The following is a 72,089-nucleotide window of genomic DNA, read 5'->3' as shown; positions in this document are numbered from 1 at the left end:
TTGTTTCGTGCACAGGGCACCTGTTGAGCATCTAATTTGGCAGTTTGCATCCGGAATGACCGGCTTGCTCGTTGAGGGGTGGACGTCCCTTAATGGCTCCGACAGCGACGTGGTTGTGAGGCAGTTCACTACATTTGTCCCAGAACGGACACATCGTCCAACTGGCTGCTGTGGACGGTATGACTACAGCAATTCCCAAGAGCTTTCTAACACACAAGATGAACTAGATGGAGACGCTGGTCTCAGCAAGGATGACGACGATGACATGGAGAACGTGCAACAGGACACCGATGATGATGAACATGTTGAAGTTCGTGCAGGTAGTAAGAAGGGCAAGGATGCACCAGATGACCCCCACCGGAGAAAGTCAAAGAACATATGGCTGCGAGAGGCGAGGGGGTGTTGCCATCAAAGAGGGGGAGGGCTCCAGAGGATGTTGGGCAGGGTTCTCCTGGCAAGAGGTCTAGGACCGATCCCGTAGCTGCTAGGAGGAGGTTCGACTTTAATTTTAGTTTTTTGTTTTGTCTATATTTTTGGAACAGACAGATCCCTTTTTGCATTTGTTTTTGCTAAGCGCGGCAATGAGTTTGCTGTCTGACAATTGCCACCTTTTTTTCCTCCATCTTATACGTGCAGTGAGGTGACAGCTGGTGGACGAGCAGTTACGAAGAAACAGGCACCAACGCCAACCCGTGTTTCTGCTCGGTTGAACAAAGGTGCCCCCATTGCTGGTGACACCCCTTCCATCGGGTCATCTCCTCGTACGACGACGTCCAACACCGGGGATCCTGTCGTGTTGCCAGACCTGAGAAAGCCAGTCAAGAAGTAGGTTTTCCATGTGCTTTCATTGACATAGTGCTATATTTTTTATTTTTCAATGCATCCGTTCAGCTTGCCACATGGGCTTCTGTCATCGTTCCCACATGGCAACTGATGTTTTTCAAATGACTTCCTTCCTTTTTAACTGCATGGAAACTCCTGCTTGTTTTTTACATGGTAACTGCTATCTAGGCCAAATGGCAACTCTTATTGTACCTACATGGCAACCGCCATCTTTCCATTGGCTTGTGTGCTCATCCCATATCTAGTTTTGAAATTGCATTCCTGGCAGATAATCTGTTTTTATCATTCTTCAAGTTGGCTAGCATGGCAACTCTTGCTGGATTCGCATGGCAACTGCTAACTATGCCACATGGCAACTCATATTCCCCTTACATGGCAACTACCAGCTTTTCCACCTATTTTTCATTTTTTTTAGATTTATACCATGACAATTATTTTTGTTCATTTTTAATACCTTTTTCATGTGCTTTCTTTTTTGCAGGGTGAAGAAGACTACTACACGCGGGGCCAAGCATATCATTGGGGACCCACTCGAACGCCTTCATTCAAAGTTGTCAACAGGGAGCAACTCAGATGTTCATGAGGCGCCAGTCGACAAAACTGTTGTTACACCGTCAACTGTTCCCACTAACTCTGACGCAAGTGGCCGACCATCTCCACCGGTTGCAGATGTGCAGGTTAGAACAACAGGCATCCGTACATCGGGGAGTGACGAGTCGGTATCTGCCAGGACAGCTGAAATATTGCCAACTCTTCTGGCAATGAAGGATGTTGCTGTGAGCCATGCCACTCCATCAGCAAGCGTTGAAGTGGACGCTCCCGAGACCAACCTAAGCAAGGAAGATTCCCGCTCATCTGACACTAATTCCAAGCGCGTGTGTGGTGGCACTCCTGTGTCCACGACAGAAGTGGCTGAGGCGGCAGTTCATAATGATATGCCATCTACAGGTGGGAGTCTTGGCACAACAGCTCCAGCTCCTGTCAGTGCAGATACTCCTAAGGCAACTGTTTCGCGTGCTGGTCTTCCACCGAGGTGTCGTAGCCCCCGCAAGCAATCAACTGACATACCCAATGCTCCAGCTGTAGCTAGGAGCAGCAGAGATGAGTCTGGTTATGTTCCTGCGTCCACACTATTCCCGCCACCTTCCGAAAGCAATGTAATGGAGAAACCGGAAGACCGGAGCACAACTGATGCAGGTGTCAAGCCGGGCACGAGTGACGCAGGTGAACGCCCGGAGCAGACTGCGCCTTTACCCATAGTGGAAATCCCCAGCTTAAATCTGCGCACTTCCAGGCTCCCAGTCAATGTTGGTGTCCCCTACAGCCCAAACAAGAAGATTGTCAAGGAAGCTGCGGCTGATACCGCTGACAACACGCCCCGCCCTACAAATAAGTCCGATCATTCTGTAGCCGCCGATTCAGATATGTTTGTTGATCTCTCACCCTTGGATTCTGCCCCGCAAGTTGTTCGCGGTCCGGCCAGTAGGCATGAGAGGCACCCAATGGCCTTCACCCCACCGAGCTTCAGCCTTGGCATCAGTCAAGATCAACCAGTGGTGCTAGATCCTATGCCAGTTACCTTTGCTTTCTCGGGAGGCATGCCCATAATGATGGCGCAGCCAATGGTCGAGGGCAGGAAGGTTGTCAAGTTCGCAGAGCCGATCGTCCAAGGTACATTTCTTATGTGCTTATCATTTTCTTGTATACATCTGTGTAGTCTGACTTTTGTCCCAAGCATTTTTTTGGGGTTCTCACTTGTGATGGCAACTGTTATGTGATGACATGGCAACTGGATTTGCTGCACCATGTCACCTACATTTTTTTGTTGCCATGCTGCATTTTACATTCGGCAATCACATGGCAACTGAAGTTGATTCAACATGGCAACTGTAGTTGTTGTCACATGGCAACTACAGTGCAATACACATGGCAACTGGATTTGCTGCACCATGTCACCTGTATTTTTGTTTCCATGCTGCATTTTCCATTCGGCAAGCACATGGCAACTGGAGTTGACACAACATGGCAACTGGAGTTGCTGTCACATGGCAACTACAATGCACTACACATGGCAACTGGATTTGCCTCCACATGGCAACTCCCTACTTTTTGTACCCAGATTTCACATCATGCACCCTATATTTTCACATTCCATTTGTTTTGTTTTCCAGGTATCCTAACCCACTTTTTTGATCCTTTCAGGCACCCCTGAGGAGATTTCACTGTCACTTGATGGAGCTTACCGCAGGATTGAGGAGGCAGCATTGCAGAGGAGGTCCTCACGAGGTCAGGGGCAATCAAGTTCCAATGTGCCTCCAGATACGATATCTGAGGATACCATTAGGAGTGCCACCCCTGGTTCTGTGAGGCAGCAGAGGGTAGTTCACCCACCTCCCGCGAAAGACTACGAGCCCGAAGTCAGGGCCACAAAGGAACAGACCCAGTTGTACGATATTGTCAAGCGATTTGGAAATGCGAGGGCCAGCAGCAAGCACATGAAGGAGCTGAAAGCGTAATGACCACATTTTGCTTTGCTCTTTCTACCATTCATATTTTTTTCTACTTTCTATATATGATCCGCTTACGTTTTAGTTCTTCCTTTTTTACTTAGTAGACATGATTATTTCATGTTATATCATTTTCATACAGCTCATGTTTGGATAGAACCAAGGTCATTCAATGCGAAGCGACATACGTTGACCTGGGTGATCTTGCCGAGTCCGTGAGGCCAAACGGTAAAATGTCGACGAATGTAGTTGCATGCGGGATTGACTACATCAACAAGCATATGGATATGTCTCCCGACAAAACAATCATGCATTACAGTGTGACCTGCAAAATATGGGATGGTGACTTCCACCACAAAATCCTGAGGAAGAATTTTGCTCAACACGGTCAATTCAAGCTCACACTAAACAAATATGTGAGTACTCCTTCCCTGTTTGCACTCTTTTCACATGGTATGGTTTTTTGCCATTATCTGCACTCTGTTTATGTGGCAGATGTTTCATGCGGCATTAGCTGCCGTGCAAACTAACTTTTTGATTTTTGCATCCCGTGCAAACTATGTGGCAACTTCAAAGTAAAATACACGGCAATTTTTTTTCATACATGGACGGCAACATTCTTTCAACTACCCACTATAACTAAACATTCTACGTGATTCTACTTTTTTTGTCCCTCTACTGTTCTTCATGTGAACTCTGCTTCTCATTTCCTTCACTTTTACATGCAGGTCCTGTTCCCCATGTTCCAGAAGCTTGCACCACACGACCCACATGACAAGTGTGGTCACCACTACGTGATTTGTCTTGACCTGAAGAACCAATGCTTTGAGGTGCTTGATTCAATGTGTTCGGCAGCCGATGCAGACCTTACTTCGCATGCTGAATTCTTCATCAACAACGTCAAAGAGACATGGAACCGTCACTACGAAAACTCAAAGGTCCAGATCAGACATTTCCCGATTGAGTACGTGGCGACTACGAATCAAGGGAACACGTAATTTCCTATCCCCCCCCTTCATGTGCCATTTACATCAATCCCACCCATCTTTGTTGTTACATCTGAATTGAAGTTTATCATTGCTATGTTTGTCCTTTTTGTGGGTTCACCTAACTCTTTTTTCTTGTGCAGGACGGACTGTGGCTTTCACACGTTGGAATACCTTGCAAAGTGGGAAGGTAGACTTGTTCCCGCTGTCACAGCTGCAACGGTCGTTGAGCTCCGGAAATTTTACACATGGAACTGGTTGACGAATGAAGATTTCAACAAGCGGTCCGGAGCACGCGAGTTCGTGGAGGAAACTGACAAGAAAGTCATCAAGAAGTACAAGTGATCACGTGGCATTACACACTGGACGCATACCTTACATTCTGTTGCTGAGGAATGTAAGGTACTACATTCTGTTCTTCTCAAACACTATGTCCGTGTGCTATGCTATGACTGCAACCCCAAGTAGCCTAGTACGCAGTGGTGGTTCGTGAGTGACATTTGAATATTTTCTGTAATATTTTGTGTGGATATGAACCTATTTCAGGCGTGATAGTAGATACGTTTCATGTTTATCATTATTATTGTGGTTTCATCGTTTGCACCACCAGGTTGCTGCTTCAAATGCGTGCATTATGTTCTAAAATATGGCAACTGTAGTTCATCAGACATGGTTATTAAAAGTCATCGTCATTTTTCATTTGGATGTTTTGCTTCTTCTTTTTCATTGCTAACTGCACCGGCTACCATGGTAGTTTTGATCATGTAGCCGTAACCTTTTCTGTGGTTGATGCACGTTATGCTTTTTCAACTTTGTTTCCCATAGATTGCACACAACACAGCATGTGTGACTAAAGTGTGTCGAATTATCATGAAAATATACGCGATGTAGAGTCATTAAAAATAACATGGCATTTTTCAGTACAGCTAACAGGGCAGATTCAGTACAAAGAACACGACAGATTCAGCATAAACAAGATGGCAGATCCAGTATACTTGACATGGCGGATTGAGTATAATTAACATGGAAGACCCGGTATATTTACCATGATAGATTCAGTATAAAATATCATGGCATATTTAGTACAAAATAGCATGGCAGATTAAACACATATAACATGGCAAATCAAGTACACACAACATGGCAACTGCAGTTACCCATTCAATGCATTTTCCTGCAACTTCTGATGCCCCTCAAGAGTAGTCTCCCATTTCTAGAAAAAATCACAACATCTAGGTTACAAAACAATATGTCCCCAAGGACCATGTCACAGCGCCCCAATTTTGCTTACGGATTTCCCGTCCCTTTCTTCGTTTTCTTGTGTTTTGCTTGAATCTCCAATCCCGATTTGTACCTTATCTCTTTTGGACGCCCCTTTGTGATGGAACAGGGCGGGTTCCTGAGCTGGGTTTGTGTGCTTGCTGTTCCAGATCCTATCTCCGAGTTTTCAGATGATGGCCCCGTGGACGAAGGAACACTTGATGTGCGGGGGAACCTGTGTAAGGCTTCCTCAGCTTTCCTCTTCTTGATCTCATCAAGCTCTCTTTTCAAGGCCTTCCTGTGTTTTTCTGCGACTCTCGCTATCTCATCACTCTTGCACGCTTCATCAATTAGCTCAGCATAGTTCTTTGTCAGCACAACGTGCCTCATGGCTTCCATGGTTGACTCAGGTCTCTCTTCATGCACAGCCAGAACTGCGTTTATTGTCTGCGGCGCCAACGCGTCGTCAGCGTCCCAAGTCCATCGCTGCCTTATGAAATGGCGGGGCATCCGTGTCACAGCGTTCATGTCCATTACTTTTAGTATGTGACATCACACAATGTCATCCCGTTCAAACTTGCGGCATTGGCAGTAGTATTCGCCTTGGCCGATCGAGGCTTTCACGAAGTAGTTCCTTCCTTTGTCCGGGTCTTCAGGTTCTGAATCTGACATACCCAAAATAGAACACACCTTGAATGTATGTTCGTCCACCTGGAAAGCCGTGAACATGCTGGCATGCTTTATTTCTTCCTGGAATCTGCAAGTTTTGTGTGTTTTCTGTTAAACTATCGTGCGCTCTTTTTTTGTAGCACCTTATGTTGTCATGGAAATAGAAATACATTTTGTTTTAACATGGCAAATATAGTACATTAAACATGGCAAATATAGTACCTTGAACATGGCAAATATAGTACATAAGACATGGCAACTGTAGTACATTAGACATGGCAACTGTAGTACATTAGACATGGCAACTGCAGTACATTAAACATGGCAACTGCATAACATTTTCAACTAGCCATCGTCATTTCCACACCAACATTCCCAACGGAAGCACATTGCATAAAACATGGCAATTGCATTTTATTAAACAAGGCAACTACAGTTGAGTAAACATGGCAATTGTATTTCAGCAAACATGGCAGTTGCATTTTAGTAAACATGGCAATTGCATTTCAGTAGATATGGCAACAACATAACATTTTTCAGTTGACATTGGCATTTGCATACCAACATGCCCAATGGAAGTACAATACATTAAACATGGCAACTGCATTTCATTGAACATGGAAACTGCATCCGGGTAAGCATGGCAAACAGAATTTCCATTGAACATGGCAACTACAGCTGAGTAAGCATGGCAAACAGTATTTCATTAAACATGGCAACCACATACCATGGCAACTGCATTGCATTCTATATGGCACCTACTGCCTTCGTGCTTTGTGCAAATAAGACTGTAACGCAACTGACTTACTTGTTAAAGATCTTGTTGGTGTATATCTTGCTCATTTTCCTCTCCATCGGTAAATACGTTAGCAATTTTGGCTGCTTTAGCGCGGTGTTCGCTTCTTGCTGTAGCTCAGATCCCAGTATTTTTTGTTGCAAAGTTGTGTACTGCTTGGCAAACTATAGCAATGAGTTGCTAGGGCTCACGTACCGCTTCAAAACAGCATTGAACCCCTCGCTGCGCTGCGTAGTCTGCAGAAACGGGAAGAAGCACTGCATGAAGTAGGCCGGCACCCAGTACATTCGCTTCTCCCATAGGCTAGCAAGAGTCTCGTTGTCTAGGACTTGATATGTTTCAATCATGGCCATCCAACTCCTTTCAAACTCCTCCACCGTCAAGCTGTGGTCCACGCACAGCTCGAATGCCTTGTGCAGCTCTGGACGGTCAGCAAAGAATGGTCCTAGCATCTCCTCAGCCTTCTTTATAATGTGCCACCTGCAGTGCCTGTGCACTGCCAACGGAAAAACCTCCTCTATGCCTGCACGCATGCTAAAATCCTGGTCTGTTATTATGTTCATCAGAGCAAGTCCATCAATGCACTCCAAGAAGGTCTTGAACAGCCAAACGTACCCATCCGTGTCTTCGTTCTGAACGAGCCCGCATCCGAACTGCAACGACTGATTGTGGTTATTTATTCCTATGAATGGAGCGCATGGCATCTTGTACATATTAGTGAGATACGTCGCGTCGAATGAAATGCAATCTCGGAAATGTTTGTAGGCTCTCCTTGCAGCACCATCCACCCAATACATGTTCCTGACACGGTCCTCATCGTCCAACCTTATCCTGTAGAAGAAATCTGGATCTTCCTTCGCTTTCTCATCGAAGTAGGCCATTGTGGCCTCTATGTCAGCCAACTTGCTCTCTCTACGGTACTTTGCCTTTAGGTTTGTGACGTCAGCTAGTATGTAGGGCATGCTACTCAGAGTCCCTTTTTTGCTGTGGATTAGTGATAGTATCTGGACCATTCTTGATGGACCGACGTTACAATCATGTAGCAGCTTTATGAATTTCTTCTCGAGGAGGGTGAATCCTCTGTGGGCGGCCAGAAATTTTACCAGGTCGAACTTCTTTATGAGTTTGTGGTTGTGCTCGTCAAAATATTCAGTGACCACCCACTATGCTCCATCTACATTTAGCTTACACCGGACAGGGCATTCGGTCTTGAGAATGATACCTCTCTTTCGTTCCGGAATGACAGGCGCAACACCTTTCCCCTTCTTGTTCCTTCATGCCTTGTGGCACCTCATCTCACCTCTGCTGTACTCGTTAGTTTTCTTAATTTTCCTATCGTATTTGGTGTTGACCGCAAACCCATGGAACTTTGCATATGTCTGGTAGAATTCCTTTGCTTCCGCGAACGATTCAAATCTCTGCCCAACGTACGGTGGATGAGGTACCATGATCTCCGATTGCCCACCATCTTCATCCCCTTGTGCTTTGTCATCAATTTCATCATTCACTTCAGTATCGGCGGCAGTTTAATCTACTTGAGTGTTGCCAGTGCTTGTATTCAAAGGGGTGACTATCGGCATTGCTGGAATGATTGCCATTTCCGACTCTGACTCAACATTGTTTGCGGCATGATTGTTGGCTGGCTGGTGGAACGCGTCTTCCGTGCGCTCAGAGCTCCCCGCAATAGATGTCCCCGCGCCGTTGTTCACTGTAGTTGTAGGCCCTGTAATAGAAAAAATAGGTACGAGTGTAAGATTTTGCTTGAATAACATGTTTATTGTAATGGATCACATCAACTTCAAGTGATTTGGCATGACATCATTCAAACAACAAGCCGTGAGTCTGCGTGTGGACATGCATGGCAACTGTAGTTGTCCAGTCATGGCAGCTACAGTCCAACAAACATGGCAACTATTGTTTGCCAATGCACAACAACCAGCTCTTTTTTAGTATGAAAACTTGGATTCTATATGCATGGCAGCTGCAGTCCTGCATACATGGCAAATACTGCTACCAATACATGGCGACCAGTGTGTTCTAGCATCAAAACTTTGCATTCTAGGCTTGAGCTCACTAGGCAAATTCGATCAACCATTAGTGCTGCACACATGCTTCTAGCAGTTGGCAAATTTCCGAAGACAATATATGACTCATTGCACACAACCACTTGTTAGCATTTTATTCTTGATTTTGTCCACCATCACTGATACATATCTTCTTTTTCGTCATGTGCTATTTGCCATAAAAACAAATGTAGTGCGCTTTTGTGGTTCAATTTTTTCCTAACCTTGTTGTGCTGCATGTGCCCATCTTGTGTGGTCTGTCACACCAAATTGACGTGCTCTATCTGCAATCTGTGAAGCTTGCCACGAGACGTTTGCCGGGGTACCACCACCGTAATAACCTGTAAGCATCGTAGTAGTTGGTCAATACATGGCAACTGCAGTTTGTGCTGGCATGGCAACTGCAGTTGTCCTGGCATGGCAACTGCAGTTGTTCCTCCATGGCAACCACAGTTGTCCAGGGAGGGCAACAACAGTTGTCCAGGGATGACAAATGCAGTTATTAATTCATGGCAATTGCAGTTGTCCAGTCATGGCAACTGCAGTTGTCAACTATGCTCCTTATGCTAATTCACCATCCGCAACTTCACTTTTTATGGACTCACCTGTGTATGACGTCGATGGCAGGTACATGGGTGTTGCCTGCTGCCACGTGCTGCATGAAGGCTCTGCGTTTTCCCTCGACATAACTCATGAGTCTTTTGCCAACCTTTTCAAGTTTATTTTTCATATCCAGACCTGTATGTGTTCTTTTTCGTATGTGTTACCTTGATTAGCCATATTGGCTAGTTGAAGTTGGCTGCCCGTACATTTGTCAGTGTTAGCGCCCTGTGACTGAACTTGCCACGGAGCCCCCTTGAGTGTGTTTTGGTCACAAGAACCTATGAAAAAATGACAGTGTAGGACACAAGTAGAATGTCATCTTCATCGTCGCAAACATGGCAAATGTTCTTTTATTTTGTTATCACGCATCATACCAATGCCTGCATACTGTTCTAGTAGTGGCAGCAACGGCCCTGCAGAAATGAGTTGACTGTACTCTGATGCATCCCAAGGGGGCGTTTCTGGTCTTTGAGAACCCCAAGTATCAGCGCCATCTTCGTGATTCATTCCTTTCCGCGTCTCGTTTCTGGCAATGTGCTCTCAATCACTGCATGAACAAGAACACATCAACAATCAACAAAAAATGTATCCTTGTGCTGCTTGCATGTAGAAGTTAACACGTCAGTGTTATCACATTTTCATGCGTAGGCAACCAACATATCATGGCTAGTAGGACATGCACATCCACTATCTTTTCTAAAATCTGGGTGCTAGCTATCCGTTTGATTCGATGGCATCAGCCTCTACAATAGGATGGCAAGCAATAAGTTGACATGGTGGCAGTTGACGACAATGATAGGTGGCAACTGACGTTAGACACCAGTGGCAATTAATTTTCACACACCCCATTATTCCAAATTTCTCAATTTTCTCTCCCTTTTTATGGATTCCTACACATCCATTCATTTACCAACTACGTGCATCAATCTACTGAGAACTTACGGTTATCTCTAGCGTAGTACATGACAGATCTAGTGTATTCTGCATGGCAATTGTGAAGACACATAACCTATGTAGTGTTTTACCCCTGTAGGATGGATCTAGTTGCCAACTTCGTCGGTAATTTTGCAATTTTTTGCCCAGAAGAAGGATGAGAAGCAGTAGGGAGATCGGGAGATTCACCTGCTTTTAGCTGGTCGTCTTTGGAGGGCGTTGTTGGAGTGGGGTGGGGTGGGGGAGATAAGGGGTCTGGTTTGCGGTGGGAAGGCCCTACGGATCTGCTCTGGTTGCCATGGCAACCAGAGAAGGCCGGCGATGGAGGTAGGGGTTCGGGAGGTGGGAGAAGATGGCGGCAGTCGGGATTGGGGATCGATCAGAGGCCGGGACAGCTGGGTCGTGCGGGCCGCTGGGTCCTCTGGCCCGGATGTGCGGGCGGGGTTGCCACACACCGGACGTGCGGGCCGTGCCTTTGCGCGCCCGGACGCGGTCGTGCAGGCTGGTTCCTGTCCATGCCACACGAGGCGTGTGGCACAACTACCCGATACACCACACGTGCGGCAGTTATCGGGACCCTTTTATTATTATGCAGAACTATTTGTTCAGTCACATCTGCCCTTTGCTAGAGAGACCGAAAACGGAAAACTGTTCTGGAGCATATTAGATGGGCGAACCAATAGATAATTATGTAACTGTAGTTGGCTGGCAATGGTTCACAGAGGGATATTCCTTGCTTATATTTACTTGATATTTGATCTTAATATTCACTGGACACAATTCTCTCATGGTTGCAATGTTTTTTGCCTCCTAATTTCACTCCAATTGTGTTGGCATTCATGCTCAGTTCACATTCATGCAACAACAGCAAGAAGATCATGGTCGTGCGCATCATCAAGCACACCATGGAGATCGTCCACCTCCTCACCGATGCTAACTCAATCCAGATCACCGTCGACGCTATCATCAACAGGTATCTCTCTCGGTTTCCTTTATTCTCTCCTGCCTTTGTGATGTTAGTATGTGTGCGCTGCCTAGTATTTTTGGATCTTGCCAGTTGAATGGATGGTTGTGGTAGTAGAATGGTATTTTTGCTTAGGCGCAATCATACTTATGGAGTAGTAAATAATCTGTCATGTCATTCTTCAAGTTTGCACATAGCATTGTTATTTTAGGAGCAGATTTCTCATTCTTAAGAAACCTAAACTTGCTTAATAGCCAATTTAGTGGTGTATTACCATTTCCTTGATGTCAACTCTAATGCTTCTGTTTACATTCCTTAACATTCCTTGATGTCAGTTCTGGTGTGCAATCATATGACATGTCTTACGTAAATGAATATGGGCTGTTGTCAATTTTTTAATCTACAATTGATCTAGTGTTTTTTTACATGGTAGCGTAGTATCCTATTTCCTTTTCTAATATGCAAACTTCTACTATGTGAGGTGCATAAGTGCATGAGGTGCGGTTCGCCCTAAACCCTAAACCCTAATTAACTTGTGTCTGGTGCCATATGTCAGCCATTTGCTTTCTAAATTTATCTGAGTATAATTTGATCTTTATTACATCTACACTTGGAATAGCGATGCCAGTTTTAACACACATGGGACTATTTAAATAGTGTACTTGCACAAGGTAGCTTTTACTACATATATGAGAGTTCCTATTTTCAGCAATGATGACTTACATAAGTTATGCAATAATGTCAATAGTTGGTGTTAGATGAGCCAATTTATTTACCATGATCATGTTATAATGATTAAGTTGGATCATTTAATCACTTGTATGCATATCTTCCTGTTGCTATTTCTTTAGGAGTTTCCATTGGCTCAATAAAATTGATGGTCATTCATCAATGTATTTTCTTCCTATTAGGGTAAATACTGGAAATAGTCATTTTTTTACATGAACACTGACTTAGTCGTTCATTACTCATTAGGGAAAACTCAAGTGGCAACAATATAAGTGCTAAGTACTATAAATAACCTTGGGGTTGTTGGCAGGGGCTTCAAATGTGGTAATGTCAGGCTTCAGATGGCAACAGACTATTGAAATATGATTCAGCTAGATATAAAGTGTTGATATCACCAAGATATGCCTGATGCATCGTACAAGATGTTTCTACTCTATTTTCATGTTGCCTCGGTGGTGAATACTCATCTGTTGATGTTAATACAAGTAGCAACATAAAAGTGGGTGTCATCCAACATTTAATCTGTTAATTTTTTTTGTCAATGCTATTGCAGTGTTTTCCATGTTCCATATTCAATTGCAATTGCTCTGAAAAGTCTCCATTGTTTGCCATTTGTCGTGATGACAATCTTTGCATTAGTCTACAAGGGTTGTATAAACCATTTTGCATGTTCTTGTGCTGTGTGAAATGTTGCCTTTTATGTAAAGTTCATGTTTCATTCTACTAGCATTACATGCCACTTACAGGAGTTTTGTGGTATTGGCTGTCCAGTAGAACAAAATGCTTGCAGATTTTGTAGGGATGGTGTGTATTGCAGTATTTAGCATGTAGCTTAACAAAATGCTTGTAGATTTTGTAGGGATGGTGTGTATTGCAGCATTTAGCATTTAGCTTAATAATCAATCAAGTAATTGTAGTGTTATCTGACCACTTCCAAGTGAAGTACTGCTGCCTATTTATTGTTGACCTACATGTGTAAGTGATTTTTTTGTCTTTCTAGCACTGGCCAGAATACTTGGGCAGAAGTGTTGCGCACCGACCTCTCTGATTGTGTAATCCTTATCCATTTTCCCCAGGTCGCCTTGAAGGAGAGGTCACCGGCGGCGATGGTTCAGCTCTCAATATGTGAGGAAGCTTAAATTTATTGGTTGGTATCAATTGAACGATTTGTCAACAAGAGATGTGGTTGGTGATGTTTATGTCCTCCCTTGTCATTTCCTTTTCAATAGAAATATTTTTTGCACTTACTGTATTTGATTGAACTAGTCTTGATGAAAGCAACTAAAAGATGTATTTAGATGTGCTTAGCTTAGTATCTACCATTTTGGATTAATGACTATGCTGGTAGGTTAATAACATTTTGATGTGGCTGATCTACCATGTCTCTGTTTGAGCAATAGTTTGTGCTTTAAAATTTATTTTCTAAGCCTTTTCAACAAATGCTTCATGAAAAATTGAAAACCTTATGGCGCTTAGTAACTTTAGAGCACCCTGAGTTATCCTAGCATGATCTGTTGGCAATGATCTGAATCTTTTGCTGTTGGTTATTACCGGTTGCAATTGTATATGGATTGACAATGCTTTTAACAATACTGTTTCCTAGCTATTGGCTCTCTGCAGTCATAATGGGTACTCCTATCCAATATAGGCATTCAAATTTAAGTGTAGTGTCTCTGTTTGTGCCATGATTCACATGAGCAATTATATGGAGTTTTGGTTCAGAGAGAAGAAACATGGTTTTCTTCAATAAAAAAGAGGGTAAGATCAGATGTAGAATAGAACTGATTTGTGACATGTTTATGTGTAGGGAAAGCACAATTGTTGTTTGAAAGCAATAATGACTAATCGTCAGCTGCAAACTAGTCCCTCTATTGTCCATTTGTCTGTGACTGTTGCTTCTTTTCACCAATCTAATGATGGGCCTTGAGGACAATAGTCAAGAACCAAGGTTGGGTTTGATATTATCTCACCGTCTTTGTGGTAATTTCGCTGCTGGTCGTGGATTATGGAGTCCACATGATCATATAGATGGATGATGCTGGTCAAATTCCTCCTGCTTTCCTTTTTTTGTTCTTTAGATCTTCTTGATTTGTGGGATACTTGATCTTGCAACTGTGACTTGACTAATAGAGTAGAAAATATCTTATTAACGAGGAGAGACAGGCAGCAGCACGACGAGGATTAGGGAAAGTAGCAGCAGCAGCATGACTCTACATAGAAACGGTTTCGAAAAAGCTCGAACAGCAATGAGCTTGTTTTATTTGCTAATATGGCTATATAATGTGATTTCTCTATCACTGAGCGTAAAATCTTGCTTTGCAGTACACTGGAAACTCAAGATGTCAGAGCAATTGTTGCATAAATTAGGACACTATAATGAATAGTGTGATTTTGAGTATTGTATATAGTGTATGTTATGTAATGACTTAGTTCTTGAAGAGAGTCTTTGTATACGCTAACGCTAGTACATTTGCTTGGTGGTAGAGAATCTCATGTAAGACAGAAAATTTTTATGTATGACATGTATGATTAATGCTACAAGATGCAATAATGTAATTATGTTATTGAATTATTATTATTACTCTGCATGTTTGGAACTAATGATTTTAGAAGAGGAGATAGATCCTTGGTGTGTCCTTTTGTTTCTTGTTGTGGAACAAACAACCAAACAAACATACTTTTGTGTACGTACATAATAAAGTTTGTGAATTCTCAAGAGGTTGATTCTTTGTTGATCTGGAGGTGCATGGATGAATGAACCATGACCTGTTGGTCTCCTTGTGAAATAAATAGATTTTCTTGCTTGTGAACTCTACCTAGCATGTACTTGTACTTGTCATTCAGACGGTGAAATAAGAGAGGAGAGGCTGCCCATGCCCATGAACTTGAGAGAAGGTTTGGACGTTAGAAAGAAAGATGAGATGTTCCAAGAACAATAGTTATTATATGTGCAACCTAATATACTGTTTTATCAAGGGATAGCTATTACCTTAGTTTTAGTACATCTGTTGTAGCATGATGATGGATTGAAAGCAGCCTGGGGTAAACCAAAATATTTGTTGGGAGAATTTGAGATTTATGAGCTTCTGTAAGCTTGCTAAACTTGCCAAAATAAATATATGCGGTCACTCTAGTACTAATTTGTTGGGAGAATCAAGAAATGGCAGGTAACAGCCATGCTACTATTAGAAAAATGTTCATGTGTACCTAACTGGCGGTAGAAAAAAATGTGTCCTGTATAGAGTGATCAGATCAAATAAATGCTTAGCTAGTCCCTTCGGGGACATCCGATAAAATAAATGCTTAGCTATAGAAAATTCTGCATGTGATGAACTGCAACCATCGACAGACAATTGCGCTGATTGTAGGCAGCTGCTTTGTCTGAACTCTGATTAATTAGTTTGTCATTTTGTTTGTTTTGTTGATTTGAGACATTGGAGCAGGTATTTCCGGGATCATGGACTGCTGTGCTGGGATTATCGAACCTTCTTGTGGAGAACCCGGACAGCTGGTACCTGGGGCAGGAACTGTACATAAGTGTGGTGAACCTTGAGGACGACCGTAGCAACAAGATGGTGCTCCATCTTCCCAACAACACGATATCCTTTCTGCGGCGCACTCTCGAGCCTACAAAAGGTATATATGTTTCTTTTCTTGTGTTCTGGGGAGGAATGATAAATGAACGCGGAGGAGAGTGACATGACAGTAATACGTTGGGTTACTGCATGCAGAGAACAGTCTCATAGGTTCCAGTATTTTAGAGCCTCGCGGGCTGGGAAGCTGGTGTCACTCTATTGTGATGATGGTAGATAGAGAGACGCATTGGATGAATCTGTGCAGTAGAGTGAACAACAGTAGGAAAGGAGACGAGATCAAGAGCTGCTGTTGAGTTTGTTGTTAGTTTCTTCCACATCTGTACAAGGTCAAGCAGGAGACCAGATGACCAATCTTGGTAGTAGTAGTAGTAGTAGTACAATCTTTTAATTTTTTCTTTCTTGAAATATCTCTATAGCTACTACATAAAAACAAGGAGATGATCACTCATAGTAATCAGTTACGTCGTGTGATTGAATGTATATCTATACCTGGCAAAAGAGTACACCTTTGCAAATCAACTCGTAAGTTGGTCTATTTAGGAGAGAACTAAGTAGAGGATAGAGATTATTTATTTATTTATTTTTATTAATATGTTGGCAGTAGTACAATCTGTTCATGCACATGAATGATGTGAGAGCAACTGGATGCAATATTTTCAACCTTTTAGAGTTATGCTTCTCCCTGTAGAGGTTTGGACGAAAATCCCTCATGCATGATTGTTAATTGTGCTTGTGAAAACTTGAGAATTTTGTGTAATATATGAGTTATTTAGTTTCCTTCAAAATATCATGTCTCAAGAAAACTTACTAGAGTCGTGGAGGTGCGTTGCTTGTTGGGTTCTGAATTTCTGATGAGATGTCTAATTTTAATAGATGTCTCATCTGTTTTTCAGTGTAAGATGTCAATCGCCCAGAGAAGACTCAGATTCATCTCCTCCTCGACGCTGCCCTTCCCGACGAGCACACTTGGCCAGTGTGTGCCTGAAAGAATAAGAGACTAGAAGCGTATGCTATTCGGCAGGGACGCATACATGTTATATAGTCATACAGATTACAAGATGGCGCAGGTTGTTGCTAAACTTGACCTCTACTCCAAGCTATATCAGGATAAGATCTATCTAGCTAACAACCTGCGGAACCAGATTACATCGTATGCGTTACAACACATACGTGACATGTTGTCACATATTTCTACCTATACATTCTCTACAAGCCTATCGTTTAACATCCTCCCTCAATCGTAACATGTCAAGGTTCAGATTGTTCTTGAAGGCTTGGAACTGCTGAACTTGCAGAGGCTTAGTAAAGCCATCAGCAACTTGATCTCCTGTTGGAATGAACTGTATTTCTAGTAGCTTCTGTGCTACTCTTTCTCGAACAAAATGATAGTCAATTTCTATATGCTTTGTTCTTGCATGAAATACAGGATTTGCAGAAAGATAAGTTGCACCCAGACTGTCGCACCAAAGTTGTGACACACGTGATCTTCCAACGCCCAATTCATCAAGTAGGGTTTCTATCCACATTACCTCAGCAGTCGCATTAGCCAGACTTATATTCAGCTTCAGTACTGGAACGTGACACCGTTGCTTGTTTCTTTGCATTCCAAGATATAAGATTAGATCCAAGGAAAACAGCAAAACCTCCAGTAGACCTCCTGTCATCCGGACAACCAGCCCAGTCTGCATCAGAGAATGCACTTATTGCAGTTGATGGAGATCTACACAATTTTAGCCCTATTCCAGAACTTCCCTGAATATATCTTAATATCCTTTTTACTGCTGTCCAATGCACAGAAGTAGGAGCATGTAAGAACTGACAAACTTTGTTCACAGCAAAAGATATATCAGGCCTGGTCAGAGTTAAGTACTGAAGTGCACCAACTATGCTCCTATACTTAGTCCCTTCTTCTGAACTTAGTATTTTTCCTTCATGCAATGACAGCTTATCAGTAGTTGACATAGGTGTAGTGGAAGGCTTACAATCCTTCATGCCTACACGCTTGATTATATCTTTGGCATATTTTTCTTGAGTCAACATAATACCATCATGCATCTTTTTAACTTTAATGCCTAGAAAATAATGCAACTCTCCCAGGTCCTTGAGTGCAAACTCACTCCCCAAGTTTCTTAACAAGGCCAAGGTAGCATCTTGAGATGAACTGGCAACAATTATATCATCAACATAAATTAACATATAAATGATCACCTTCCCTTTCTTGAAGAAGAATAGTGAAGTATCCCCTCTAGAGGCTCGAAAACCAAGCTGTTGTAGCTTCATGCTTAGTTTTGAATACCAGGATCTGGGTGCCTGCTTTAAACCATATAAGGCCTTGTCCAACTTACATATATGGTGCGGTTTTGAGCCATCCTCAAATCCAGGTGGCTGCCGCATATAAACCTCTTCCTCGAGAACGCCATGTAGAAACGCATTCTGAACATCCAATTGACGAAGACTCCAACCCCTGGAAATAGCAATAGACAGAACAAGTCTGATAGTAGCAGCCTTAACAACTGGACTAAATGTATCTTCATAATCAATACCATAGCGTTGCTTGAACCCTTTAGCCACTAGTCTAGCCTTGTACATGTCTATTGTGCCATCAGATTTTCTTTTAACCTTGTACACCCACTTACAATCTATTACATTCCTCCCTTGCTTCGAGGGAACTAAGTGACAAGTCTTGTTTCTCATGAGTGCATCATATTCTATATTCATAGCATTTTTCCAATCATGATTACTCAATGCCTCTGTTAGATTTTGTGGTTCACCGGTGGAGGCAAAATTTGCAAATTTGAAATTCTTGTCATACCTTACTGTTCCATCCTTAAATTTTGATGGTTTCAAAATACCTCTCTGTGCATGTGTAGTCATGCGTGCTGGTGTGTCGTTGTGTACTGGATCAGCAGCCGCAGAAGATCCTGGCCCACCCTCATCCAATGAGGCACCAGCGGGCGAATCCTCCTCGACTGCCACGCTCGAATCGCGCACGGGCACAGGTGAACCAGGCGATATGCCGCCTGCACGTGATGATGAAGGCGTGCTTGGGGACCGCGCGGGTGGACCAGGAGACAAACCGCCCGCTGCATGTGACGACAAAGGCACGCCTGGCCCGCTCGTACCGACACCTGACGCGTGGCGCGCACCAGAGGAGGGCGAGGGGACATCCGGTCCTCCCGACCAATCACCAGCCGGCTCACCCGACCAATCTCCAGGGGAGGCAGGCGGCGTCAGGGGATCCACCTGGGGATCCGTCGCCGCGTCAGCCTACATGTTGACACCATATCTCGCAGGATTAACGCCCGCGGGCATATATGCCTTGTGTCCCACGCCGTCAGGGGTTTTCTGTTGCTGCATAAAATCACAGTTTGGAGCGTCGTGTTTTTCACCGTTGTCTCCATTATGGTTAGAGTTATTAAAAAAATGATCATCACCAATGATTTCACCCCATTGATCAGTAGGATTTAATAGGTCTGGTGAAAGCAAAAGGATCTCAGCACGTAAACGTGCACCGGCGTTAGGATGAAGTGTAGCAAAGGGAAAAACGTTTTCATCAAATACAACGTCCCTGGAGATATAACACGTCCAGTGGAGATATCAAGGCACTTAAAACCCTTGTGGAGATTGCTGTACCCAAGGAAAGCACATTGTTTTGATAGGAATTGGAGTTTATGATTATTGTAGGGTCGAAGATTGGGCCAGCAAGCACACCCAAAAATGTGAAGGATAGAGTAGTTGGGTTTTTCATGAAAGAGTCGTTCAAAAGGTGTTTCGAAGTTGATAACCTTGCTAGGAGTCCTATTTATCAAATAGGTTGCGGCAATGAAGGCTTTATCCCAAAACTGCAAAGTCATAGAAGCTTGGGCAAGAAGTGACAGGCCTACCTCAACTATGTGTCGATGCTTCCTCGCAGCCGACCCATTCCGTTGATGAGCGTGGGGACAAGAGACATGGTGAGATATGCCTATGCGGGTGAAAAAGGAGTTTAGTTTTACATACTCCCCACCCCAATCTGTTTGGAGAGCAAGAATCTTGCGATCAAACTGTCTTTCTACAAGATTCTGAAAATCATGAAATTTCTGAAACACCTCAGACTTGTGTTTGATGAGATATATCCATGTAAATTTACTGAAATCATCTATGAAACTCACATAATATTGCTTTCTTCCTACTATTTCAACAGCAGGACCCCAAACATCGGAAAACACAAGTTCTAGAGGAAACTTTGATTCACTTATTGAATGTGGATAAGGAAGTTGGTGACTTTTGCCTTTTTGACAGGCGTCACATACAGACTCTTTATTGAAATCATTGGCACACGGGAGATTATTCTGACTAATGAATTTGCTAACAGTAACTGAAGATGGATGTCCTAAGCGTCGATGCCACCTATCCGGAGATATCTTGGTGGCACTTAGCACTTGCTTGTTGACGCTGGTGCCCGTGTGCCTTACTAGGTAGAGACCTCGTCTACCCCTGCCTTGAAGAAGTACCTTCCTCGTTCCCCGGTCCTTTACAAAAAAAGAGTGGGGATGAATTTCAACAAAGGTATTATTGTCAACGGCAAGACGGCTAGCAGAGATGAGACTTTTGTTAGCTTCGGGTACATGAAGTATATTGTTTAGATAGAGATCACGATCTAGGGTGTGAATAGCCGAATGACCAACGTGTTTAATAACCATACCTGATCCGCTTGCGGTGTGTATCTGCTCGTTGCCATTGTAGCAGTCGCGCACGGTCAGCTTCTCCAGGTCGCCTGTGATATGGTCGGTGGCACCACTGTCAAGATACCAGTTGGTGTCCACCCCATACTGAGGAGCTGCAAGATTGGCCAATTTCTCCTCCACGCCTTGGTAGGATTCATCGTAGCGTTTCCAGCATTTCCATGCCGGATGGCCCATCTTCCCGCAGATCTGGCACTGAACCCTGGGAGCGGAGGCATGGTTGTTGTAGTTGCCTCCGCCGCTGGCGTTGTTGCCGCCGTGCCTGCCGCCATGTCCACCGTTGCGGCCTCCTGGCTTGGGGTAGCCACGGCCGCCGCGGTCATCACCATTGCCGGTCTGTCTGCGACCGTGGTCACCGCTGCCACCGCCGCCTTGTCTGTGGCCTCGGGTGGCAGCGTTGGCAGATGACTGCGAACCGCCGCCACGGAGATTCGGCCTCGTCTCGAAGCTGAGCAGCTGAGAAAACAGCTCAGCCGCGGTGACTGGTTCTACCCTGGAGCACATGGCAGAAACCACAGGGTCGAACTCTTCGTCAAGTCCGGCTAGGATGTGGGAGACAATATCTTCCTTGTCCACCCTCTTCCCTGCAGCGATCAGTTCGTCGCAGAGGGTTCTGATCTTCCCGACGTAGTCGGTGATGGATAGGTTGCCCTTCTGGAAGTTGGCGAGGGCGATCCGGACGGTGGTGGTCTGAGAGCGGGTGCGAGATGCAAGCATCCCCTCAACCGTGTTCCACAGCTCCGTCGAGGTATGGCAGGACGCAACCTGGATGGCTATCTCACGAGGGAGAGTCGTCAGAAGATACGAGAAAACTTGTTGGTCTTGCGCATACCAGGTCTGGAAGTCAGGGTTCGGCGCCTTCGTCGTGGTCTTGCCGTCGGAGGAGGTCACGTCGATCTGCGTGGGCGGCGGTGGCTGCTCAACGTCGAGGTACTTCGCCATCTGGGCTCCCCGGATAGCGGAGAGCACGGTCGCCCGCCACAGAGCCTGATTGCCCTTGGTGAGCTTCTCTGTGGAGGCGTGCATGAACGGCGAGGAGGGGAAGGAACTTGAAGACGTCGCCATGGATGAGCTCGAGGATTGCTCTGATTACCATGAAAGAATAAGAGACTAGAAGCGTATGCTGTTCGGCAGGGACGCATACATGTTATATAGTCATACAGATTACAAGATGACGCAGGTTGTTGCTAAACTTGACCTCTACTCCAAGCTATATCAGGATAAGATCTATCTAGCTAACAACCTGCGGAACCAGATTACATCATATGCGTTACAACACATACGTGACATGTTGTCACGTATTTCTACCTATACATTCTCTACAAGCCTATCGTTTAACAGTCCCTGCTTGATGATGGTCGCGTCGCCCGATGGCTGCCTCCTCCCCTGATGGTGGATGCAGCGCCCGACGGTTGTTGTACCCTGATGGTGAGCTTTAGTTCGCCTCTCTCTCGCCCTCCAGATCTAGCATGTTCTTTCTGGAACACCACTTGCAATTGTACGTACAGGATACACACCACTGTTTGTTTGGTCCTTCAATTTTTACGTGCATGCCGAAAATTAAATTTGGTTGGATGTTCAATTTCCATGAACCTGCACCATTTTTTGCTTCAGTTTCTACTGTATGTATGAACATGTTCTCAACTTTGTGTGTTTTTTTATGAAATGAAAATTTGTAGAGGCTTGGTATATATACATACATACATAGAACAAATTTTATCTACAAGCAATGGTAGTTACCACTTAGTTCTTTGACCTCCACGTGTCCTCAAACGTAGCCGCAATCTAGCAAAGCGCTTGGCTATCGATTGTGGGCAGAACCCGCTAACCCGTGAGCTTCCCTAATTAAAAGGTGGTGATAATATATTTTTTAGATAAAGCAATCCCTGATTTTTAGGTGGGAAGGTGTAACTAGCCAACTAATCATGGGTGGATCTGCGGCAAAGGAGGACTTGGAGTTTCGTGTGAGGCGATAACACCTCCAGTCATTTTTGTTCTCTTAATTAAATAATAATCGGGCAAGTGCACGTGAACTTCACACTGTGATTTTTCAAGTTGGATTGAAAACACTCTTCTACCTGGAGTAGGTTATTTTTTAATTAAAAAAATAGTATGGAGTATGTGTGTAGTGAATGGATAGACAACGTACCTTTTCAGTACATACAAATGTATGTAGTATGTGCGCGCGGGTGGGTTAAATATATTATTTAAATACATGTGGCCTCCTGGGTGCTTGAATTTATGCATACACTTCCATGTAATATGTACAAAATTCACACGCGAGGGTAGTAGTATGGTTGTGTATTAGCACTCTTAAGTACTCCTCGGCTAAAGAAAACCTTTGTCCATTTTTTTATGAATAAACAATGTCCATTTCAACTCTTAACAAGGCAAGAATGACTTATTTTCGCATAAAAAGATTTTCTGGTAGTATGGAGTACATGTATATTCTTAGCTAGGAGTACGTACTTCAAAAATGAATGTGCAAATGTGCACACTTCTAATCAGAGTATGAAGTATATAATATACTATTATTTCAATGTAAGAATGGAGTATATAATATACTACTATTCTATAGGAATATGTACTTTGTAGAATGGAGTATATAGTATACTACTATTTTATAGGAATATGTACTTTGTAGAGTATGTAGTACTGGGTATGGAGTATGGAGTATCTTTAAAAAGGAGTATAAAGTATGGAGTATGTCCAAATAAGGAGTATATTTTCCAAAATAAACAGTATCTTCCTACAAAAATAGATATACTAAGAGGAGTATCTCAAGAAAAAGAAGTAAGTACATCTTGATACTGATCAAATATACTAGAGTATGCATGTGTTTGTTCTGTTCTGTATTCTGTTTTCACGTACAAGTACATTAGTACAAGATTGCAAAAATGAAGAATCTGCCAAGATAGTACATCTTCAAGCAACCGTGACTACTAACTAGAACGTCACTGGGCTAGAAGAGACAATATGGGAACAAAACTTTAACACATAGATTTCTTGGACTTTGTGATGATGCTTTCTCATGCATATACGTATACTGATCCGTAACTAGAGAATTGGATTGGGATTCAGGTAGTGCTAGACGTGATGATAGCTGGGGTGGACACGTTCAAGATCATAGGATCGATGTAGCAGGCAGTGGTGAGCTCTTCAACGGCGGTAGCGGCGGCCGTGGTGGAGAGCGCATGTTGACGGCGGCTGGTTGAGCATGCGGTATGTTTAGTACTTGTAAACTTGTTGTGGAATGGTTTCCTTGATTGTCGAGAGTTACAGGAAAGAGTACATATATAGATTGGCTGGTACAACCATCGCCAGAACATGGGACAGATCATGCAACGATCGTGGGCCAAGTAAGCAGGCCCATAGCTACTGACTAACACCCCCCGCAGTGTCAGCGGCGGGCTCGACGACGTTGAGACTGGCACGAATATCGAAGAATGGCATCGCCGGCAGGCCTTTGGTGAAGATGTCAGCAAACTGGGCACTTGTAGGGACGTGAAGAACTCGAACGTCGCCCAAAGCCACCTTCTCGCGAACGAAGTGTATGTCGATCTCGATGTGCTTGGTTCGTCGATGCTGAACGGGGTTGCAGGACATGTAGACGGCAGAGATGTTGTCACAATACACAATAGTGGCCTGATGAAGAGGACGATGAAGCTCACTTAGGAGTTGGCGCAACCACACCGTCTCTGCGACAGCATGAGCAACGGAGCGATATTCATCCTCCGCGGACGACCTGGAAACGGTAACCTGCTGCTTCGAAGACCATGAAATCAGTTTATCACCCAAGTACACACAGTAACCCGAAGTGGACCGACGAGTGTCCGGGCATCCTGCCCAGTCTGCATCTGAGTACGCTGTGAGAGTAGTTGGAGAGGAAGAGGTGATGGAGAGGCCATGATCAAGAGTGCCTTTGAGGTAACGCAGAATACGTTTGACATGATTCATATGCGGAAGACGTGGGTCGTGCATGTATAGACAGGCTTGCTGGACAGCATAGGTTATATCAGGACGTGTGAGGGTGATGTATTGCAGAGCGCCAGTGATGTTGCGGTAAAGAGTGGGATCGTCAACGGGGCCGCCGTCAGCGGAGAGCTTAGAACCGGTTTCAGCAGGTGTGCGAGCAGGATGACAGTCGATCATGCCGGCTTTGGAGAGGATATCAAGAGCATATTGACGCTGCGAGAGAAAAAGACCGGTGGAAGAGCGAGAGATGGCTATACCAAGAGAATGATGAAGAGGTCCAAGATCCGTCATGGAGAACTCCGAGCGTAGAGAAGAGATAATGTGTGAGAGGAATGCGTCGGAAGAAGCGATAAGCACTATATCGTCAACATAAAGAAGTAGATAGGCAATGTGATCGTTGGAGTGAAAAATAAAGAGAGAAGAATCAGAGCGAGAAGGAGAGAAACCAACGCGCTGAATGAAAGAGGCAAATCGTTGAAACCACGCATGCGGGGCCTGTTTGAGCCCGTACAGAGACTTCTGGAGGTGACAAACATGGTCGGGGAGTGTGGGGTGAGAGAAACCGAGAGGCTGTCTATAATATACAGTTTCGGTCAGAGAGCCATTGAGAAAGGCGTTTTTAACATCAAGCTGATGAATGGGCCACGAAGAGGAGACAGCTAAGCTAAGAACAACGCGGATGGTGCTCGGTTTAACGACCGGAGAAAACATTTCGTCAAAGTCGATGCCAGGTTGCTGAGAGTCACCACGATAGACCCAACGAGCTTTGTAGCGAGAAAGAGAGCCGTCAGAATGGAACTTATGACGAAACACCCATTTGCCGGAGACGATATTGACACTAGAGGGGAGAGGGACGAGAGACCACGTGTTGTTGAGAAGGAGAGCGTCATGTTCTTCTTTCATGGCTGCGTACCAGCTTGGGTCCAGGAGAGCGGCTTTGTAAGACTTGGGGATGGGAGAGATGGGTGTGGTGGTGGCGGAGAGGTTGAGACGATCCACAGGAAGACGAAAGCCCGCCTTAGCACGAGTACGCATCTGATGGTCGTTCACCGGGATAGGTGCAGGTATAGCAGTACGAGGCAGTTTAGAAGAAGGAGGCGGCGACGGGAAGGAAAGCGAAGAGGGGGAGAGAGAAGAATCGGGCACGGAAGGAGAGGCATGCAGATTAGGAGAAGGAGTTGGGATTGGTGAGGCAGTGGGCCCGGGCGAATCGGGACAAAAAACGGTGGTGGGGGAGTGCGGTGGTGGGGAAAGCGAGACAACACGGGGGGCGTCGAGGGGAGGCGACAGATCCGAGGAAGGTGCATGTGATCGGGCGGGTGGGACGGTGGGATTGGTGGGAGCAGATTCGGCAGTGGGGCCCGGGTGAACAGGGCCATGAAGCGCATGCACGTCGATCGTTCGTGGGCGCGTAGGGGCAGGAGAAGCACCGGAAATTGGGGCAGAAAAATCTGGAGTTTGGTGAGAAGCGTACGGAAAGTTTGTTTCATCAAACGTGACGTGGTGAGAGATAAAAACGCGACTGGTGGGGAGGTGCAGGCAGCGATAGCCCTTGTGTGAATCGGAGTAGCCAAGAAAAAGACAAGGCAACGATCGTGGAGCAAGTTTATGAGGCGTGGTCGCTGTCAAATTAGGAAAGCAGAGACAGCCAAATACACGAAGATCAGAGTAGGCTGGGGCGGTGAGGAAGAGGGACTCGTAGGGGGAAAAACGGGGGCAAGTTTTGGTGGGACGAATATTAAGAAGAAAAGTGGCATGGCGAAGGGCTTCAGCCCAATATGTGGAGGGCATGGATGCTTGGAGGAGGAGGGTGTGAAGAATGTCGTTGATAGTGCGGAGGGAGCGCTCAGCTTTGCCGTTCTGCGGTGATGTATATGGGCAGGAGAAACGAAGAAGAATGCCGTGGTGTAGAAAGAAATCACGATTGCGAGTGTTATCAAACTCACGACCATTTTCGCATTGAAGAAACCGAATAGGGAGAGAGAAGTGAGCAGAGACATATCGGTGGAATTTGACAAACAAACTATGAACATCTGACTTTGAGCGAATGGGAAAGGTCCATACATAATGAGAGTAGTCATCTAAAAGTACAAGGTAATACTTAAAACCAGAAATGCTAGGAGTAGGTGATGTCCAGAGATCACAATGCAACATTTCGAATGGAAAAGAACTACGCATAGTAGATGCACCAAAGGGTAGCCTAACGTGCTTGCCCATTTGGCATGCATGACACAAAGACGAATCATGGACGCCCCGATCATGAGGGAGCCGAAATTCCTGAAGAAGGGTGGTCGTTGTAGCAGGTTGGGGGTGACCGAGCCGGCGGTGCCAGAGAGTGACGGAGGCGAGGATGAAGGAGCATCGCGAACCGTGTACATATCGCCGGAGCTATTGAACCGAGCTATCTCCACCTTGGTGCGAAGATCCTTCACAGACAACCCAAAGGGATCAAACTCAACAGAAACTTGGTTATAAATTGTAAAACATCAAACAGAAATGAGATTTTTGATGAGGGCAGGGGCGACAAGAACTTCTCGAAGAAGTAGAGGCGAATGGGAAGAAGAAAGAGTGGAAGAACCGACGCATGCAACAGGAACGGAGGAACCATCACCGATAGTAATGGAAGGGAACAAAAGAGAGGGGCGAAGAGAGGAAAGCGTACTATCAGATGCAGACATATGCGAGGAGGCGCCAGAGTCGAAGATCCATTCGTTACTTGTGTCTTGAGTGGTCAGGGAGTTCATGGCGGCGATGAAGGCACCTTGGTCCCAAGCAGGTGCAGCTGTAGTCGAAGTAGAGGCAGTGGACTGGCTCGGTGGAGGATCAGTCGACGAAGAAGCAGCAGCATCCCAGCTAATCGTCGAAGGCGCGCCGTAGGGGTATAGAGAGTACGCCGTGGGCGCGGCGGCCGCCTAGTACAGTGGCGCGTACGCGGCATACGCATGTGGAGGAGGGCGCGCACCGAGTAGGCCAGGAGCGCCGACGGGCGGGCGCAGACCGGGCGCCCAACTGCCGCTGTACGCCGGTGGGGCGCCGTAGGGCGACGGCGCGGACCAGGGCATGGGCCAGGCCTGAACAAGCCCGGTCCACGGATCATGCGAGGGACGCCAGGTCGAAGGATCGGAGCCAGAGGGCAGCTCGGGTGGCGGTGGAGCCGGGGACGCAGAGGCCGGTGCAGAGGCAGACGAGGAAGTCGCGGTTTCTTGCTTGGGTGGGCGGTAAACGGGGTTTTTGCCCTTGTAGTTCGGACTTGGACGCCAGCCAGGTGGAGGTTGATGCGTGGGCGCCGCTGGGGGAGGTGCCGGAGGCGCTGGAGCAGACGGACGAGCCGTGGTGTGGAAGAGCCGAGGTGCGTTGGCCTTGCGCTACTGGTTCTTCTCCTCCATTTGGAGCATGGAGCGGGCCTCAGCGAGGATGGGAAGTGGGCGGAGCAGCGGGATGAGGGTGGCCTGCTGTGCGAAGCGGTCATCAAGACCGCCCATCAGAGCATGAAGAAGGGATCGGTCAGCAACCACCTCGCCAAGTTCACGCAGCTCATCGCCGATGGCCTTGATGCGTTGACAGAAGACGCCAACCGGACGATCGCCCTGCGTGATGGTGCGAAGCTCGGTGTTGAGGGCGGAGACGCGAGCGTCGTGGTTGTCCTGGAAAAGGCGACGGATCTCGAGCCAAATATCGCGAGCAGACGCGCCGTCGGTGACGACGAGGTTGAAGAGCTTGGTGGAGATGCGCGTGTACAACCAGTGAATGATGGCGAGGTCGTCCTTGAGCCACCGGGGATTGTGAGGAGCCGGGGGCGAGTCACCGGAGATGTGGTGCAGGAGAGAGCAACGACCAAGATGGATCTCAAACAAGTGGCGCCAATGGTAGTAATTGTGGCTGTGGAGGTCGAGGATGATAGGGATGAATGGAGTGATGTCCGTGATGGTGTCGCTGAATGACAGAGAAGGGACGACGGTGGTCATGGCAGCGGTGAGGGGTGGGGACGGGGGAGGTGCGGGAAGAGGTGGGTGGCCGCCGGGAAGAGGGGGAGGAGTTGGCGGGCCGCCGGGGAGGGAAGCAGTCGTCTGGCCGCCGGGGAGAGGGGCAGTTGGCAGGTCGGCGATAGTGGGAAGGGTGGGTTGCCCTCCCGTATTGGTCATGGTGATCGTGGAGGAAGAGGATAGAACCGGGTGTCTGATACCATGTAAACTTGTGGAATGGTTTCCTTGATTGTCGAGAGTTACAGGAAGGAGTACATATATAGATTGGCTGGTACAACCATCGCTAGAACATGGGACAGATCGTGCAACGATCGTGGGCCAAGTAAGCAGGCCCATAGCTACTGACTAACAGTACTAGTTATATACATCATCGTAGGAAGCCACCAATCACATAGGAGTGGCCGGCCGGCGGTGGCGACGGCTCCACGGTGGTGACGCCATGGCACCGGCATACAGTCCGAGAAGAAACTAATGTGCGACGATGGTCTCTTCCTGTGACTGCGCACTTGGTCGGCTTGCGGCCGCCTTGCTCGTTGTTCCTTATCATCACATCTGGATCTTCGTAATCACGCTGCGACACTCATGCAAGAACTGCACCAGGTCGATGCGTGCAAAGGCAATCCATCATAGGTGCATGCCCATGCTGTCGATCAACGATGAATTCATATTAGATAAGAAACAAATCAGGAAGAGAATAGAAGATTTTGTTTGCCAGATGAATACCTTGAGACATGCATCCATGCTCCTAATCCTAATCAGCTGCAATTGTCGGCTAATCGGCGACTGCCGTAGCAAAATTTAGTTCCGCCAATATCGGATCCATTGATCTCCTAATGGTGAGATGCCACGAAACGTCCTGCATGCCTGTTGTTGTGAGGTGATTAAATAATATCCATGCATGATAGTCGGAACTGTACGGGTGTTCTTTTTCTTATCGGGCGAAGTGAAAAAAAGAGAGCCTATTTTCAAAACCAACCCGTTAATCAATAGCCACACCAGGGATGAGATCGGACGGCACTGGGAACAGAGGTAACTATCACTAGATGGTAGTATCTATTTTCCCTATATATATATATATATATATATATATACATAAACACTATTCTGATCACAGGATCAGAATAATATTCTGATCACAACATGAACTTCCCGAGTAACGCGCCTGACCTTTCCCGAGTACTAGGTTGAACTTCAGCTAAAAGGTGTCCAAATGGGGCTTGCGATATACCGTTGGATAGCTATGGACATCAGTATCATGACCCAAGTTAAATTTTTGGCAAAATGTAAGCGGTTTAAGAGCAGTTTTGAAAACCGTTTTTTCTTCATACAAAAAATGTGAATCGTATTTTCAATCGCATTTTTAAACTGTTTATCGGAATGAGACAAATAATATGGCGTTGGAAAGCTGCTGCAAAACCGCTCCTTCCACATGTTGAAAGTTTTCTCTAATTCCCTACGGTTAAAGAGTAATTCGAAAAATCATAAAATTTCGCAAACCGAACACCCGAGTTCGTATTTTTGACGCCATTTCTAAACGACTAATCCAATTAAGAAAAATAATATGGCTTTGGAAAGCTTATGAAAATGTGCTACTTTTTTATGTTAAAAGTGTTTTATAATTTTGAATGGTTTAAAAGTAATTTAGAAAACGGTACAAGTTCCACCGAGTTCGTATTTTCAAGCTAATTTTTTAAGCGTACGTCCAAATGCACCAAATGATATGGCGTTGGAAAGCTTGAAGAAATGCGAAACTTTTTTGTATATATTGTTTCTCCTAATTCATTACGGTTTTATGTCAGTTTTGAAAATGGTTAAAAACGTATTTTCACCATAATTTCTACAAATTTTATCGGAATTGAGCAAATAATATACCGTTGAAAAGCTAAGGAAAATGCAAAACTTTTTCATGTTGATGGTTTTCTCTGATTCTTAGCCGTTTTCAAGTAATTTCAAAAATGGCGAGATCATGCGTTCTGCCTTTATCGCGAAACAGATTCTTCGAAAATGCACCGCGTGAAGAACCTGAACTTCTCGGCGCGTGTACCTGAACTTCACTCTGTTTTTCACGTGATTTTTTTGCTCGTAGGTCTCCATCCACTGCTCGTAACTCTCCATCCACTCACCGGAATTGAGCAACCGATATACCGGTGGAAAGCTGTTGTAAGCACTTAACTTTCTCGTGTTGATCGTTTTTTCATACTCGCGATGGTTTTAAAAGTTTTTCATCTGAAATTCATTCAGCGTAGTAGTTGAACTTCCTGCTGTTTTCATGTTGAACTTCTGTGACGTATTTTCGTTTGTAATTTCCTCATACATTCATCAATGTCACATAAATGATATTTATTTTGTACAAACCTCTATCACAATAAATTTTTCAACTTTCTCCGACCGAGTTACACGCCTGAACTTCCCTCTGTAGGAACCCGACCTTTGGGCTATCTTCTCAACCGTGTCTCCCCGCGCGAACTTTTTTGGTTACTCATGTTCTATGTGATGTAAGTATAATCTACAAACGGTTTTTAGCAACTAAATGCATGTTTTAAATAGGAATCTCGCTCATTGGCAGATTTGCTCTCGGGTCGTGATGAAACATGTCTGTGTTGCAATTTTACTGTCTGAGTTGTTCGACCTAAACTTCTCCCAGTGCTAAGTTGAACTTCCGCCAACATAGCCCAAATGGGGCTTGCGATATACCGTTGGAAAGCTATGGACACCAGCATCATGACCCAACTTAATTTTTTGGCAAAATATAAGCGGTTTAAGAGCAGTTTTGAAAACCTTTTTTCGCACAAAAAACGTGAATCGTATTTTCGATCATATATCTAAACCGTTTATCAGAATGAGGCATATAATATGGCGTTGGAAAGCTGCTGCAAAACCGCTCCTTCCACATGTTGAAAGTTTTCTCTAATTCCCTACGGTTAAAGAGTAATTTGAAAAAATGTAAAATTTCATAAACCGAACAGCTGAGTTCGTATTTTCGATGTCATTTCTAAACGGCTAATCCAATAGAGGCATATGGTATGGCGTTGGAAAGCTTATGAAAATGTGCTACTTTTTCATTTTTAAAGTTTTTCGTAATTTTAAACTATTTAAGAGTAATTTAAAAAACGGTCCAAGTCCCACCGAGTTCGTATTTTCGAGCTAATTTTTTAACCGTGCGTCCGAATGCAGCAAATGATATGGCTTTGGAAAGCTTGAACAAATGCAAAACTTTTTGGTATGTATTGTTTCTCCCAATTCTTTACGGTTTTAAGTCAGTTTCGAAAATGGCGAAAAACGTATTTTCGCCGTATTTTCTACAAACTTTAACGGAAAGGCACAAATAATATACCGTTGAAAAGCTATGAAAAATGCGAAACTTTTTCATGTTGATGGTTTTATCTGATTCCTAGCCGTTTTCAAGTAATTGCGAAAATGGTGAGATCATTTGTTCTGTCTTTATCGCGAAACTGATTCTTCGAAAATGCACTGCGTGAAGAACCTGAACTTCTCGGCACGTGTACTTGAACTTCACTCTGTTTTTTCACGTGCTTTTCTTGCTCGTAGCTCTTCATCCACTGCTCGAAGCTCTCCATCCACTCACTGGAATTGAGCAAGTGATATACCGATGGAAAGTTATTGTAAACGCGCAACTTTCCCGTGTTGATGATTTTTTCATACTCGCGACGATTTTAAAAGTTTTTCATCTCAAATTCATTCACTATAGTAGTCGAACTTCCTGCTGTTTTCACGTTGAACTTCTATGACGTATTTTCCTTTGTAATTTTCTCATCCATTTCGTCAGTGTTACACAAATGATACTCTTCTGGTACAAACCTCTCTCACAATATTTTTTTAACTTTCTTCGATCGAGGACTCGAACTTATACAGATGATATTCCTGTCGTTTTGAAGTAAATTAGAGAAATGACAAGATCATGATTTCTGCCTTCATTGCGAATGGAAACGCACTGCGTGAAGTAGTTGAACTTCTCGGGTATGTCTGTTTGAACATCACTTTGTTTTTGACGTGCCATTTTTTGCACTGCGTGAAGTAGTTGAACTTCTGGGGCATGTCTGTTTGAACTTCACTCTGTTTCACTTTATTATTTTTTTCTTGTATGAAATACACACCATGTAGTACGTGAACTTCCGATTATTATCACTTTGAACTTCTCTCTGGTTTGAGAGAATTATTTTAAAACCTAAAAAACAACATACTTTTTTATGTATTTTGGACATCTAAATACACGGTGAACCTCTCTCAAAAGAATTTTTTGAACTTTTCCTCACCGAGCACTTGAACTTCTAGCAACCATTTTTTCGTTTATGAGTTTTTTATAAAATTGCAAAAAATGGCGTTGTGTTTTTATTTTTTGAACATGTAAATCCTAGGTTTTAATAAACTCCGAACTTCTCTATTATTTCAATATGAACTTCACCTTTTTATATTTTTGAGTAAAGAATTGTATTCGATTTTTATACGGAAAAAATCGAACATGGAAATACAAGGTGAACCTCTCTCGCAAGAATTTTTGAACTTCTCCGGACAAAGCACTTGAACTTCTTTCAACAATCTTTTTAAACTTTTATTTTTTATACTTTTTATTCTCACCTGAAATGCATTCCTTGCAGTACTTGAACTTCTCGTTGTTTTCATTATGAACTTCTGTCATATTTTTGTGTATACATCGAATTACTCGTAATTGAAGGTCGGATGTCATTTTTTCCCATTTTAAAACATGTAATTGGAGGTGACGCCTTTTGTTTTCTTCATGAATTATAAAAATCGCACTGCTCTATTATTTGAATTTGAACTTCTTAGTTTATTTTTTATTAATAAGGAATTTTGGGTTTTGTAATCGCTTCATTATTAAAATTTGGATTGCTTCGTTATTTAAAGTTAAACTTCTAGGGTTTTGCTATAAACAGAGAAAATGTATTTTTAATCCACAATTTGAACTATTCTGTTATTTTAATCTGAACTTGTTGAGATTTAATCAAAAACCTGAAAATTTATGTTTTCTAGAGACGGTGAAATACTTGCTTGAAAGTGTTGTGTTATTTTGAAATACTTTGTCATTTTGGTTTGAACTTCTTATGAAATTCCCGTCAAAAAGTTTTGAACTTCCCTATCTTTTTAATTTAAACTTCTATGTTTATTATTTAGTAATGGAGGAAACCCTTTGTGTTCTAATAAACATCGAATCGCCCAGTTATTGAAATTTGAACTTCTAAGTTTTGAAACAAGGAAAACCTTTTTCGTTTAAAACTTTTTTGAATTATTTCTATTTTTTTTTAATCTGACCTTTTTTGTTTTTTAGAAATTAGAAAATATATTTTTTGTACAAAGATCAATCATCTTTGTGTTTTTTAATTTAAATTTTGGTTATATTGTTTATAAACTAATTTTTTTTGATCGGTGCACTACTTTTTCACAATGATTGATTTTGTCGATAGGCTTTAATATAGTGCATGCTTGTTTTGTAACTATAAGAGTGGCTTCTTTTAACATGTACTTTTTGAATTTCGTGTGTTCTCATAGTTGAACTTAGGTTCAGAGTTGCCAGTATTTTTAACACATGAGAGCAAGTGAATATTATTTAACATATGTACAAACAAGTAGCCATTTAACAAGTATTCCTCAAAAGGGGGCACAAATAAATGATGGGCCTGGTGCGGCATGGTAAACAAATATGCTTACAATTTTTTTTGCAACCTATTTAATGAAAAAATGTTTTGTAACAAGATGCATCAGCTTGCTTCCTTTTTTGCATAGGCTGAACAAAGCAAAATATACAACTACAAAAGTTGAGAATGTTTCTTTTAAACTAAAAAACTGTGGAATTTTTACCACCACATGTTTTCATCGCAATCATGTCCTTATCTTCTCAAGCGGCCAGAACATGCATTTGCCCTATCCCGTGCTTCCATTTTTTATATGTTCAATAAAATCAAAGAGTCCAATGTCATAAACATCCATAGTCCATCGACCAAAATAACCAGAGTATATATGAAGAAAATACAAGTTTCGTGGACCCTTTTTTCTACCACACACACACACACACCTTTGTTCTCATCCATCTCCAAAGCCACCACCACTGAGCTACTCACGCAATAGGAAAAAGATCAGCACTTTTTGCAGAAGCGAATAAGTAAGAGTTGACAACAACAACTACAAGTTGAAGGGACTAGTAAAGTGAAGTGCTTGTAGTATTAACCTGTAGCAAATATATGTTGGCCGATTCCACCAAGAACACGTCATGTATGGATATGAACTCCGCAAACAGCTATACTAATCCCTCCTCGCGTTGGCTACAGTTGACTCGGCTTCCATCGGGTGCTGTGCCAGCGTCGACAGCTCACGGCTTCCATCGGGTGCTGTGCAGTCAAGCACCACCGGATACGTGCACGCGGGACGTTTTGAACTAACAACAAACAGCGACCTGAACTTCTGAAGACAACAACGCAAGAACAGGCTAGGGGGCGAACGAGCGCTAGCTGCTGGCACAGTGGGGAGGGAAGTAGCCGCTCTGCCACGAGTGGTAGCCGACGTCGCAAAGGGAAGATTGGCGCTGGAAGGAGACAAGAACATCAATCACCTGTATACACACAACAATCTTCAGAAACGAATGCGTTTCTGCGCTTATCTACAGCCACCAAGGAGAAGACGAGAACATCGCCCCGTTTTGCCCACCTACTGCCGTCCGACAGGACAGAGGGGTCGCTGGCACAAGCAGATGGAAGGTCGGGCCGAGGGAGGAGAAACGGGGGTCCTGGGTTTCGGCCGGGGAGCGGATGGCGCGCCGGCGTGCGAGGAGATGGCGACCATCTTGGAGCGGGGCGGATGGCTTGCCGGCAGCCGGGGAGCGGAGCAGCGAGATGCAGGTGCGCCGCTCGGTGGGTTGCGCGCGTCGGGGTTGGAGGAGCGAGGCGCCTAGGGAGGTGGCGCTCCGGCGGCGGTGAAGGAGGCGGGGTGCGGCGCGGAGCAGGTGGTTGGAGGCGAGGTGCGGCCGCGGCGGAGGTAGGGAGGTCGGGGGTCCGGTCATGGCGCGGCTGCGGGGAGGTCTGGGAGGTCGCCCGGTGGCGGGGATCTGGGGAGGTCGCCACGGCGGTGGTGGAGCAGGGGAGCGAGGATCCCGGCGATGGTGGGGGTGATGGGGAGGAAACGCCGCCGCCGTGGCGGGGGAGGAAGCACTGGGCGGCGGCGGGTCTCGGGTGGAGGCCGGCGGCGGGGCGCCGGAGGAGGCCGGATGGAATCGAGGGAGGTTAGAGACGGGTGCGACGGGGAAGGTCGTGTGTGTTTTATTAGGCTGTTCAGGACTGTGCTGGTGGGCCGGTTTGGCGCTGATCTATTTCGTTTTCTCAATCTCGAGAACACTGTTCGGCTCCTTATAGGGCCGCTGTGATCAGAATAATTATTCTGATTCCAAGATCAGAATAGTGTCACTTTATATATATCATAGCAAATTGTCAATCTGTTAGAAGTTTGCTTGCTACCAAGTATTCCTCTCTCTAACCTCTGTTCGTTTTCGGCTTTTCGCCTGATTTCGCTTGCTTAGTGCGCCACATAAAACTGAAACTTCTCTTCAGGACATACCAAGATGCAGTTTCATGTTAGAACTATATATATTAAGTTTATAATAATGCGTTTGTCGTGTTCAGGAGCCTCCAGTGAGCTCATCCACTCTTTATTTTTCTATCCTTTCCTTTTAATGTTTTATTTTGTTGGCCTTTCTTGGGAATACTTATATGTTTGAATCATATTGATAAGAATGCACATGTCTGTACTTGATGCAGATCTCTGTAATTTTAATATGTGCTCAAAAGAATAAACTGACCTCCCTGATAATTGTATCATAAGAGGCGTCTCTGGGCATCTAAGCTTTTGTTTCAGATTATGATAGATTATTATTTTTACTTTTGTACCTATGCTTTCCATTATGGTAGAATAGTAAACTTGCCTGTGCGTTTCAATGGGATTGATTTTTGTCGAGAATATGCCTATTTGGTACCCTACCCAAAATCCCAATAATCCTGTTGTGACTCGACGAACCAAACTGTCTTACCTATTGAAAGAAAACCCCGTTCACCCGGTCCCTCTGTCCTCGCCACCAACCGTCGGGAGCACTTCCACGGCACAGCACCCCTTCTATGCACCTGTGCCTCGCCTCCTAGCCCTCCACCTTCCGTCGACGTTGCCCCAGTTCCTGCTCGCCAGCACCACCCTGCCCTCCCTTCTCCAGATGAACGGGGATCCCGCTGTCAGAAGTGTAAGACAGACAACATATATGACGAGATGAAGTCAAATGTGATGATTGTTATGTTTTCTGTAATAACTAAAGTCAAGAAAAGGCAATCAAGTCAAAAACACTTATAATACCCCAACATTTGTTAGGTGATGTTGTTTGTTGAGTTTAGTGAAGGAGAATGCAGTTTTAGAAATTAAAAATGTGTGCTCCTGCCCCATGATATTGATTAATTTTAAGTTGTGCCGCCTTTCCTCCTGTAGGAAATGATGTTCGGTTTGCTTTTCTCATGTACGCGCCCATCCATCTCTGGCCCCTTCCAAACGGGCTGCAGGTCGTAGACGAGGACCGGGTGACGACTACGAGTTAGATGTGGCTGCCACCGAGGTATGCCCTCCTCTCCTTCCCTTCATGTTAAGTGCTGGTATGCAATCTTGCTATCGTGAAGACCATAAGCATAATATTGCTATTCTGAAGACCATAACAACTTAATTTATGCTTGCTGGGCATGTGGGTGATTTGGAAGCACAGAAACGACATTGTCTTCAATGGCGCAAGCCCCTCCACAGCGCAAATACTCGGACGGATAGAGAGGGAAGGGCGTGCATGGAGGCAAGCAGGGCTCTTGAAAGGGGATTTGGATGGAGTGTTTGCGGGGCTCGCAAGGTGGGGTTTGGGTGAGTAGTCGAACATGTAGTTACCCCATGTGGAGGTGGATGTCCGAGGCATGTAAATAATATGTACTTATGCGGATGGGAGTCTTTTCCCCTTCTTCTTTATAAAATGATACGCACACTCGTGCGTATTCGAAAAATCTTCCTGTTTATTGAGTATTGTGAAGGAGAATGCAGTCTTAGATGTTCTCACATCCCGTGATTTTGAATATTTTCTGTCACCCTCCTGCCTTCGCTCCTTAATTTGTTGTTTTAGCAGTTCACTCTTGTCCAGTAGACAAAATGGAGGTCATGATTTTTAAACTGAAACGCTATGCTTGGTGCCCTGGTTGAAATGGAGTGCCCATGTTGTTGACGTGCTGTGTGTGGTGCATCATTGCAGATGTGCTAGCTGTTTCCTTATTCAGAGGAATCAAATCTACCATGATTTGAATACTAAACCATCATCAAGCTGTTGGGCTTGGATTGAAACTAAATGAATTCTGACCTGGTTTTGGCCTGTGTTACAGTCGTAACCTTGCTGGGAAGTAGATGAGATGGGGGGTTATATTAATACTAAAAATGTCTCGTTTGGAACCTCTGTTTTTCTCTTTCAAATAAGGCTGAAAAAAACCAAGTAGGTCCTTGGCTATTTTTCATTATTATGGTTTTTGTTTTTTCATGGTTCGCACACATGGCATATGTTTCTCATTTTTATTCTCTTATCATTGAGTGTTGCCAATGATAATGCATGTAGAATGGGACTGATTGGGACTCGCCAGTTTTTTCTATTTGCTGAGATACATCAAGTGTCGAATCGGCTTTCTGCTTGCTGCAGTTTATATTGATAGGGAATGTAAAGACTTCAACTGGGCTATGTATGCGAAAATTTATTTTGTAGTTGATGGCTTACTCTTGAGGTTGCAATCCTCTAGTTCTTGTTCCCTTGCTAAACGTTAATTATATTGCTGAATCAGCCAGTGTTTCTGTTGTTGCTTTAGGACTGGGCACTCTCCTGATTGTAGAAAACAACAAAAGCATCATATATATGTATATAATCTTGTTTCTTCTGGCTGACTTTGGGCGTTCTTTATTGTCACACCATTGGGAAGTTTTGGATGGGCTGATATACTAATCTTGCAGAGGACAAGAAGGTGGATGATGGTGTAAATTTGAGGTTGCTGTGTGTTCTGGGTTGCTGGTGAAGTTTCGAATGTTCTTGTGGTGTTTCGGACTTGGGCCTCATTGATGGGTTGTTATTTTGTATCCAGGTGCTGCTGGCTGGTTCTTAGCTTGTGTGACTGAAGAAGGTAAGGACAGATGTCATAGTCTCGTCAATATAAGTTAAGTCTGTCTTGTTCCTTTCTGAATTGTGAACGTTTTGATAGGAAAACGTCATTGGAGTAGTAGCTATTAGAAATCATCCATCCTGGTATTGATATTGCTGGTATAGGAGGAAAACGGCAAATTCAGCTTTGTATTTCTGTTCACATCTCAGTTACTCCATTGCTATGCTTGTCAAATTTCCGGCCTCGTGGATCAAGAGAATGTATCCTGGGGCTGGTTTATGATGTTTGCCTATAGAGAGGGAGGGTGTATTTTTTGGATGAGAAAAGTGATGTACATTGCCTTCCTTTTGGAAGCATACTAGCTGTGTGCTCCTCTGATATTCTTTGTTTTGCTTGCAGCTGCAACACTTGCAAGTGTGGAGGGAGCATGCAGCTGCCAAGACTCACATGGTTTTTGTGACGGTCCGTCCTTGCTTGCGCAAAGCATGTTGTTCTTCTGCTGGTAGCAGCAGCCAGCATTATTAACTTTGGTTTTGTTCATGAGCACAGTCATCTCATTTAGTTCAGCTGCTGAAAAGAAGAGCAGAGAAGGACGGCGTCTGCAAGTATCAGGATGGATGGATGGATGAATTCCTTGGCGGCAGTTAATGATAGTAGGTTCTTATTTCTTTTCTAGAGGAGGAGATAGATCCTCGGTGTGTCCTTTTGTTTCTTGTTATGGAATAAACAACCAAACAAACATACTATTGTGTACGTACATAACAAAATTTGCGAATTCTCAAGAGGCTGATTTTTTGTTGATCTGGAAGGTGCATGGGTGAATGAACCATGACCTGTTGGTCTCCTTGTGAAATATAAATAGATTTGCTTGCTTGCGAACGCTACCTTAGCAAGGACTTGTCATTCATAGCATGTAACTTGTCATTCAGACAGGGAAATAAGAGAGGAGAGGCTGCCCATGCCCATGAACTTGAGAGAAGGTTTGGACGATAGAAAAAAAGATGAGATGTTCCAAGGACAATAGTTATTATATGTATGAATGAATTACAAACAAATTGGCACCGGAAGGACAAGCAAACAAAAAACATTCACAAGGGGTGAGAGCATTAAACGTTCGGGCGGTGCATGGTAAAAGAAAAACATTCCTCTTTTCTCTCTTGCGTATGCCCACTTTGAGCACCCGAGCTAGCTGCCTTGTCGAAGCCCATCCCTGACCTTGCCTAACTCGCTGCACCCCTATCCCAACGTGACCTCGCCGCCAGTCGTTTCCATTCCCGTGGAGGCAAGGGCGCCGACCAAACCTGCTCTTGCTCCGAGCCTGGTGCGGCTCCCCCATAACCTCGTAAGATCAAGGACTTGCTGGACGAGGAAGTCCTTGATCGGAGGGTTTTCTGCAAATGTTCGAGTGCCTCAAGCCGATGTGTGGCATCCCGCAACATGATTAGGGATTCCGTGCATTGGAGAAATGGGGGGTTTGTTTCTCCAACGTCAGGGACCGTGTGAAGTAATTTCAGCATGCATTGGAGGGTTTTTTCGCAAATGTTTGGGTGACGGCCAAGTGCCTCAAGCTGACGTGGCATCCCGCATGGTTGATGCAGAGTCAGTTTGCACTGGAGAACAATCAATTAGTGGCATTTTGTGTATCAAAGTGTACCGAAGATGTAATTAGCAGCAGGAAGCCAACACCAGGCCACCCTAGCCGTTGGGCGAAGCGCCGAAACCAAGCGTATATAACCCATCACATCACATCCCCCCTTCCTTGCCGCCGACTCCATCCGTTCCCCGCTCACGCGCCCTGCGAGCCCCTGCCATCGAGGCATGGCTAGACCTGATCCGGGTTGGAGTTATGGGGCACGAGTACCTGATCCGCTACAATGTAGCCCTGATGGATCCAACGCAAGCGTTCCAGTGGCTTATGGAGGCGAGAGGCATCCTGGAGCAGCTGCGCTTGAGAGACCCACGGACCTTCCAGTTGATCCTTGGTACGCACCCTGAGATGGACGGCTGGGACATAGACAGCTACTGCTTGAACACATTGCTGGCCCAAACTAGAGGGTCCATCGACAGGAGAGACCCGACTGAGCAGCCTACCGTCTTCGAGCACGACGTCACATGGGTTCTGACACTATGCAGGAATAACTCCCAGCACGCGTCCCGGTTCCTGCAGCGGCTCATGGTCCTCATCATAGAGTCCGACTTCCCGGGGTTCATCGCCCACCTCCAGCGCTCCATGTTTAGGGCGGGGCTGCTCTTCGTCTTCAACCTTGAGGCCACAATGGGCTGAGTTGCGCTCCTGGGAACTCTTGAGACAATCATGGCGACCTCAAATCAAATGCATGCATAGACTCTCCAGGTCATATAGTAGTGTTTAGCCAAACCACTCGTATTCATATTCATTCTTCGCTTGCGACTATTGCTAGTCGAAACTGTACATGCTCTAGGCGAATTTTGAATTGTCAGTACCAGTACTCGTTTGCTTGTGATCCCTACATATACAGCTTTGCCATCTACAAGTACCTCACGTTCCTTGCATCTTCTCTGCTTTTTGTTGCCCTTGATTGATATACTACGCTTCTGCATTGATATACTACACATGATATACTAGCGCCTGATATGTCTACTCCCTCCATTCCAAATTACTCGTCGTGATTTTACTTTAAAAAATTATTTTTGAAGTAAAATCACGACGAGTAATTTGGAACGGAGGGACTACATGGCAGCTTGACGGCGAGCGTGCAAGCAGGAGATTTGGACGCCAACGCACTATCCTTCACCCATCGTGCAGAACATATCGTCGTCTGTGAAGCAATTTCGTTGTCAAAACTTGTCTCAGCAACAGCATCATGTTTTCTGCATGTCTATGTTTTCTGCATGTTCTCGTGAAACTTGTCTCAGAAAACTTGTCGTGTTTTCTGCATGCGCTTCCACCCTCCCTCCCTTGCACATCCTTCAACCGCTCCTCGCATGAGCGCCCAGCCTCACATACCTGTACAACATTATGCACTGTTAGCTGCTGCAGCAGTAGATCAATTGTTAATAAGCTTCAGTATGAGATACTACTAGCCATTTTGGCTTCAACAAATCATCACACCAGCACCACCAAAAAGGAGGGCACCGATTCAGGCCAAGCACAATTGGAAATAGTAGTACAGTATGGACACTATTGTCTCTCTTCTTGGAACAAACCATGTGAGCTGCAGCTCGAGGGCTGAAAAAAAATGTGTACTTTGTGCTGCTAAGGCAGTCTTTGGGAATGAAAAGAACAACACAGTAATAGAGACATATGCTGAGAAGAAAACTGAGAAAAAAGCACTCAACATGACTGAACCAAAAAAAACACCTAATCATTCTTTAACTGAAAACAAAGAAGTTCATTTCCACCACACAAAACATACTAATTTTCTTGACTACTGGTTCACGCGCAAAATGATTAAATCTAACTAAAATTGTATCTCTGTGCTTCCTTCAGAACTATGGGACGCACGAACAGCCAGAAAAAAAACAGAGCAAGAATTAAAAGACTTACGACACAAGGCTGAGTGCCACATTCATGCTTCGAAATAACAGTAGCATGCAACCTTCTCCATCAGGCCTCCAAATTAAATCGGGCAGGTGGTGCGCACTTTATGGATAAGTGCGCTCTATGAGCTTCTTGATAACTTCCAGATCCTGCAAGATCAAAGCAAACAATTGGTGTGCTATCTTTTGTTATGATATATATGATGGTAATTTCACTGCTGTCAACCCATGGTCAATAAGCCACCCAAACCCTTTTTTTTTTTAAAAAAGAACAATAACCTAAACCTACTAGCAATATTTTGGCCTTACCAATTCCAACCGAAATATGAAGTCACCTATATTTTGCATCCAGACAATTGTCAGGCTTAATTTTCCAGCACGCTTTCGCTTTTATCCGACCAACAGCCTATCATGTTAGTTTTGTTCAACCATAGGACCATGGCCATCTTCCCACATATATATGTTTCAGCAAGAGATCTAGTGACAATACTCCCTCCGTCCCAAAATAAGTGACTCAAAACCGAGTCGCTTATTTTTGGACGGAGGGAGTACATCAATAACTAGCATACCAAAAAATAGAATACACGGATCAAGTATCGCACAACTTCCAAGCAAACAGAACTTTTTATTGATTCCACTTTCTAGGAGGACAAAGCACAACATGAACCAGTGACAGTCAAGCAAGGATTTTGGAACAAGCCAAACGGGTTTCTACATCCAAAATGCTACAGGCATAAAGTGATCTTTATGACTAGACACTATGAAGGAGCGCGTGGAGCGGTGATCTGTGATCCGCAGCTCTCCCTTGTGATTGAACTTGAGCCCAAATATGGTGATATGGAGCACACAGCCATCATGGCCTCCGAGAGCCTGTTCCTCCTCCACTCCCTGGACGAGGCAGAACTTGCTCGTGCCCATGTAGGTGAGAGAGGCTCCCATGTGCGGCTTCCGGTCCTTGCAGAACAACTTCTCCTTGGTTGTCTGGCAGTCCAGCTGCAACGTTGGAGTCGTGTTGTGGCAGCTGGGGGAGGCAACTTGGCAAGCAGAGATGTAGCCATCCCAATGAAGGCCAACCCAAGCGTTGAGCTCCCTGTCAAAGTGTGCTTGGCCGCTGAATGGCAAGGCCCACTCCCCATGCCATCTCCACACAGAATCCTTGGTGTTGAATGAGTAGGTGCCCATGCAACCTTTGCTAGGTGCCGTCATGAAGTTAGCTGTGGACATAAAGATGGTGCATCCATCCGGGTGTAGTGCATAGGAGTTGACTCGGCGGTGGAACGTTGGCGGTGGTGGCGGCAGAGTCTTCCAGGACCAGCCCTCGGTTGGTTGTTGCAGCGCATCCGGCGCGGTGGACCCCCATGACATGACCCCAAAGGAGTGTTGTTTCTCGCGGAAGTGGTAAGATAATGCATAGAGCATCTCATCAACGACCACGGTGATGCCGAAGCCACAGACCATGTCAGCAGGGGCATGGGCGCCAATCGTCATTGCGGCCGTCTTGGTGTCGTAGATGAGGACATGAAGGTGAGATCTTGGTGCCCAAGGCAGAGAACGACATGCCGGGATGGGGTACAGTGCCAACCGGGCACTCTAACCGCAGGGTCGGAGGCTCCGGGAGGTGCCGGGCAGCGCCCCTGTGCTGGTCATCAGAGTCAGAGTCAGAGTCAGAGTCGAAGCTGTCGGCTTGGATCTTGTGGATGCTGTACCCCTTGGTCCAGTCATCCAACACGAGGTACAGATGCTTGATCCGCCGCGACCTCTTTTCACCGCCGTCGCGGGCATATCCCCGGCGCTTATTAGACATCCCCACTGCGATTTGACAGAAGACCTAATAGTAATAACAGAGTAATCTATCTAATCCTCCTCCTGCTGCAGCTCTGCCTCTGTGTTCACCAATCAAGCGTCCTTGAAGAGTTTCGGCAGAAAGATCGAGCCTTGAATTTATTATATGATGGCCCTGCCGCCGCCCTGCAAAATCTCAGTGTTAGAATCGGAATTGGATTTGGAGGGAGGGGAGGAGTTGGATTCCGAAAACGATTAGCAATCTGGTGGCGTGACGGAGACGACGGCCAGATCAGACGAGATCGGTGGTGAACACCTACCCAAATCAATTCGCAGCTAGCAATCACGGAAGGAAAGGGATCTGTGTACCTGCCCTGCCTGCGGTGAGGGCGAATCGGGGACGGACGATGGCGCCAGATTCAATCCACACCCTGCCCTGCGCCGCCTCGCCTCTCCTCTCCGTCCCGCGATCACTGGAGGTCCTGGCGGCGGCGGTGGAGCGTGAGCGAGAGCGGCGGCGGGCGGCAGGCGGCGGCGGAGTATATCGCTAATCGGTCGGCTAATGCAGGCATCGGCATCGCTCGCTAATCCTCTCCTTCGTCGCATAATGGGCTGTTTATTGGGCTAACCTGGATCACGCCTAAGCATCTTGCCCGATGGCCCACCACACTTGTATCTCAAAAGAAAAAAAATCTATATACTGTGATTTGACAACCTGCACTTCTACAGAATCATCCTCGGCTCAAATACGTTTATTGATCAAGACTTCTCATTTTTTTTGGGCGAGCGACTTAAGACACTTTCACCTTTATTGATAATATTTGTGCGGACAAAAAAATGACACCATCGTTGCTCCCGTCAGCCTTCTTACCGAAGTCTTGAGAGTATTTCTTCCAGTAGAAATTGATACGATGAAGAAGATGTTTTAAGAGATTTTATTGTAATTCTTACTCATACTAGCAATTATGTCGGTGTGTAGCAACGGGAGAAAAAAATAAACATATATTAGAACGATGAGGTTGTGCACACTGATGACCGCCACCTCGCAGGTGCTTAGCTACAGAGCAAATGATAGTTGACATGAATCATATGGCTTGGTCGACTGAGAATTTGGGTTGCGGGACTTGTGTCATTGATAATAAAAACTATGAATTGATTCTGGACAGAGTTTATTGGACTTAACTGGGGACTTGGTTTCAAATAATTAGTTAACACTTTTTTTGCAGGAATTCACACTAAAATTTAAAGTAAAACCATCTCGAGTAACAGGAGCAGTAGTATAGCAACCTAGTAGTAGCAAGGGATCGTTTGTGTTTTGGTAGAAGTTGATTGAAGTCCACGAAAAGAACGTCTCAGGCAACACTATCTGTGTGTCGTCCTGATTTGGCTATGTCGCTTTTCTAATCTCATTGGACGTCAGCTTAAGAAAAGAAAAATTCTTACTGGGCACACAAACGGTACTCCTGATTCATCAAACAGAAACATGCAATTAACTCTAGCGCTGAATCATGACCTTGGAAAGAGCCGTAGGTACTCTTTCATTTATGCAAAAGAGCTTGTAGATTAAAACATGAATAACGAAGTACTTGTTAATTTGTATCAGTGTGTCAGGAAGTACCATAGACCAACATATGTATATCACATTGCTTTGTCAAGAGAAAACACGTAAAAGGACACTAAGCATTAATCCATATGTGCCATGAAAAAAGATAGCCCACGTAATTCGGATGGAAGTTGCGGTTCGTGACGAACTTAAAGCAATCAAGAATATTTCTCGCTTTTTTTTGGTTTTTCTTTCTTGTTTAGTTAGTTCATAGTAGTAAAAGAAAACTCAAAAGGATTTCATATTTCTTCTTTGCTTGTTGGGAGCTTTTCCGTGTAAATAATTTTCCTTGCCTTTTGTTTTTTCCTTCATTAATTTGCTTTCTTTAAAAAAACTAAAAATCCAAAAATATTTCACTGTGTTTCTTTGATTTTCTTTTTCTTTACTTTGAGTCATCGTAAGAGAAGACCACGATGAAATTGTTGAGTGCCTCTCATATGCATTATTGTTGATCTGACAAAAAGCCAATATTACCTTGTCTTCTCCTTTGAATAAAACGTTTGCATATTTCAGCTTAGTCCACGACACTCTTGCACTATTATTATTTACAAATTATTCGGTCGTGCAAACGAAAGAAAATAATGATGATGATTTGATGAAGTGACTGTGGCAAAGAAAAGTTGGTATGAACTCTCCTTATTTTTTATTGTTTTTGTAAATATGTTTAACTCAGCATCCACGATTTAACATATTATGAGTAAACATATTTATGATGACAACTAGAGATTATAGTTGTTCATGCCATACTTAAATAGTTAGGATTGGATAATATTTTATCTTGGATATCAACATGCCTTAAAATGGTTATGATGTAGTATGTTAGTATGATATCCTCATGTGAATGTTTCAAGTCGCTTGACTTGGCACATGTTTACACATATATTTGATTCAAAACCAACAGAGCCTCCACGATATTTATGTTCATGATATTTATATCTTACTCATGCTATTATTCAATGTTAATTATTCGCTGCATGATTATGATCGTTGTCGATCTCTAGTTGGTCGCTCCTCAACCTATTTGCTAGCCTTCGCATGTACTAAGCGAGAATGCTGCTTGTACATCTAAATTCTTAAACTAAAGTTGTTCCAGATGAGTCCATCATATCTACCTATATGCGGTATTACTCTATCGTTCCAAGTAAATTTTCTTGTGCCACCTCTAATAATTCAAATAAGCATCTGTTTCTTGTCCCCGTACAGCTCATGGAGCGACATGGGGCGGTTAGTATCTTCCATGCTAAGTGGGTTATTCTCACGATGAGTGTTTATTCACTTGTCATTGCACGAGAGAGGCTGGTAATTGGGATGTCCAGTCCTGTAATCAATATAAAGAAAAGATATATAATGAAACAAACTGCCCCAGAAATTTTTTGTTATGGAGGGCACCCGTGAATTTGGCTAGCCATGGCTTGTGTTTGTTGGTTGAGGGGGAGTAAACTTTACCTTTCCGCCGATAATGTGTTCAACATCGAAGTTATTCAAAATTCTCGGCCGTAATGTTGACAGGAAAAACGTACCTCTCAAAATATATTCATCTCCGATTTAAGCTTCGAGCTCTGGCACCTCTGCAAATATCTGCTTCCCTCTACGAAGGGCCTATCTATTTACTTTTATTGTTGAGTCATCACCTTCTCAATTAAAGCGCCAGTACAGAGAACGCTATTGTCATTCTTATGCATTGAGTATAGTTAATGTTGGATGTGAGCATGACTGGATCTCTTCTACCATGAATTATAATGTTTAGTCACTACTTGCACTTTGGAGGTGCTCTACATTTATATTTTGCGGCCTCAGAAAGGGCTAGCGAGATACCATGTTATCATATTATATCATAGTTGTTTTGACAAATTGTTGGCATTTGATATATGTTATTATTGCTCGCTAGTCGACTATACCATCGATATGAGTAAATGTGGTTTCCAAGTGTTATCATTAGCATGGTTAGATCATGATCTTTGCTGAAAATTTGGGTGCTATTTAAGCTTATATACGGATACACAAACAAAAGAGTTCGTAAAAGTTTTTCTTTATCACTTTCAGTTTGTGAACTGAATTGCTTGAGGACAAACAATGAGTTAAGCTCGGGGGAGTTGACACGTCTCCATCGTATCTACTTTTCCAAACACTTTTGCTCTTATTTTGGACTCTAATTTGCATGATTTGAATGAAACTAATCCAGACTGACGTTGTTTTCAGCAGAACTACCATGGTGTTATTTTTGTGCAGAAATAAAAGTTCCGGAATCGGACGAAACTTTCTGGAGATTTTTTTATGAAATATATAAAAAGCACCGGAGCAAAGATCCACCAGAGGGGCCCCCTTATTGCCCACAAGGCAACAGGGCGGGGCCACCCCCTGGGCGCGCCGGGATACCTTGTGGGGCCCATGTGGCTCCCCTGAACCTAATCTCAAACATATAAATTCCTTTTCCATGAGAAAAAATAGGAGAAGAAGTTTCATCATGTTTTACGATACGGAGCCACCGCCACCTGCTATTCTTCATCGAGAGGGCTGATTTGGAGTCCGTTCGGGACTCCGGAGAGGGGGATTCGCCACCACCTTCTGAGTTTGATGTTGCTATGACTTTGCTATGCTTAATGCTTGTCACTAGGGCATGAGTGCCATGATTTCAGATATGAACCCTTTATGTTTTCATAAATATATTTGAGTTCTTGATCCTATCTTGCAAGTTGTATGCACCTATTACGTGTTATGATCCGCATACCTCAAGGTGACAATAATTGGGATTCTTTCCGGTGATTTCCGTAGTATTAGGAGTTCATGTATTCACTAAGTGCTAATGCTTTGTTCTGGTTCTATATTAAAAGAAGGCCTTAATATCCCTTAGATTTCTTGATTGACCCCGTTGCCATGGGAGGGTAGGACAAAAGATGTCATGCAAGTTCTTATTATAAGCACGTATGACTATATACGGAATGCCTACATTACATTAATGAATTGGAGCTATTGTGTATCGCTCTAGCATGTGAATGTTATATGATGAATGTCATCCAACACAAATATCCATCACTGATCCAATGCCTACGCTTTCTCATATTGATCTTTGCTAAGTTACTTTTGTTGTTGTTGCTACTACAATCACTACAAAGCTACTACTGTTACTGTTATCGTTACTGTTGCTACTCTACTATTACTATTAAAAGTGTCATACTACTGTGTTACTAAGCACTTTGCTGCAGATATTTAGTTCTCCAGATGTGGTTGAATTGACAACTCAACTGCTAATACTCGCAAATATTCTTTGGCTCCCCTTGTGTCGAATCAATAAATTTGGGTGAAATACTACCCTCGAAGACTGTCGCGATCCCCTATACTTGTGGGTTATCAATGCCCGACGTGGAAACTCTTCGTATACACCTCGACAATCCTCAAGATCAAAGATGGAAATATTTATTGAACCAGCTTTCAAGACCGACGACCGAAGACAAAAACAATTCAGAAGAACCGAGGAGCGTCACCAACTTGAAGACCGGTTTTAGGGGCTACTGATGGTGTCCTGGACTAGGGGGTACCCACCACGTCGTCTCCCGACCAGGTGGGTCGGGCTGAGGACCCCCATGGCGGTTCACTAATGGGCCACTTCAGGCAGTCCATGACATATACAAGGAAGATTCCACAAGACTTGGTGATCAAGACAAGGACTCCTCTCCACCGACATATTCGACTAGAACTCCTCCAAATCCTAGGCCTCCAGTACACTATATAAGACGAGGCCAGGCTAGTCAGAAGATGATATATTCTAGATCATTAGAATTATACACAACAATCTCGTGGTAGATACCTGTACTATGTACTTCCCTCATATCAATACAATCAAAAGCATGACGTAGGGTATTATCTTTTCGAGAGAGCCTGAACCTGGGTAAAATCCTATGTCCATGTTACCATCGCTCCAAGACGCCTAGCTTTGGACCCCTACCTTGAGATATGCCAGATTTAGCGTCGACATTGGGGGCCCAGGCAAGTCCTTGCTGGTAGTCGTCGCGGTGCGATGTGAATTCAGATCAGCTCTGGCGTGATCTACGCGTCAGAACCAAGCTTCATTGTCGATGTTGGCATCTTGATTGCCAGCTCAACTGGTCGCCTCGGTTGGAATGAGGATTGCGCTCCGCATCAGATCATCAAGATCGTGCGGTTTTCTTCATCAATATCAATTCCGATCTCAACTCAGGTTATGGAGGAATTCGTCCATCGAGCTCGAGTGATCAACTTCAACATTGTCCTCGGGTGACCGTGCAGTTTTTCTAGATAGCGGATTCGTGTTCGCTGTCCCCTCACTACTAGGGAAAAGCCTAGCAATATCGTGGATCAAAGGCCTAGCAGTAGTGCGGGCCGCCGCGCTACTGCTAACTTGTAGCAGTAGTGCGTCTTGGCCGCGTGTTACTAAACCGCACTACTGCCAATAGCTATAGCGCTTTGTTTTAAAGCACACTACAGCTAAGGACCCGCTGCTGCTAAGGACAAACCCCATGCTACTGTTGTTAGTTTTTGAATTTATTTTTTCTACTGCATATTTCCTTTGTATTTGTACATGTTTTATACAATAGTCTCTAGCATATCATACACATACAATCTAATCATATCATACACATACAAATAGTCTCATCAAATCATGTCATCATCATAATCATCATCCAACACAAAATGATGTCTCTCGTCATCATCTCGAAATAGCGATACAAGTTATGACATGTCCCGAATACCTGCAACTACATCGTCATCCATCTAAACAATGATATAGAAGGGAAGAGCTATCATTATGAGTGAGAGCGGAACTATGCAGTACATGAGGCGGCGGTTCTGATTCCTCTCTCGCGCTAGCGTGAACCTCAAGTAACTAGCTTCTACTTCTTTTGTCTGCTATCGAACCCTTTATGGCTGGCGTCTGAGAACCGCTCCACTTGAGCCTGACACTCGGGCCACTCGCCGACACTCCCAGAACCTTCCCTATGTACACAACATAGAATTTCTTCACCATCAAGGATCTATGACCTGTTAGAGATGCATCTTCATCAAGGGAATGAACAAGAATATGCAACATAATATACTTGAGAAACACAAAAATAAAGGGTGTTAGCAAATAGATGCAACATATAGTAAACATAAATAATCAACGCAGGTTCATCGTACACAAACTAATTAACTAGAGCTACGCCGGTCATCGTACCCAAACTAACAAACTAGCGCTAGGCAAGTTCGGCAGGGACCGTGGACATCACAAAGTTTCATCGCTACAGAAAGTATACAAGTTCAACCGACACATCATCGTCGGCATCATCAATCACTAGAAGTTCCATCCTTATCCAGGAGGATGCACCCTAGCTTCTTGAACGGTGTTAGTTCTTGATGTTGTAGGCCTATGCGAGTTCGGACGTCAGCTTGCGATATAGGGCTGTGGTGGAACAACCCCTTCTCTTCGACGACTTCTTTCATGATGATCATTGCAATGTCCCTCCGGGTGCGAAAGAAGTCATCTCTCAGTTTATAATCTGGTTCTTGTCCTCAGGATTTTGCCCATTTGCGGATATGATCATCATTGCTGGTTGTCATGCGAAGTTGTTGGTGATCCCTTCTGAACTCCATCATGAGATGGAGGAGGTAGAATCCATCGTTCTTGCTTGCTTTCGGTTGATGGATGTCACAGAAGCTAGTTTTATGCGAGAAACCTTGCTTGCTCTTCCTTTGTTTCCTGATCTCGAGGTGGCCACCCCTCATGCTAAAGCCGTGGAGAGCATCATATAGAATATCCATTATATGGGTGTAGTCCTTCTTCTCGTAGTTTTTGGAAGGGTCAAAATACACGGCGTGTGAGGGGGTCCTGGATTAAGGGGTCCTCGGGCGTTCGGGCTATGTGACGTAGGCCGGGCTGATGGGCCATGAAGATACAAGACAGAAGACTTCTTCCCGTGTCCGGATGGGACTCTCCTTGGCGTGGAAGGAAAGCTTGGCATTCGGATATGATGATTCCTTCCTCTGTAAACCGACTCTGTACAACCCTAGACCCCTCCAGTGTCTATATAAACCGGAGGGTTTAGTCCATAGAGGCGATCATAATCAGACAGGCTAGACTTCTAGGGTTTAGCTGTTACGATCTTGAGGTAGATCAACTCTTGTAACCCCATATTCATCCAATATAATCAAGCAGGAAGTAGGATATTACCTCCATCGAGAGGGCCCAAACCTGGGTAAACATCGTGTCCCTGTCTCCTATTACCCTCGATCCTCAGACGAACAGTTCAGAACCCCCTACCCGAGATCTCCCGGTTTTGACACCGACATTGGTGCTTTCATTGAGAGTTCCTCTATGGTGTCGACGATAGGATTGATGGCTCGGCTTGTTATCAAGGACAGTGTCACTTCCGGAGGAGCCCTAGCCTCAGGCCAAACCCTCCGGCTGGGCAGCTTTACCATGGCCGCCCGATCGGCCGTTAAGCCGATGATGACTTCCCAAGTCATCGGAAATCATCTCCGTGTTGACCCTGAATACTCCAAACGGATGGGTCCGGCAGATTTGTCGTATTTAAACGAACTCCTGGATCGCTTCGCCGCCCTGGGGGTCGCCTCAGACTATGATCGGATTGGGCGTAAACCCGATCAGAGAGAAATCAAATCTCCGTCGATCACCCATCAGATAGCAGTCGTAGAAGAGCAAAACAACAACAGCTCCTCCCCTATGCTTAAAACAAGTTGTGTTCGGATTTCCGAGCTCGGAGAGCCGGATACCCGTCTGCGGGGTGACACTCGCAGTCCTTCGAACTTAGAATCGGGCGTTGAGCCTAAAGAATCATTGGACATCCTGGAGCCCGAAGTTTTTCAAACGCCGGACTCCACAGTGGGTCAGGGTTCGGATTTAACGCCACCCACCCACCACAAGCAATATTCGCCAAGCAATTCCGGTCCCCCGGATATATGCGACCTCATGTACGTATGACAGCAGCCTCAGGAAATAGTCCATCACTTTTGGGCCAGGTTCCTCCTTGTCAAGGATAAGATTAAAGATTGCCGCGAGGAGGACGCAATTTCAGTATTCTGCAATAATTGCAAGGACGAAGGGACCCCCAACGCCCTCAACCGCCATCGCGTATCACACTTTGCTGACTTGGCAACCATAGTACAGAAGTACTGCGCAATGGAAAGCGCCTGGAAAACTCAAATAGCTCGCTGGGAACCACCGGCCTTCACGCCACCTCCCGGGCGGGCAAAAAGGATGCACCCTCGCGGCACACCCGACCCATGGGCAAGAAAATAAAACCCATTACGGGACGTGGAACCGTTCTAGAGGTATGGCTCAATAAGCCATGCAAAATACATACGACACCGGACACCGAACCAACCCACAGCCTTAGAGCATGTTGGATACTCCGGCAAGTGACCAAGAGCAGTGAGGATATCCTCACCAAAAACACATCGGAGCAGTACTCTCCAGAAAACGGCGACCTCAGAGTATTGACGGTCTTCGAGACTTTTGCTTCAAACAATCGGCGCAAGAGGGCGCTCCGTGACCTCGCCGAGGTATGCCAAGTCGCAACAATAAATCCCTGGAACAACACGGCCATAACTTTTAATGCCGATGACGAACCAAAATTCCGGTCAGTCTGGGCACCAACCGCCTTGGTCCTCAATCCAATTGTGGATGGCTTTCGGCTTACTAAAGTGCTCATGGACGGTGGCAGCGGGCTGGACCTCATCTACGAGGACACGCTCAATTAAATGCAAATAGATAGGAGCCGCATCGAGCAAAGTAATACGACCTTTTGAGGAATCATTCCCAGTCGGGAAGCAAGATGCGCGGGAAAAAATCACACTCGACGTGGTATTCGGCACGCCGGAGAACTATCTATCCGAAGAGATGACCTTCCAAGTGGCCCCTTTCAACAGCGGATATCTCGCCCTGTTGGGGCGAGACGCATTCACACACTTTCAAGCCATACCTCATTACAGGTATATGAAGCTCAAGATGCCCGGGCCCAATGGTATTATCACTCTCGCCAGTGACCCAGACATAACACTCCACGCCGAAAACAAAACCGAATCCCTGGCCCTCGAGGCACTATCTGAAGCCCTTGCGGCCGAAGAATTAACCGCACTACGCTCCACGGTGGATAGCGACGACGTAATCCTTGATAAGCGCCCCAAATCCACCTCCTTCAAACCAGCAGACGAGATAGTCAAATTTCAAGTTCACCCGACGGACCCCAAGAAAACAGCTTCCATCGGGGCACAGCTGGACCCTATGACCGACGCCGCATTACGCGCGTTCCTGCGCGAGAACTGGGACATATTCGCATGGCACCCTTCTGATATGCCAGGAATCCCACACAGGTTGGCCGAACACAACCTCAATATATTGAAGGGATACAAGCCGGTCAAGCAAACACTGCGGCGCTTTTACGAACCCAAACGATAAGCTATGGGAGAGGAGCTAGCCAAGTTGATTGAGGGTGGGTTTATCAAAGAAATAAAACATCCGAACTGGCTAGCAAACCTGGTGATGGTACCAAAGAAGGATAAATCCTGGCGCCTGTGTGCCGATTTCAAAGACCTCAACAAGGCCTGCCCTAAGGATCCCTTCCCCCTCCCTCGCATCGATCAAATCATTGATGCCACTGCAGGACACGACTCACTGTGTTTCCTCGACACATACTCCGATACCATCAAATCAAAATGAAGGAATCTGATCAAGCCGCAACGACATTCATTACCCCATACGGGCCTTTCTGCTTTAACACTATGCCCTTCGGGCTGAAAAACGTCGGCGCCACCTACCAATGCATGATTCAAACATGCCTAGAAAAACAAATCGGCAAAACGGTCGAAGCATATGTGGACGACGTCGTCATCAAAACTAAGCACGTCGAGTCACTAGTAGATGACCTGCGTCTCACATTCGAGAACCTTCATACATATGTGACACGTCCATTTTGCATCATGCTTTTATATCGATATTTATAGCATTATGGGTTGTTATTACACATTATGTCACCCACCATCCACGGAGGCACGTTTTGGAATACATAAAAAATATTGGGCGAAGAAAGAACCAAAGGGGGCCACCCACCATTGGGTGGGGGGCGCGCCCTACCCCCTGGGCGCGCCTCCTGCCTCGTGGGCCCCCTGACAGGCCTCCGGTGCCCATCTTTTGATATATGAAGTCTTTTTCCCTAGAAAAAAAATCAGAAGTAAGCTTTCAGGACGAAGCGCCGCCGTCTCGAGGCGGAACCTGGAGAAACCAATCTAGGGCTCCGGCAGAGCTGTTTTGCCGAGGAAACATCCCTTCGGGAGGGGGAAATCATCACCATCGTCATCACCATCGATGCTCTCACCGGGAGGGGGTCAATCTCCATCAACATCTTCACCAGCACCATCTCATCTGAAACCCTAGTTCATCTCTTGTATCCAATCTTTGTCTCAAAACCTCAAATTGGTACCTGTGGGTTGCTAGTAGTGTTGATTACTCCTTGTAGTTGATGCTAGTTGGTTTATTTGGTGGAAGATCATATATTCAGATCCTTTATGCATATTAATACCCCTCTAATTATGAACATGAATATGATTTGTGAGTAGTTACGTCTGTTCCTGCGGACATGGGAGAAGTCTTGCTATAAGTAGTCATGTGAATTTGGTATTCGTTTGATATTTTGATGAGATGTTGATGGGGAACGTAGTAATTTCAAAAAAATTCCTACGCACACTCAAGATCATGGTGATGCATAGCAACGAGAGGGGAGAGTGTTGTATACGTACCCTCGTAGACCGAAAGCGGAAGCGTTAGCACAACGCGGTTGATGTAGTCGTACGTCTTCATGATCCGACCGATCCAAGTACCGAACGCACGGCACCTCCGAGTTCAGCACACATTCAGCTCGATGACGTCCCGCGAACTCCGATCCAGTAGAGCTTCATGGGAGAGTTCTGTCAGCACGACGGCGTGGTGACGGTGATGATGTTGCTACCGACGCAGGGCTTCGCCTAAGCACCGCTACGATATGACCGAGGTGGAATATGGTGGAGGGGGGCACCGCACACGGCTAAAGAATGATCACGAAGATCAACTTGTGTGTCCAGAGGTGCCCCCCTGCCCCTGTATATAAAGGAGCAAGGGGGGAGGCGGCCGGCCTAGGAGAAGGGCGCGCCAAGGGGGGAGTCCTACTCCTACCGGGAGTAGGACTCCTCCTTTCCTTGTTGCAGTAGGAGAGAAGGAAAGAGGAGGAGAGGGAGAAGGAAAAGGGGGCTGCACCCCTTGTCCAATTCGGACCAGAGGGGGGGGCACAGGCCTCCTTCCTTTTGGCCTCTCTCCTCTATTCCCGTATGGCCCAATAAGGACCATATACTCCCCGGCGAATTCTCGTAACTCTCCGGTACTCCGAAAAATACCCGAATCACTCGGAACCTTTCCGAAGTCCGAATATAGTCGTCCAATATATCGATCTTTACGTCTCGACCATTTCGAGACTCCTCGTCATGTCCCCGATCTCATCCGGGACTCTGAACTCCTTTGGTATATCAAAACACATAAACTCATAATATAACCGTCGTTGAACTTTAAGCATGCGGATCCTACGGGTTCGAGAACTATGTAGACATGACCGAGACACGTCTCCGGTCAATAACCAATAGCGGAACCTGGATGCTCATATTGGCTCCTGTTGGGGAACGTTGCAGAAAACAAAAATTTTCCTACGGTTTCACCAAGATCCATCTATGAGTTCATCTAGCAACGAGTGATCGGATTGCATCTACATACCTTTGTAGATCACGCGCGGAAGCGTTCAAAGAACGGGGATGAGGAAGTCGTACTCGACGTGATCCAAATCACCGGAGATCCTAGCGCCGAACGGACGGCACCTCCATGTTCAACACACGTACGGTCAGCGTGACGTCTCCTCCTTCTTGATCCAGCAAGGGGGAAGGAGAGGTTGATGAAGATCCAGCAGCACGACGGCGTGGTGGTGGATGCAGCAGTCACCGCAGCAGGGTTTCGCCGTTCTTCTGCGAGAGGGAGAGGTGTAGCAGGGGAGAGGTAGGCGCCAAGAGTCAAGGGTGCGGCTGCCCCTCCCTCCCCCCTTTATATAGGCTCCCCAAGGGGGGGCGCCGGCCCTAGGAGATGGGATCTCCTAGGGGGGCGGCCGCCAAGGGTGGAGTGGCCCCCAAGGCAAGTGGGGCGCCCCCCCCCCACCCTAGGGTTTCCAACCCTAGGCGCAGGGGTTGGGCCAAGGGGGCGCACCAGCCCACTATGGGCTGGTTCCCCTCCCCACTTCAGCCCATGGGGCCCTCCGGGATGGGTGGTCCCACCCGGTGGACCCCCGAGACCCATCCGGTGGTCCCGGTACAACCAGTGACCCCCGAAACTCTCCCGATGGCCGAAACTGCACTTCCTATATATAATTCTTCACCTCCGGACCATTCCGGAACTTCTCGTGACGTCCGAGATCTCATCCGGGACTCCGAAAAACTTTCGGGTTACTGCATATTCATATCTCTACAACCCTAGCGTCACCGAACCTTAAGTGTGTAGACCCTACGGGTTCGGGAGACATGTAGACATGACCGAGATGGCTCTCCGGTCAATAACTAACAGCGGGATCTGGATACCCATGTTGGCTCCCACATGCTCCTCGATGATCTCATCGGATGAACCATGATGTCGAGGATTCAAGCAACCCTGTATACAATTCCCTTTGTCAATCGGTATGTTACTTACCCGAGATTCGATCATCGGTATCCCAATACCTCGTTCAATCTCGTTACCGGCAAGTCACTTTACTCGTACCGTAATGCATGATCCCGTGACCAAACACTTGGTCACTTTGAGCTCATTATGATGATGCATTACCGAGTGGGCCCAGAGATACCTCTCCGTCATACGGAGTGACAAATCCCAGTCTTGATCCGTCTCAACCCAACAGACACTTTCAGAGATACCCGTAGTATACCTTTATAGTCACCCAGTTACGTCGTGACGTTTGGTACACCCAAAGCACTCCTACGGTATCCGGGAGTTACACGATCTCATGGTCTAAGGAAAAGATACTTGACATTGGAAAAACTCTAGCAAATGAACTATACGATCTTGTGCTATGTTTAGGATTGGGTCTTGTCCATCACATCATTCTCCTAATGATGTGATCTCGTTATCAATGACATCCAATGTCCATAGTCAAGAAACCATGACTATCTGTTGATCAACGAGCTAGTCAACTAGAGGCTTACTAGGGACATGTTGGTGTCTACGTATTCACACATGTATTATGATTTCCGGATAACACAATTATAGCATGAATAAAAGACAATTATCATGAACAAGGAAATATAATAATAATCCTTTTATTATGGACTCTAGGGCATATTTCCAACAGTCTCCCACTTGCACTAGAGTCAATAATCTAGTTACATTGTGATGAATCGAACACCCATGGAATTCTGGTGTTGATCATTTTTTGCTCTAGGGAGAGGTTTAGTCAACGGATCTGCTACATTCAGGTCCGTATGTACTTTACAAATATCTATGTCTCCATCTTGAACATTTTCACGAATGGAGTTGAAGCGACGCTTGATGTGCCTGGTCTTCTTGTGAAACCTGGGCTCCTTGGCAAGTGCAATAGCCCCAGTGTTGTCACAGAAGAGTTTGATCGGCCCCGACGCATTGGGTATGACTCCTAGGTCGGTGATGAACTCCTTCACCCAAATTGCTTCATGCGCTGCCTCCGAGGCTGCCATGTACTCTGATTCACATGTAGATCCCGCCACGACGCTCTGCTTGCAACTGCACCAGCTTGCCGCCCCACCATTCAAAATATACACGTATCCGGTTTGTGACTTAGAGTCATCCAGATCTGTGTCGAAGCTAGCGTCGACGTAACCCTTTACGACGAGCTCTTCGTCACCTCCATAAATGAGAAACATTTCCTTAGTCCTTTTCAGGTACTTCAGGATATTCTTGACCGCTGTCCAGTGTTCCTTGCCGGGATTACTTTGGTACCTACCTACCAAACTTACGGCAAGGTTTACATCAGGTCTGGTACACAGCATGGCATACATAATAGAACCTATGGCTGAGGCATAGGGGATGACACTCATCTCTTCTATATCTTCTGCCGTGGTCGGACATTGAGCTGAGCTCAATTTCACACCTTGCAACACATGCAAGAACCCCTTCTTAGACTGATCCATATTGAACTTCTTCAATATCTTATCAAGGTATGTGCTTTGTGAAAGACCTATGAGGCGTCTTGATCTATCTCTATAGATCTTGATGCCTAATATATAAGCAGCTTCTCCAAGGTCCTTCATTGAAAAACTCTTATTCAAGTACGCCTTAATGCTGTCCAAAAGCTCTATATCATTTCCCATCAAAAGTATGTCATCTACATATAATATGAGAAATGCTACAGAGCTCCCACTCACTTTCTTGTAAACGCAGGCTTCTCCATAAGTCTGCATAAACCCAAACGCTTTGATCATCTCATCAAAGCGAATGTTCCAACTCCGAGATGCTTGCACCAGCCCATAAATCGAGCGTTGGAGCTTGCACACCTTGTCAGCATTCTTAGGATCGACAAAACCTTCTAGTGCATCATATACAACTCGTCTTTAATAAATCCTATTAAGGAATGCAGTTTTGTTTATCCATTTTCCACATTTCATAAAATGCGGCAATAGCTAACATGATTCAGACAGACTTATGCATAGATACAAGTGAGAAATTCTCATCGTGGTCAACACCTTGAACTTGTCGAAAACCTTTTTGTGACAATTCTAGCTTTGTAGACAGTAACACTACTATCAGCGTCCGTCTTCCTCTTGAAGATCCATTTAATCTCAATGGCTCGCCGATCTTTGGGCAAGTCAATCAAAGTCCATACTTTGCTCCCATACATGGATCTCATCTCAGATTTCATGGCCTCAAGCCATTTCGCGGAATCTGGGCTCATCATCGCTTCCTCATAGTTCGTAGGTTCATCATGGTCAAGTAACATGACCTACAGAACATGATTACCGTACCACTCTCATGTGGATCTCACTCTGGTTTACCTACGAGGTTCGGTAGTAACTTGATTTGAAGTTACATGATCATCATTAGCTTCTTCACTAATTGGTGTAGTACTCACAGGAACAGATTTCTATGATGAACTACTTTCCAATAAGGGAGCAGGTACAGTTACCTCATCAAGTTCTACTTTCCTCCTACTCACTTCTTTCGAGAGAAACTCCTTCTGTAGAAAGGATCCATTCTCAGCAATGAATATCTTGCCTTCGGATCTGTGATAGAAGGTGTACCCAACATTTTCTTTTGGGTATCCTATGAAGATTTACTTCTCCGATTTGGGTTCGAGCTTATCATGTTGAAACCTTTTCATATAAGCATCGCAGTCCCAAACTTTAAGAAACGACAACTTAGGTTTCTCGCCAAACCACAGTTCATATGGTGTCGTCTCAACGGATTTAGATGGTGCCCTATTTAACGTGAATGTAGCTGTCTCTAATGCATAACCCCAAAACGATAGTGGTAATAGGTAAGAGACATCATAGATCGCACCATATCTAATAAAGCACGGTTACGACGTTCGGACACACCATTACACTGTGGTGTTCCAGGTGGCGTGAGTAGTGAAACTATTTCACATTGTTTTAACTGAAGGCCAAACTCGTAACTCAAATATTTTACTTCTGCGATCATATCGTAGAAACTTTTATTTTTGTTACGATGATTCTCCACTTCACTCTAAAATTCTTTGAACTTTTCAAATATTTCAGACTTGTGTTTCATCAAGTAGATATACTCTTATCTGCTCAAATCATCTGTGAAGATCAGAAAATAATGATACCTGCCGCGAGCCTCAATATTCATCGGACCACATACATCAGTATGTATGATTTCCAACAAATCTGTTGCTCGCTCCATTGTTCCAGAGAATGGAGTCTTAGTCATCTTGCCCATGAGGCATGGTTCGCAAGCATCAACTGTAATCAAGTGATTCCAAAAGCCCATTAGCATGGATTTTCTTCATGCGCTTTACACCAATATGACCTAAATGGCAGTGCCACAAATAAGTTGCACTATCATTATTAACTTTGCATCTTTTGGCTTCAATATTATGAGAATGTGTATCACCACAATCGAGATCCAACAAACCATTTTCATTGGGTGTATGACCATAGAAGGTTTTATTCATGTGAACAGAACAACAATTTATTCTCTTACTTAAATGAATAACCGTATTGCAATAAACATGATCAAATCATATTCATGCTCAATGCAAACACCAAATAACACTTATTTAGGTTCAACACTAATCCCGAAAGTGTAGGGAGTGTGCGATGATGATCATATCAATCTTGGAACCACTTCCAACACACATCGTCACTTCACCCTTAACTAGTCTATGTTCATTCTGCAACTCCCGTTTCGAGTTACTACTCTTAGCAACTGAACCAGTATCAAATACCGAGGGGTTTCTATGAACACTAGTACAATACACATCAATAATCTGTATATCAAATATACCTTTGTTCACTTTGCCATCCTTCTTATCCGCCAAATACTTGGGGCAGTTCCGCTTCCAGTGACTAGTCCCTTTGCAGTAGAAGCACTTAGTCTCAGGCTTAGGACCAGACTTGGGCTTCTTCACTTGAGCAGCAACTTGCTTGCCGTTCTTCTTGAAGTTCCCTTTCTTTCCCTTTGCCCTTTTCTTGAAACTAGTGGTCTTGTTAATCATCAACACTTGATGCTCTTTCTTGATTTCTACCTTCATCGATTTCATCATCATGAAAAGCTCGGGAATCGTTTTCATCATCCCTTGCATACTATAGTTCATCACGAAGTTCTACTAACTTGGTGATGGTGACTAGAGAATTCTGTCAATCACTATTTTATCTGGAAGATTAACTCCCACTTGATTCAAGCGATTGTAGTACCCAGACAATCTGAACACATGCTCACTGCTTGAGCTATTCTCCTCCATCTTTTAGCTATAGAACTTGTTGGAGACTTCATATCTCTCAACTCGGGTATTTGCTTGAAATATTAACTTCAACTGCTGGAACATCCATATGATCCATGACGTTCAAAACGTCTTTGAAGTCCCGATTCTAAGCTGTTAAGCATGGTGCACTAAACTATCAAGTAGTCATCATATTGAGCTAGCCAAATGTTCATGACGTCTGCATCTGCTCCTGCAATAGGTCTGTCACCTAGCAGTGCATTAAGGACATAATTCTTTTGTGCAGCAATGAGGATAAACCTCAGATCACGGATCCAATCCGCATCATTGCTACTAACATCTTTCAACTTAGTTTTCTCTAGGAACATATCAAAAATAAAAACAGGGGAGCTAAACGCGAGCTATTGATCTACAACATAGATATGCTAATACTACCAGGACTAAGTTGATGATAAATTTAAGTTCAATTAATCATATTACTTAAGAACTCCCACTTAGAAAGACATCCCTCTAATCTTCTAAGTGATCACGTGATCCAAATCAACTAAACCATAACCGATCATCACGTGAAATGGTGAACATCACTATGTTGATCATATCTACTATATGATTCACGCTCGACCTTTCAGTCTCAGTGTTCCGAGGCCATATCTGCATATGCTAGGCTCGTCAAGTTTAACTTGAGTATTCTGCGTGTGCAAAATTGGCTTGCACCCGTTGTAGATGGACGTAGAGCTTATCACACCCGATCATCACGTGGTGTCTGGGCACGACGAACTTTGGCAACGGTGCATACTCAGGGAGAACACTTTTATCTTGAAATTTAGTGAGAGATCATCTAATAATGCTACCGTCAATCAAAGCAAAATAAGATGCATAAAATATAAACATCACATGCAATCAATATAAGTGATATGATATGGCCATCATCATCTTGTGCTTGTGATCTCCATCTCCGAAGCACCGTCATGATCACCATCGTCACCGGCGCAACACCTTGATCTCCATCATAGCATTGTTGTCATCTCGCCAACTATTGCTTCTACGACTACCGCTACCGCTTAGTGATAAAGTAAAGCAATTACAAGGCGATTGCATTGCATACAATAAAGCGACAACCATATGGCTCCTGCCAGTTGCCGATAACTCGGTTACAAAACATGACCATCTCATACAATAAAATATAGCATCATGTCTTGACCATATCACATCACAATATGCCCTGCAACAACAAGTTAGACGTCCTCTACTTTGTTGTTGCAAGTTTTACGTGGCTGCTACGGGCTGAGCAAGAACCGTTCTTACCTACGCATCAAAACCACAATGATAGTTCGTCAATTTAGTGAGAGATCATCTTATAATGCTATCGTCAATCAAAGCAAGATAAGATGCATAAAAGATAAACATCACATGCAATCAATATAAGTGATATGATATGGCCATCATCATCTTGTACTTGTGATCTCCATCTCCGAAGTACCGTCATGATCACCATCGTCACTGGCGCGACACCTTGATCTCCATCGTAGCATCGTTGTCGTCTCGCCAATCTTATGCTTCCACGACTATCGCTACCGCTTAGTGATAAAGTAAAGCATTATAGCGCGATTGCATTGCATACAATAAAGCGACAACCATATGGCTCCAGCCAGTTGCCGATAACTCGGTTACAAAACATGATCATCTCATACAATAAAATTTAGCATCATGTCTTGGTCATATCACATCACAACATGCCCTGCAAAAACAAGTTAGACGTCCTCTACTTTGTTGTTGCAAGTTTTACGTGGCTGCTACGGGCTTAGCAAGAACCGTTTTTACCTACGCATCAAAACCACAATGATAGTTTGTCATGCTGGTGCTGTTTTAACCTTCGCAAGGACCGGGCGTAGCCATACTCGATTCAACTAAAGTTGGAGAAACTGACACCCGCCAGCCACCTGTGTGCAAAGCACGTCGGTAGAACCAGTCTCGCGTAAGCGTACGTGTAATGTCGGTCCAGGCCGCTTCATCCAACAATACCGCCGAACCAAAGTATGACTTGCTGGTAAGCAGTATGACTTATATCGCCCACAACTCACTTGTGTTCTACTTGTGCATATAACATCAATGCATAAAACCAGGCTCGGATGCCACTGATGGGGAACGTAGTAATTTCAAAAAAATTCCTACGCACACTCAAGATCATGGTGATGCATAGCAATGAGAGGGGAGAGTGTTGTATACATACCCTCGTAGACCGAAAGCGGAAGCGTTAGCACAACGCGGTTGATGTAGTCGTACGTCTTCACGATCCGACCGATCCAAGTACTGAACGCACAGCACCTCCGAGTTCAGCACACGTTCAGCTCGATGACGTCCCGCAAACTCCGATCCAGCAGAGCTTCATGGGAGAGTTCCGTCAGCACGACGGCGTGGTGACGGTGATGATGTTGCTACCGACGCAGGGCTTCGCCTAAGCACCGCTACGATATGACCGAGGTGGGATATGGTGGAGGGGGCACCGCACACGGCTAAGGAACGATCATGAAGATCAACTTGTGTGTCTAGAGGTGCCCCCTACCCCTGTATATAAAGGAGCAAGGGGTGAGGCGGCCGGCCTAGGAGAAGGGCACGCCAAGGGGGGAGTCCTACTCCTACCGGGAGTAGGACTCCTCCTTTCCTTGTTGGAGTAGGAGAGAAGGAAAGAGGAGGAGAGGGAGAAGGAAAAGGGGCTGCACCCCTTGTCCAATTCGGACCAGAGGGGGGGCGCAGGCCTCCTTCCTTTTGGCCTCTCTCCTCTATTCCCGTATGGCCCAATAAGGCCCATATACTCCCCGGCGAATTCCCATAACTCTCCGGTACTCCAAAAAATACCCGAATCACTCGAAACCTTTACGAAGTCCGAATATAGTCGTCCAATATATTGATCTTTATGTCTCGACCATTTCGAGACTCCTCGTCATGTCCTCGACTCATCCGGGACTCCGAACTCCTTCGGTACATCAAAACACATAAACTCATAATATAATCGTCGAACTTTAAGCGTGCGGACCCTACAGGTTCAAGAACTATGTAGACATGATCGAGACACGTCTCCTGTCAATAACCAATAGCGGAACCTGGATGCTCATATTGGCTCCTACATATTCTACGAAGATCTTTATCGGTCAAACCGCATAACAACATACGTTGTTCCCTTTGTCATCGGTATGTTACTTGCCCGAGATTCGATCATCGGTATTCCAATACCTATTTCAATCTCGTTACCGGCAAGTCTCTTTACTCGTTCCGTAATACATCATCCCGCAACTAACTCATTAGTTGCAATGCTTGCAAGGCTTAAGTGATGTGCATTACCGAGAGGGCCCAGAGATACCTCTCCGACAATCGGAGTGACAAATCCTAATCTCGAAATACGCCAACCCAACAAGTACCTTCAGAGACACCTGTAGAGCACCTTTATAATCACCCAGTTACGTTGTGACGTTTGGTAGCACACAAAGTGTTCCTCTGGTAAACGGGAGTAGCATAATCTCATAGTCATAGGAACATGTATAAGTCATGAAGAAAGCAATAGCAACAAACTAAACGATCAAGTGCTATGCTAACGGAATGGGTCAAGTCAATCACATCATTCTCCTAATGATGTGATCCCGTTAATCAAATGACAACTCATTTCTATGGTTAGGAAACATAACCATCTTTGATCAACGAGCTAGTCAAGTAGAGGCATACTAGTGACACTCTGTTTGTGTATGTATTCACACATGTATTATGTTTCCGGTTAATACAATTCTAGCATGAATAATAAACATTTATCATGATATAAGGAAATAAATAATAACTTTATTATTGCCTCTAGGGCATATTTCCTTCAGATGTATGTTGCCTTTCCTCTAGTGGTGTTATGTGAACGTCGACTACATGACACTTCACCATTATTTGGGCCTAGGGGAAGGCATTGGGAAGTAATAAGTAGATGATGGGTTGCTAGAGTGACAGAAGCTTAAACCCTAGTTTATGCGTTGCTTCGTAAGGGGCTGATTTGGATCCATATGTTTCATGCTATGGTTAGGTTTACCATAATACTTCTTTTGTAGTTGCGGATGCTTGCAAGAGGGGTTAATCATAAGTGGGATGCTTGTCCAAGGAAGGGCAGTACCCAAGCACCGGTCCACCCACATATCAAATTATCAAAGTAACGAACGCGAATCATATGAGAGTGATGAAAACTAGCTTGACGATAATTCCCATGTGTCCTTTGGGAACGTTTTCCTTTATATAAGAGTTTGTCTAGGCTTGTCCTTTGCTACAAAAAAGGATTGGGCCACCTTGCTGCATCTTGTTTACTTTTGTTACTTGTTACTCGTTACAAATTACCTTATCACAAAACTATCTGTTACCGATAATTTCAGTGCTTGCAGAGAATACCTTACTGAAAACCGCTTGTCATTTCCTTCCGCTCCTCGTTGGGTTTGGCACTCTTACTTATCGAGAGGACTACGATAGATCCCCTATACTTGTGGGTCATCAAGACTCTTTTCTGGCGCCGTTGCCGGGGAGTGAAGCGCCTTCGGTAAGGAAAAAATTATATAGTGTGCTGAAATTTACTGTCACTTGTTACTATAGAAAGTAATCCTTTGAGGGGCTTGTTCGGGGTATCTTCACCCCGACCAGTAGAGGAAAGAGTTGCTCCTCAACCTACTGAACCTACTGAAAATGTTTACTTTGAAATTCCTTTGGGTATGATATAGAAACTGCTAGCTAATCCTTTTACAGAGATGGAACATTACATCCCGATTTGCACCTAATCTATGTGGATGAAGTTTGTGGATTATTTAAGCTTGCAGGTATGCCCGAGGATGTTATCAAGAAGAAGGTCTTCCCTTTATCTTTGAAGGGAAATGCATTGACATGGTTTAGGCTATGCGATGATATTGGATCATGGAACTACAATAGATTGAAATTGAAATTTCATCAGAAGTTTTATCCTATGCATCAGGTTCATCATGATCGTAATTATATATATATATATAACTAGTCATCAACCCGTGCATCTGCACGGGCTAGTTTTTTGGATGGTACATTGCATTAATACCTTTGTTAACCACTTTAAGTTTCCATGTAGTAGAAAAATACATTTATTGTGTGCGAAGCATGAAGAAATGATGAATATGAAAATAGAGCAATACTATCATGATAGTTTAATAATCATGAGAAAATGAGTATATTACATTTTGTAACAAATGGGAAAACAAAAATACTAATTTGAGTTGGCATCCCGAAACATAACACAAATGTCCTATATGATTTACTTTTTTATTTTCTTAACTTGAAACTTATCAGATTCGTCAGATGTATATGTGTCTATATATGTTATACATACATTTAAATTTTATATTTTTGAAAAAATACAAATACGATTTCGTCTAAGTTAATTTATATTGTTGTCCAATTATTTTTGGCCGATCCTTGCATGCTAGTTTTTTTATTATCATTTGATCATTTAGGTGTAAGCAGGTTTGTGCCTGCACGGTGAAGGTTGTCAAGTAAACTTTGGGCATGTATTTGCGCAGAACAAATCATACATCAGATGTAAACAATAGAATCCACTCCGTTCAACTATTGGGAGATAACTTCTGCACCTTGTAATTTTTTTTGTTTCTGCATAGTTATATTTTCTGAGAATATTTGCATTGTCGGCCGATTAAAAACCTTGCTGTGTTGACAAAGATCAAGATCATGTTTCTTTATTATCCATATCAAAATTGCTTACCCGACCAAAGCAGACTTCTAGTGAGGAGACTACCGAATCTTGATTATCTACTCCAGAAGCAACCAATCTTCTGGTAACCATTGCATGGAGGCTGGAACATGATGCGCCGGTGAGCCACAAATAGCAAAAAGGATGGAAAAGAAACAAAGAGCCACGTTGCATAAATTTGGAAAGGAAAATGAATATGCAAGGCTCAAGGACAATCAGTGTATTGTGTACATACGCATCCAGCCACCCGGCGGAGCTAGCTTCCAGCGACCCGGGACGGCTCGCCGAGCTCCTGCCAGTATCCATTAAACAATACAATGAGAACATGGCTCCTGTCCTGGCTCCTTAAACAGGTTGGCTCCTTCACTCTAGCCGCCGTCTTCTCCTGCCTCCCGCTAGCTTCTTCTACGTGCGTTTGTCAAGGTCAAATCAGAATCAATCAATGTATGGTGTGCCGTATACGTACACATCCGATTGCCAGTTTCTCTTGCCTCCCCATAGCTTCACCTAAAATCCTAGGTTAGTTTTCTAATGTACGTCCAGCCATCCATGATCAGTTTTTTTTCTTTTGGAGAAACGGAGAGAGATCATGCGAAGGACAACTCATCTAGGTGGGATAGGAGAGCAGGTCTCCTATTTCATCCAACGGCTATGCACACATCATAAATTAATTGGATGGTCAAATTTTCTTAATCCCAAGGATTAATGTGGTGTCTCGTATGGTGCTTCCAATTAGTAAATATAAGATTTTTGGCCTCGCGAAGGAGAAAGCATCGCTCAAGCTTGGGGAGGCTTAAGTCAATGTTATATTCATGCCCCAATCATGAGCTCTCAAGAGAAATTATTATTCATAATTTTTATGCTGGGCTTTCTCTCAATAATCGCTCCATGCTCGATACTTTTTGTACTGGTTCTTTTATGATGAAGACTATTGAATTCAGATGGGATTTATTGGAAAGAATTAAACACAACTCTGAAGATTGGGAACTCGATGAAGGTAAGGAGTCGGGTATAACACCTAAGTTTGATTGTGTTAAATCTTTTATGGATACCGATGTTTTCTATGAATTTAGCACTAAATATGGACTTGACTCTGAGATAGTAGCTTCTTTCTGTGAATCATTCGCTACTCATGTTAATCTCCCTAAGGAGAAGTGGTTTAAATATCATCCTCCCATTGAAGTAAAAGTAGTTGAACCTATTAAAGTTGAAGAAAAGACTATCACTTATAATGTTGATCCTATTGTTCCTACTGCTTATATTGAGAACCCACCTTTTCCTGTTAGAATAAAGGATCATGCTAAAGCTTCAACTGGGGTTCGTAAGAGTAATACTAGAACACCTACACCCCCTGAGCAAATTAAAGTTGAACCTAGTATTGCTATGGTTAAAGATCTCTTGGCCGATAATATTGATGGGCATGTTATTTACTTCTGTGATGAAGCTGCTAGAATTGCTAGACCCGATACTAAAAATAAACATAGACCTGTTGTAGGCATGCCTGTTATTTCTGTTAAAATAGGAGATCATTGCTATCATGGCTTATGTGATATGGGTGCTAGTGCTAGTGCAATACCTCATTCCTTATACAAAGAAATTATGCATGATATTGCACCTGTTGAGATAGAAGAAATTGATGTTACAATTAAGCTCGCCAATAGAGACACTATTTCACCAGTTGAGATTGTTAGAGATGTTGAAGTCTTGTGTGGGAAAGCTAAATATCCTGCCGATTTTCTTATTCTTGGTTCCCCACAAGATGACTTTTGTCCCATTATATTTGGTAGACCCTTCTTGAATACTGTTAATGCTAAGATATATTGCAAAAAGGATGTTGTTACTATTGGTTTAGGGGATATGTCTCAGGAATTTAATTTCGCTAAATTTCGTAGACAACCCATGATAAAGAATTGCCTAGTAAAGATGAAATTATTGGTCTTGCTTCTATTGCCGTGCCTCCTAATGATCCTTTAGAACAATATTTGCTAGACCATGAAAATGATATGTTTATGAATGAAAGAAGGGAAATAGATGAAGTATTCTTTAAACAGGGACCTATTTTGAAACACAACCTGCCTGTTGAAATTCTAGGGGATCCTCCTCCACCCAAGGGTGATCCCGTGTTTGCGCTTAAACCATTACCTGATACTCTTAAATATGCTTATCTTGATGAAAATAAGATATATCCTGTTATTATTAGTGCTAACCTCTCAGAGCAGGAAGAAGAGAAATTATTGAAAACTCTGAAGAAGCACCATGCTGCTATTGGATATACTCTCGATGATCTTAAGGGCATTAGTCCCACTCTATGCCAGCACAAAATAAAATTGGAGAAAGACAGTAAACTGGTTGTTGATCACCAACGACGGTTAAATCCTAAGACGAAAGAAGTGGTAAGAAAAGAAATACTAAAGCTTCTGGAGGCAGGTATAATTTGTCCCGTTGCTGATAGTTAGTGGGTAAGTCCTGTCCATTGTGTCCTTAAGAAGGGATGTATTACTGTCGTTCCTAATGCTAAAGATGAATTGATCCCACAAAGAATTGTTACAGGTTATAGAATGGTAATTGATTTCCACAAATTAAATAAAGCTACTAGGAAAGATCATTACCCTTTACCTTTTATTGATCAAATGCTAGAAAGATTATCCAAACATACACATTTTTTCTTTCTAGATGGTTATTCTGGTTTCTCTCAAAAATACCTGTGTCAAAAGAGGATCAGGATAAGACCACTTTTACTTGCCCTTTCGGTACCTTTGCTTATAGACGTATGCATTTTGGTTTACGCAATGCACTTGCTACCTTTCAAAGATGTATGACTGCTATATTCTCTGACTTTTGTGAAAAGATTGTTGAGGTTTTCATGGATGATTTTTCCGTGTATGGAACTTCTTTTGATGATTGCTTAAGCAACCTTGATCGAGTTTTGGAGAGATGTGAAGAAACTAATCTTGTCTTGAATTGGGAGAAGTGCCACTTTATGGTTAAAGAAGGTATTGTCTTGGGGCATAAGATTTCCGAAAGAGGTATTGAAGTTGATAAAGCCAAAGTCGATGCTATTGAAAAGATGCCGTGTCCTAAGGACTTTAAAGGTATAAGAAGTTTCCTTGGTCATGCGGGTTTTTATAGGAGGTTCATTAAAGACTTCTCTAAAATTTCTAGGCCTCTGACTAATCTCTTACAAAAAGATGTTCCTTTTGTCTTTGATGATGATTGTGTGGAAGCATTTGAAATACTTAAGAAAGCCTTGATTTCTGCACCTATTGTTCAGCCGCCTGATTGGAATCTACCCTTTGAAATTATGTGTGATGCTAGTGATTATGTTGTAGGTGATGTTCTAGGACAAAGAGTTGATAAGAAATTAAATGTTATCCAATATGCTAGTAAAACTCTAGACAGTGCCCAGAGAAATTATGCTACTACTGAAAAATAATTTTTAGCAGTTGTATTTGCTTGTGATAAGTTCAGACCTTATATTGTTGATTCCAAAGTATCTGTTCACACTGATCATGCTGCTATTAAATATTTTATGGAAAAGTAAGATGCTAAACCTAGACTTATTAGATGGGTTCTCTTGCTACAAGAATTTGATTTGCATATTATTGACAGAAAGGGAGCTGAGAACCCTGTAGCAGACAACTTGTCTAGGTTAGAGAATGTTCTTGATGACCCACTACCTATTGATGATAGCTTTCCTGATGAACAATTAGCTGTCATAAATGCTTCTCGTACTGCTCCATGGTATGCTGATTATGCTAATTACATTGTTGCTAAATTTATACCACCTAGTTTCACATACCAGCAAAAGAAAAAGTTTTTCTAAGATTTGAGACATTACTTCTGGGATGACCCACATCTTTATAAAGAAGGAGTAGATGGTGTTATTAGACGTTTTGTACCTGAGCATGAACAGGAATAGGTCCTATGCAAGTGTCACTCCGAGGCTTATGGAGGACACCACGCTGGAGATAGAACTGCACATAAGGTATTGCAATCTGGTTTTTATTGGCCTACTCTCTTCAAAGATGCCTGTAAGTTTGTCTTGTCTTGTGATGAATGTCAAAGAATTGGCAATATTAGTAGACGTCAAGAAATGCCTATGAATTATTCACTTGTTATTGAACCATTTGATGTTTGGGGCTTTGATTATATGGGGCCTTTTCCTTCCTCTAATGGGTATACACATATTTTAGTTGCTGTTGATTACGTTAGTAAGTGGGTAGAAGCTATTCCAACTAGTAGTGATGATCGTAACACCTCTATTAAGATGCTTAAAGAAGTTATTTTTCTGAGGTTTGGAGTCCCTAGTACTTAATGACTGATGGTGGTTCACATTTTATTCATGGTGCTTTTCATAAAATGCTTCCTAAGTATGATGTTAATCATAGAATTGCATCTCCTTACCACCCACAGTCTAGTGGCCAAGTAGAATGTAATAGAGAGATCAAATTAATTTTGCAAAAGACTGTTAATAGATCTAGAAAGAATTGGTCCAAGAAACTCGATGATGCATTATGGGCCTATAGAACTGCATATAAAAATCCTATGGGTATGTCTCCGTATAAAATGGTTTATGGAAAAGCATGTCACTTACCTCTCGAACTAGAACATAAGGCATATTGGGCCATTAAAGAGCTCAATTATGATTTCAAACTTGCCGGTGAGAAGAGA

The 72,089-nt window shown here is 44.2% G+C and overlaps 1 protein-coding gene, 1 long non-coding RNA gene and 1 pseudogene across 2 annotated transcripts; 1 reads left to right on the top strand and 2 right to left on the bottom strand.

The window, feature by feature from the left end:
* Positions 1-21,113: 21,113 nt before the first annotated feature.
* On the bottom strand, positions 21,114-21,252 carry LOC125541912 (annotated as a pseudogene).
* A 17,364-nt stretch (positions 21,253-38,616) lies between these two features.
* Positions 38,617-39,673, top strand: LOC125538218. The gene is made up of 2 exons (XR_007296273.1): positions 38,617-38,691; positions 38,786-39,673. It is a non-coding gene; the product is annotated as an uncharacterized LOC125538218 (long non-coding RNA).
* Positions 39,674-42,927: 3,254 nt separating this feature from the next.
* LOC125538217 lies at positions 42,928-44,759 on the bottom strand. Its single transcript, XM_048701494.1, has 2 exons — positions 44,474-44,759; positions 42,928-44,290 (listed from the first exon to the last, which is right to left on the bottom strand). Exon 2 carries the CDS (start codon positions 43,808-43,810, stop codon positions 43,034-43,036), a length of 777 nt encoding a protein of 258 aa, XP_048557451.1. The 5' UTR covers positions 43,811-44,290; positions 44,474-44,759; the 3' UTR covers positions 42,928-43,033.
* Positions 44,760-72,089: the final 27,330 nt, after the last annotated feature.

The sequence above is a fragment of the Triticum urartu genome, chromosome 2 (genome assembly GCF_003073215.2).
Source record: "Triticum urartu cultivar G1812 chromosome 2, Tu2.1, whole genome shotgun sequence".
Classification (NCBI taxonomy): Eukaryota; Viridiplantae; Streptophyta; class Magnoliopsida; order Poales; family Poaceae; genus Triticum; species Triticum urartu.
Note: the sequence above shows the minus strand (reverse complement) of the source record. Positions and strands in the feature narration are given on the sequence as shown.

Excerpts from the sequence above, each read along its gene's own strand:
- LOC125538217 (XM_048701494.1), bottom strand. The coding sequence starts at position 43,810 with ATGACGATTGGCGCCCATGCCCCTGCTGACATGGTCTGTGGCTTCGGC.